Below are 72089 nucleotides of genomic sequence, written 5' to 3' on the forward strand. Positions count from 1 at the left end.
CACACTCGCACGACTGCTGGCAGCGACGACTTCACCGACGACGACTTCTTCCCCGACCTCGGCAACCTCTTCCTCAACAACATGGGCGACAACCTCAACGCCAACGGTGCTGCTTCCGTTGCACCGTATGTGTTTCTGTCCTTCCTGTTTGAGATCGTGGTAGAATTCATGTTTCTAGTTTGTGCCCTAGATTCAATCTGTTCATCTACTATGCTATTCCACGTGATTAGTTTAATCTATGTTATAGCCGTCATGATTTACTTTGTACTTATTCGGGTTAAATCTTGTAGTAACGTGCTCATATATTTAACATCCTCTGCAGCAGCACGGGGTAAACAAACCAACCGATTCTGATTCTTCAGAATCCACGGCTGCAGCAACTTTCAGGAATCCAGGCCGAATCGATTCTCATAAATTTCTAGCCCAAACCAAGAGGCCTAAGGATCCGCGATATAAAGGTTTGCTAGAGATGCTCTATACGTCTTGCTCAGACGCTTTGCTTACTCGGCTCTGCTTTTTCGCGGAAGTGAGCGCTCGCTCGCTGCCTCGCTCACCCCAATCTTTGCGTGCTCCAGAAGGCTCTCCCGTGCTGCGCCACTCCCCACTCCCCCACCGGCCACTCGCCCCCCAGCCGTCGGATCCCCATCCGGAGCCGATCCCGGCCGCCCGTCCCCTCCCACTCCCACCCCTCGAGTTCCCCTCCCCCCTTTTCGAAACCACCTCCTCTCTCTCTCTGCCTTTCGCATCGACCCTTCCCTATCGCACCAAAACGGAGCTCCCCTCCATACCGAGAAGAGAAGAGACGAAGCAAACGAGGAGCGGACCACCAAGGCACCCCTCGCCCCCTCCCCCGCGCGATCTGATCCACCCGCCGGAGGTCCGGCCCGGCCGTTCAGGCCAATGCTGCGGGGATCCGCCCTCCGCCGCCGCCGCTGCTGATCGCGGTGAGGTACGCTCTGCTCGATCCGCCCGATCGCCGCGTTCCGATGCTTATTTCGCGGTTGTTTTCCGGTAGATTTCGTGATAGGCGGGTCAATTTCAGCTCCGCGTGATCGGGCGCGCGGGATTTCGCCTGATCGCGCTGTATTTCGCGCCTGATTTCTGATTCGGTGCGGCGTGACGTCAGCAGAGCTGTCGGGGAGGTGCCGGGGGGTAATTCCGTAGGAGCCCGCTGTGGTGTCGGATTAGTGTCTAATTTTGGGTTTGGGATCATCGCTCGTGATGCGTGAGGTGATACAGAGCTCGGTTCCGCTTAATGACCGGCTGTAATTTCTGCTCTGGTAGCTTTAATCGACCATTTTGCGCTGCTAGATGTATCCTGGTTTTTTTATTGTTCCGATCGCCTATATCAGCGGATGTTTCGGTAGTTTTTAGCTTTTTTTTTTGCTCTGTTTGCTTAACTGGAGCTATATGCTCTGCATGTAGTAAACACAGTGGGGAATCCATGCTCAGTCACCGTATCCTTCAGCTGATTGACAGTGGAATTGACGGTCGAAGTGTGGATTGAACAGTAGGCAGAGCTATTTTCAGGCACGGGGTGCTTTCACCACCCGGATGAATTTAGTAGATTCTTGAATGTCTCCTTTTGATGTTACCCCTTTTGTTAGTTTTTCTGTGGACGATTTCGTGTATGTAGGAAGTGCTATTGTTCAGGAACTGGCTAATGGGGTCTCGGCTAACCTTACGAAGAACTAGATACTTCTCTTAATCTTGGAAGCATAGCTGAAGTCAGTTACTACCTGGAGAAAATATTAGTGGCTTTATTGATGGTGCTTTACATACTGTTCTAGATTGCAGCCTGAAATGTGTTTAAATCAGTTGAGAACCTGAGATAGCTAAACTCTCCTTCATGAAATCTTGTCAGGTCAAAAGAGGAATACTCTAGATTGCATTCCAATTATGCCATGTTTTTATGTATATGAAAATGATGAACAAGCATCATCTGAATCCTTTTGTTTGCCACAGTTTTATTCACTACAACGTGTTTTCCTCTTTGTGAGTTTGTTCGATCAGCATTAACCATGGCTTCTGCTGTGTTACTATTACGTACTTACCTTCATTTTTTCTTGGATGGCTTAATACTGTAGTTTGAATTGATTCCATCTGATTTTAGAATTCCATTCTGGTAGGATTTGATTAGTACGGACATTGGATGAAGTGTGTACTGATCTATGGAAGTGGATACTCTACAAGGTGCTCAGGAGACTAAGAATGGAGAGAATGACTTTGAAGAGAATGGCAGTTTGGATCCCGTGGTTTACCAGCTAGTTCGGGTATATTCTAACTTCCTTAGTTATATTGTACTTCTTTGGCTATATTTGAAGGTACACAACTCATTGTGATGTTTCCATTTGCTTATAGCCCTTCGATAAACGCTTTTTTTTTCTTATAAAAAAGGTTGAAGGTGATGGAACGCTTGTTCCTCCTACGGAGGACGAAGTCCTGCAGATTGAACAGTTTCTTGATGACAAGGTTGATCTGCCTTCTATTGATGATGTAGGAAATGTGGAGGATTTTTTTACTAATGACTGCATGCTTCTGAAGGAGCCTGACTTTGAAGGTGATGTCAGTATCTTTATTCAGTTCAAATTATTACAGTGCTATATCATTTCCTTTTCAGTGATCTTACTTCATCGGACAGTACAGTATTTAAGCTGTGATGTTGGAATGCAGTTTAGCCATACAAAGTTCATGTTTCATGCATCACATATTGAATCAACCCCTTCGACTACTTAAGATGCTTACTGCTTATTAAACTTGTGCAGAGGGCTATTCCGAATTAGAGACTAATGGTGAAATACATACGCAACAGTTTGATGCTGACCTAGAGGTATGTATGTTGCTTTTGTAGGGGTATTATTATCTGCCATGATTTTAAGCTTGTCAGATTTGCTATTTTACTATAGGTTTATTCTACTAGAAAATAGGTTTGGTGTGTACACAGGATTCTTTTGGGTCATGTCTGAAACTAACCCTGACATGGTTTTCATATGGGCCGCCCAATTTCTATAAAATTCGCAAATTATAGTTTGCCATGTTTCAAAGCATGATTTTGTTTCCTATATGATTCCTGCATTGCAAACAGGCATTGTCCGTGACTTCAATAATATTACATTATATGCATATATGAGTACGTATTAGATCTAGTTTGAACAACCTCTGGAATTAGCACCATGTATTGTCATCTAGTCAGCTCTGACTTTCTACTCAAGTAGCGCCATTGTCATTCATGCTTAAGCTTTCCTTCATATATGGAATTCTCATATATGTGTGGAAGATATTTTAAAACCTGATTAATAATTAACATGGAGAAATGGAAGCATGTATCAGAATTGAGCTAGTGCATAGTAGACTTGAAATATAATCAAGTTTCCATGCCTAAACTATCAATAAATGCTATTTCTACTTTACCATGGTTTCTTTGTTGTGGTGCAGATAAAGTCTTTTCATGTGGCTAATAAGTGAGTATGCTGCTGTTAGTTTTAACTGAATCTCTCTAGACTAACAAATTGTGAGCGGTGGACTAAACTTGTTAACAAATTGCGGGCCTATTATCTGCTTGTATCGATTAATGCTTGAGCTCAGGGTTTGACAATTTATTGTTATTGGATCATTTGCTTTAAATATTTAAACCATCTACAAATCCTTCTTGTACACATTGTCTATGTTCTACTTATCAGTGAATTTAACTGATACATATAAATTGCGCAGGTAGACAGGCTAAAACCGTCGGATGACTCGCTTGATATTCCCTCGAAGTGTACAGTTGTTCATGATCACAAACCAGATAAACTGAACACGGAACAAGGCGATAACAACATTGTTCACCAGGACAATGCTTCCACTGAGACTCCAAAATCAACAGTATTAAATGACTCTTGCAGTGCTGAAAAAGAAAAGGCCGATGCTTGTTCAAGATCTGTAAATAACTCATCTACAGGACCATCTGTCTCTGGAGTTACTAGTTCAGTTCCCGACTTCTCCATTTTAAGAGGGGAAGTCTGTTTGGATAATCTTACAATTAGAGAACTCCAGGAAGCATTTAGAGCCACATTTGGGCGCGAAACTACTGTCAAGGACAAGCTATGGCTCAAAAGACGGATTACAATGGGACTGACCAATTCCTGCGATGTTCAAAGTTCAGGCTGTGTAGTTAAAGATTATAAAATAGTTTGCAAGGATGCCAAACACAAGCTACCTACAATTGAAGGATTACCTAAGGTTGAGGTTGAAGCTACTTCTTTGGTTAGGTTTCAAGTATTGGGTTCTGGAAATGAGAGAGACACATCATCTTGCTCTTACTATCGGAGTGAGGACCAACAGCGATCCTCCAATAGGCTAAAAGGAGTATCAACAGACAACGATGAATCAGAAGGAACTTTGCAGGATGAACAAGGCGCCGCTAAGAGACTTCGAAAACCAACAAAAAGATACATTGAGGAGCTCGCAGATACCGAGACACTTGACTCCACTGGGAAGCTTTCTTCACCAGGAAAAAGGGCTGCACATGGTGAGGTGTTACTCAGACAACGGGTTACTCCTTTACAAGAAGTTGATTCATTGAGTATAACTTATCCTACCCGGAAGGATACTTTTGGAGGATTTAGTGTACATGTTCCTTATGCGTCAAGGATGAGAAGAGGGCGTCCCCGGAGAAACTTCATTTCATTTTTGGTAACAATCTACTTACTTCTACAGCTTTGCAATCGTCTGCCTTTTTTATTACTGCAAAGAGACACATACATTAAGTTAATACATTCATGTAATGATGGTACATGTCATTCTTTCTTCTCTTGAAGATGGATTTTGTTTATAGGATATTGTGCCCTTTGTAGCTGTGTTCTCAAAACAGTGGAGACTTAAACAAAATACATAGCTAATACATTTTGGCATATAATTATCAGTATGGCCCAAGTAGGATAGAATCACTATACACTCAGCTGCTCACATGCCAGATTCTCACCTAAGAAACTTGTGTGTAGTAAGTACTACCTCTGTTCCTAAATATAAGACGTTTTGGCAGTTCAATTTAAACTGCCAAAACGTCTTACATTTTGGAACAGAGGGTGTATATTTCAAGCAACTCTATTCAGTACCTAATTGAGTTATTATTTTTGTTCATTGAACTCGTTACCCTATTTTGCTGCCTTGTCAATCCCTTCTGCCATTTTCTTAGAAAAATATGATAAATCTCTGAACCTTCATTACGACGTTTGCCCATGCTGTCTCTTAAAGAGCTTAACATGTTGGCCTCACTTTAATACGAATCTTTCCTTGTGGATATCTCTACAGTCTGTGTCTGACATGTAGGTTAATGTATAACTGTAATGGAAGACTTGCCTTGCCATATCACGCACAGTGATTTTTTGGAACAATTTAGACCAATTAGCCAACTGGTCCAAATGGGGAAAGCCGGAAAATTTCATTACGATAGCCTAATTAGACACAGTTAATGCAACCTGCCTCATTGTTGTGCTGAGCCGTTATTAGTAATTGTGGCATATGTGAGCATTATTTTTGTATGTCTCACCAGATGTCACACGTTATTTCTTGGACGTCTCACTAGATGTCACTAAGTGTGCTCTTTTTGTTATACCTTGAATAACAGGATGACGATCCACCGGTGGAATGTCCTGAGGTTCAGATGGCAGTTGAGACGATGTTGGGAAAAGATGGTGAACATGTGAATCATGTAAGCAGTGCTGTGGAAGTTCCGCTAATGGTATGCCATATGCCTCTGATCATGTAGGACCACGTAGAAAAAATGTACACTTTAGAAGCTGATAATAACTAGCTAGAAATATTTGTTGAAACACATATTACTTCAAACATTATTACCGAGCTGCAAATGCGGCCGTGTTTGGCATGCAATGATATGTTTTCTCTTGTCCATCTTGGTACTAGAAAAATGCTGAGAAGAAAGGAGGGCATATAGAAACAGCTGAGAAGAAAGGAGGGCATATAGAAACAGCTGAGAAGAAAGGAGGGCATATAGAAACAGCTGATAACAAGGAGATTCGTTCCATAGAAGCAGACGATATTTGCAGAACTGATGCCAAAACAAAAACAAAGCGGGGTTTGAAGCGGAAGCATCATCGAGCATGGACATTGTCCGAAGTTCTGAAGCTGGTCGATGGCGTGGCTCAGTTCGGGCCTGGCAAATGGTCTGAGATTAGAAGACTATCCTTTGCCTCATATTCTTACCGCACCTCAGTGGATCTCAAGGTGGGTTTACTCTCACAGTTCCTCACTCACTCCTAACGATTTGGTTTTCTAATGGATCACGCTGCCGTTGTTTAGGATAAGTGGCGCAATCTGCTAAGAGCCAGCCAGACACAGCTTTCGCCGGAAAACGATGTAATTAACTCCCCCCTTTTCAACTCATTGAGGATCAACCTTTCTCTCTTATCAGCTCAGTTATTCCCATCCTGTTCTGTTAGCTCCTGGATTGCTCACTTTCTTCACTCTTTAATGGTGCTGGGCAGGGTGTTTGTCCGCGGAAAAGCAACCCTTCGATCATACCAATACCACCGGCCATTTTGCTACGAGTGAAAGAGCTAGCTGAGCTTCAGCCGCAAGCCGGCAACCTGGCGGCGGCAATCAAGTTCTCAGGGCAGAGCAGCAAGGTGGCACAGGGGAGAGGTTCGTCGGGGTTCCTGTGATCCATGTGCTGCAAGGCAAGTAGATGAAAAAAACATCCGAGAGAGATAGTAGGTGTAGTACGCTTGTGGACGACGAACACACATATTATCGCGACGAAGTTGTAATCGCGTTCTCCATGTGCAATGTAAATAATCTACCGCGCCTGCAAAATGCAATGCAATGCCTTCTCATCTGGTTTCCTTCGCAGCATGTATTTGTGTACAGTATGTTCATAGAGATTGCCATACGTTCGAGGTAGGTCATACTGAAGGTATGCATATAATGGTGCAAGTGCATCGGCAATGGAATAAAAACACAAAATTGAGCGATTTTGCGATTTTGAATCTGTAGCCGCAGAAGATTACTCCCTGTACTCTACTGTAGTCGCACTCTGTGAAAGATGGCACGGAATTACTCTTCTTTTTTTTGAGAAACAGAAATTACTCGACCTTTATGCCAAAAAATCATGAGAAATTGGCCCAGTTAACTGTTCAGCCCAGCCCATTTGTTACACATGGCCGAAACAGCGCTGAAAACAACTAGCCCATCCCAACCCACACCACCGCAGGCCTTAAAAGAGGTATACCAGGCTTACCCAGTTCAACTTTTGTAACGTGGGCTGCTCGCTCGCACGGGACCTGGCGAGGGCGATGAGCCCACGGCCGCGTTCGATGCGCCGTGGGGGCCTATAAAACCTAGGAACCGCCCAGAAAGGGATCGATCTAATCTAATCTAATTAGGGCAGGCGGAAGCAAAGGGATCTGCGCTGAGGGAAGCTAGGAGAGGAAAACGAAGGATCCGCTCGTGCGCCTGCTATCTGCCTCCCCGGGTACGGATCTCCGAGTTTGGCCGACTTTTGATTTTGAAATGGATTTTCTTCTTCATCTATTTGGCTATTTGAAAGATGTTTTTCATAGATCTATTTTGTTTTAGACCATGCTTTTGTGTTTAGATGTAGATCTGACAAAGGTATGATAGATTTGAAGTAGATCTATTATAATCGGTTCATCGTTCCATGATGTAAGGCGTATTATAATTTGCTAAAGATAATGATTTGATCAACAATTATTTTATTGATGTGTAACTTATGTGATACCAAATTATATTTATAACTAATTTTTAACACATTTCTAATGATATAATGTTTATGTCATATAAATTATACTTCCTCCGCTCAGAAATATTTGTCGGAGGAATGGATGTATCTAAACGTATTTTACTTGTAGATACATCTATTTTTTCGACAAGTATTTCCGTACGGACGGATTACTATTTTAGTAGAGTAATTGTTCATCAAACTCTTGTATACACAAATCATGATGCACCTTATACTATGAGACAAGTAATAATTTAGATAGTAAAAACTATTTAAGAAAGTGTTAGATTCACATATAAGCTTTGGGTAAATATCAAGATGGGATGTGACCTAGAGGATGTAATTGATTCACTCATGGTATTATCAATAAGTCCTCCTTGGATCGAAGTATTTTAATCCATACGAAGCCCTTTGGATCAAAGGTTTTGCATGGACATTCTCTCTGTAAAATTGTTATATGTTATGATAGTCTCGTTCTTTGCAAAATCCAATGCTTTAAGAATCATTTGTTTCGCAGAGGCCATAAGATTAACTCTGAGTTACAAATTTGGATTTTGCTCTAGTTTGCCTCATAGTACCAACATTCTCAATCTGAACCACTTATGGTATTTTCTCCATTTTGACATTATGGACACATATCGAGCCAATTTTTATAATGTGACACATCCATGGGCACGACAGGGAGGCACACAACCTTTTAGGAGGCCTCTCACTCGCTTCCTCCTCCAACATCTCTCTTTCTCCCTCAGCACTCTTGATTCCCATGCACAACTATGGAAAATGTATAGATGGTAACTTATGAGGAACCACACCATCGATGTTGATTCTCTGCATGATATTTGGCCAACCTCTTGCAGCAACTTTCTTGGTCTTCTCAACAATAACTACTTTTCTTTTGTCTTGTCAATGTGCACTTTGTCAAAGTTGTGCTCAAGTCCACTTGAAATTGTTGAGCTTACTCTATTCTTTATGAGTGCACATGTTTGTGTCTCATTTTGAGCTGAGTTTGAGATTTCTCTAAGGTGAGCTTGAGCCCACTAGCATGCTCTAATTCAAACTTATCTTTAAACCTTCTATCGATCTTGAGTTGACCTACCAATTGTCGGAGCTCTGTTTGTTGGTTGATCTATTGTATAGGCCCTTTGGTGTTGTTGAATTAACAAAGTGGATCCCCATACCTATGGGATCTAGCTATCTAAGGATGAGATGTATCCCCCCTTGATTCCTTTTCTATATCTACATGAAGAGTATTCCACTAGACATGTACCATCTTCTAGCCTACTTGTTGAATTGCCACAATAGCTAATCCATATCATTGTTTGTATTCTACTACTTGCAGTACCAAATCATTGGGATGTCAAGAGACTCTTCTGAGAGAAATGTGTCTAGAATTGGTCCTATCGAGCACTACAAAAATATTATCTCTGAGTTGTTACTCGGAAAAGAAGGCACATTCTCTAGTGGAGTTACAAAACAAACTGAAGTTGTTATGGCCCAATATAACCGCAAAGAGGGTGAAGATTCTCTTCCATTATTCATGGAAGAAATTAGGGGCCTTTCAAAATGTGACATGGAGAGATTGAAGCATGCTCTCCATGAAGTTTTTACAATCCTCAGTGGTGAAGTTGATGAGGTACAAATACTTCACATTTTAGGCTTCTATCCACTATGTTCCATGGCATTCCTCAAAATGAGGTTTTTACAATCCTCGATGATGATGTTGATGACCTCTTAACCCTGATACTACATTAAGTTCCATTACCAACTAGTCCATCCAAACACCCGATGAATTGCTCAACTCGGTGCTACTACAATGGGCATAGGAAGCGATGGAGTTAGGAAAGGACGGAGTTTTTCTCATTTTTTTCCTACAAAATCTACCTCTAGGAAAGGTTGTGAGAGTCTTATTGATTTGGTTCATTTAGGGTGAAAATAAGACCAATATCATATAGTTATTATCATAGGCTCTAACAAACAATTACAGTGTGTTTGGGTTGTAATTAGAGCTAGGGAGGGAATGCAAGTGGTACATGACTTGAAATATATTGTTTGGTTACGGATTGGGAATTGAGAAGAGATTAGGCATGGGAGTTGGGGAGGGGTTCGGAGTTCAAAGGGAATTGGTTTAGTGATTCCATCTTGACACTTCATCATAACATACATTACCTTCCCTTATCTAGTCCCTCGTCAATTACCACAAACCAAACTAGGCAATAAAGTTTCTCTTCAAATCCCAGACAAAATTTCTATTATGTAGCAAACAAAGGATTGTAAATAAATGGATGCATCCCATTTCTATTCTCAATACAACACCCTGCTCTAAACTCCCATTCCCCTTCCCAAATATTGCCAAATGCGTTGTTAGTTAATGACAATCTCTTTCCTTGCTCTTGTATGCTTAAACATAGGCATAGGCAGCTCGGTTCAGTAGGCCCAGCCTAAAAACACAATTGTTGGTCTAGGCTTGGGCTCCAGTTTTCTGCTTGGAATCCTAGAAAAAGCACAAGCATGCAAAATATATAATTTATATTGAAAAACCAGATGCAATAGTTCATGTATATTCCATGTCATTTAGCAAACTAGCAACTTTACACATATGGCTAAATTTTTACTGATAGAGCTATACTGCTATATACTAGTACTATGTGCTTGCTAGATTAAAAAAAGGCAACGAGTGCAAGTAGCAAGGTTAGCGCATATTTATAAGGGTGTGCTACGCGCCCGCTCACTGATCTCTTTAAAAGATGGCCGGGTCATGAGTTGTCCGATCTATGATGCGTATGATCCCTCTTCTTTGTTTCCCCACTGCAACATGACCCCTTGTTGCAACTGCAATAGGGTTCTCGTTGCAATTGCAAACATGACTTCTTGCGAGGTTATAACTAGACCCTTTTGCAACAAGAGCCTAGTTACAATTGCAACAGGGCCCTTGTTGCAACTGCAAACATGACGTTTTTTGCGAAACTTTATTTGTGAGGCTGTAACATGACCCTTTTGCAACAGGAGCATTGTCACAACTGCAACAGGCACTTTCCCGCGGTCGTTTCTGCCGTCGGGAAACATAGTCACGTCGCACAGTTGTTATTCGCCGCCGTTGTTGCAAAGAAGGAAGGGGGAGGAGAATAGGAGGGACACGAGCGGGGAGGCTTGGCTCGTCGGTGTACCCGCCGGAGGCGGCGCACGGGTCGGGGAGGCGGCGCACGTACGATTTGGGAAGAGCCGATGATGGAGAAGAAATAGAGGAAAGGAATTGTGGCTGTCGTTGCTCGTGCGAGGATAAGGGATCACGGGTTTGACTGTAACAACCATCGTGTTGCACAACCTATGTTTGCAATAAGGCCTATGTTGCAAAACCAGCTAGTAAGTTTGTGTTGTGCTGTGCGCTGTACGATCAAAATCGGATCGGACAGTTGCAGAGGCGGTCGACGCACGCGGGGAGATTAGCCGGGTGAACACAAGCGTTTCCCATATTTATAAGCACAAACACCTGGCTGTGCGAGCTGTGCGCCAATAGTGATATAACAGCTCTAGACCATTCTAGTCGAGACTTGAGAAAATTCTGGCTACTCAGGATCATGTCCTCTTGGACTCCCTGGGAAGGACTAATCTTTTTCTGTTAGTTAGGCGGTTGGGCCGGCCCATGATAATCCTCTTCTGTTAGTTGGGTGGTTGGGCAGCCCACGATAAAATAGACCTAGTATCGATAGTCATATTTCAGCCATGTCGAACCTAGTAGTTTGTTATTTCTTTTTACTCCAATCTTTTAAGGGTTTTCGATCTATCTGTCTACATAAGCTTCTGAAGTTACAGTGCTATAGTTATTAATTTAAGATTCTTTGATATTGCTCAGGCAGAACTGCTGTGATTTGTCTAATATCTGAAATTGGCTGCAGATATTTGGTTGCATTTTCGCACTATCTGAATTTAGGTCTGAGAAGTTGCCATCAAACCATGGAAGCGGATCGTATGAGGACGGTATCGCCCCACCAAGTGTTAAAAAACAGAAAACTGTGACAGTTTCTACAATCGATGCTTATGAAGAATCGCATGGTCATATCGATTCAGATATCTTTGCACAGGTGAAGAATTTTTGTTCTATACCTAACTGTTATGCTTAGGCGTTTCGTTCAGCCAATCCAACAGTAAATCTTTGAGAAATGGAAGATTAAGGAGAACACCCTCATCCTATCGACCTTTTAAAGAATCGGATGGCCCATTAATGCATAGTGGATGTAATTTTGTTGCCATTTTTGTGAGGGGAAACTTAAATACTTACTGTACCCACTTGCAATAGCCAACCATAATCCTGCCGAAAAAATAGGTGACCGGTTTTGTTTGTTGGTCTTTCATGTCAAATGATGTGAGAATGATGTCAAGTTAGGCTATGTACCAAACCAGCGGTTCCATTATAAGAACATATTCAGAAATTGCCAAAGCAGTAGCAGCCTAACAGATGAGGCTTTTGCTTCTGGCAGCTCACAAGAGATATCCGGCTGATAGAAGAAAGTGGCAAAACACGTCAAGAGGCTGCCAAGATGTTCTCCGATGGGTTGCTGCGGAAGGTATTCAACATGGCATGTGGTTATGAAATATCCTTTGACAAATAATATCTTAAACATATTTTTCATGAGTTATTCTAAGGATTTAGGTGAGACATTTTTTTCAGCTTGCTAAAATGGAGCAAGGTGTTTATGATTTACTGGACACAGTGGCATCCAAGTGCAGGTATTATATGTCGCTTGTCTCAATTTGAGTGATATGCTTACTTATGCTGTCTGTCAAGATTGTATGTACATCTAATATATGCGGAAATTTATTGAATTGGTGCATACTGTCAGATCTATGACCACTCCTGAGAAGATTGAACTTGGTAGGCGCATCCGCAAACTCCCAGAGACGGCACTTGATCACATGGTGGAGGTAGTTAAAATGAGGAGACCTGAAATCTTGGTTTCTGATAAAGTATCATTCAGCTTAGGAAGACTGGTACTCAACCTATCTGTTCCTACTACTTAATTTTACTCTTAAGTAAATGGCATTGATCATGCTAACTGTTCTTGTGGTTTGGGATTTACTATTACGCCAACCATGATTCTGCCATGTAGATATGTTTGGAATTTTATTGTCTTTATGAAATTATGAGAGGTATCCGTGTTATGTTAGATGCAGGCTTCAAATGACAGCATGTTTTGCGTTAACTTTGCTATTAAATTTTCTTGTTTGCAAAAGCTTTAGTCTCGTATATCTCCATTTGATTTACTTTATTACGTACTATATTCACAATATCCTCACTTGCTTCCATGTCGTTAGGATGACACAACTTTGTGGAGACTGTACTACTATGTGGAAACTGCGCTAAAAGCAAAACAAGATCGGACGGTCACCCCTCCCTAGATGTTCCATGCACAGTAACTGTCAAAAAATATCGTCCAGGTTATACTATGGTTAGTTCTAGTATAATTCAGTGTAGGTGGTGGTTGTGCTCTGCAGAAAGAAATACATTAGCTTCAGCTAGTTGCCAATGTAACATCTCTGTTGTACCTGTATGAAGATAGTCCTAGAAGCAGAGTAGCATCAAAAGCGACATCATAACCGCTATCTAGAGCTGCAGAAACTAGTGCACTGACCACTATGGCACTGGTGACAATTTTGTTTTTGCATGCCATATTGCAAATCAATCCTGGTCAGCTCCTGCAGATGTTCCACTCCACTGTCAAGGGATTCCGCCTTCTCATTTTATCATATTGCCTCTTGTTCAATGTTTCTGCAAAAGTTTCAGCAATGGAGGCCTTTCTGTGCGCGAAAGATATCGGGTCAACTTCGCGACACTGGTGACAAATCGTTCTCTGCCAGATGATTTTGAAGGCTCGGGTATAAAGAATTGATGGGAAAAGCCTCCTAGATTGTGTGAGTGGCCAGTGGTCGAGTGCTGCATTGCGTCAATCAAATCTCGTTCGGTTTGTGTTTAAATCAAAACATTAAAGTTCTCACCATGCTGTTCCTTTATTTTCCTTTTTTTTATGTTCTTTCAAAAAGGCATGTGACATGTGCTTTGCTGTAAGACAATCAATAAAATGGATGAGAGTAACAGAACATCTTAATGGTGTTGCTTTTGTACGTAGCATATTCTAGTGCTCTGATAGGGAATCCGTGATATGGATACCATGTTATCAACTCTTGCTTTGGGCAGTCGCGGATGGGCAATGAAATTTGTAGTACTTATGTGATTAGCTGCAAAACACGTCGTCCAGCAAAAAGAATGCCCAAAAGCCATCCACGTCCATCAATAAGGTCTTTGTGAATCAAACACCTAGGTATGCAAAATTTCTATGTTTTTTAATTCTTTGTTTTACGCATGCATTCTTTAAGTTGGGAGTGACCTTATGCTTCGTTGGGTGACAAAACACTGGATAATAAAGCTGTACACTTGATCATCCGTATATTATCTCCTCAGAAATGCTATTCCTACCACTTCACGCAAAGCCACTGGTTTTTACAAAAACTAGACGTGGGAATAACTGTCCTCAAATTGAACTAACGATGCGTGTAAGGCTTTTGTAAAACTAGTACTCCCTTCGCCACTCAACTTTGTACTAACTTTAATACCATTACAAAGTTAGTGCAAAAAATGAAAATAAAACATCGCGCTTGACAAAACCACCAACGCACGACCGTCGCGCGCGCCTGCTCTGCATGCGGCGGCCGACGGGGTCAGCAGACAGCAGTTGAGCGCCGCGTCACCCAACTCCCCTGACATTTTGGCCTAACGGAAAAGGCCTGGGCGCACCATGCCGCCGACCGATCGATCGACCGAGGCACAGCAAGTGGCGTGCGTGCATGACGTACATGACGACGGTGCAAGTTACAACAACGAAACGGCGCACGCGACCGATGGCTGCGCGGCCCGATCGGTCGGGGCAGCGCCACATGCCACGGAGGCCCCGTCACGTGCTCTGCTGCTGCCCGGGCACTCGATCATTTCTTTATTTATTAGCCGGTAAGAGCGACTCCAACGGGCTAACCCTAACGGACGGTGCTTTTGTCCGTTTTTTGTCCGTTTGGATCGGCCGCCAATCCGGCATCCTCTCTTTTTTTAGATTTGGGTCGGCAGTGCGCCCAACGTGCCGACCCATTTCACGACCGTGCGTGCATAGATCATGCCAGCGGCCATGCCGTCGCCCTGGTTTTGGCACTCCAGCAAGGTTCGCGCGTGCGGGGAAAAATCGGCCTAGCGTGTGCTGGTTTTGGCGCTCCATCACGCGGGAAAGGTTCCTGGTTTTGGCGCGCTGCGGCCGGCGCTCGTTATCAAGAAGGCGCTCCCTCCACACTCTGTCCGCCGCCCGCTCGTCTCGCCCCCTCTCACTAGCCTCGCCGCCTCTGCGCCACCATGTCGATGCGCCGCTTGGGCGCTTCGGATTTTCGCGGAGTCCGCGAGCGCCGCTCCGACGCCTTCTCCTCCGAGATCTGGTTTGGCGAGAAACGCCTCATTCTCGGCACCTTCGACACCGCAAAGGAGGCGGCGTGGCGCCTCCTGCGGCCTCGTCGGGAGATGAATTTTCCCGACATGTCGACGAGCCAGCAAGCGCAGGATCTCTCGCCTCTCCCGCAGCTTTTCACCGACGAGGATCGTCGTGACCACCGGAGGCGGCAGCGTCGCCTCGCCATCGCCGAGATGGACGTGGAAGCCATGGCGGTGTGGTGCGAACGCTTCCCGCAGGACATCGTCAACGAGCGCCAGTTCTACAAGCAAAGGAGGACGGAGAGGGAGGCGAGGAGGACGGAGCGAGCCGCCTATCGGGAGGACAAGCGTGCGCGGAAGCAGGCCGCTCAATTAAAAATGAAGCTAGGAGAAGCGTCCTCCCGGGGCTTCCAGGACGAGCGGTATGCTGACGCCTACATTCAGACGTCGGAGGAGGACATTACCAAGTCGGAGTTGGAAAACGACGAGTAGTTGATCTTTTCTTTTAACAGTCTATGCTATAAACTATCTATGTATCCATATTATCGGCCACCCCGGCGAGTAGTTCATCTTTTTTTTTAACAATTGATCCTTGGTACTACCTCTGGCCGGTGGCCGACTAAGGAGGCGGGCGAGGGTGCGCTGTTGGATGGGGAGAGGGCAATGTGCCATCGACCAGCGGGCCCGGGGAGGGGAGAGGGCGAGCGCGCGCGCGTCCGTCTCGTTTCTGCGCCGACGTAAATCCGGCTAAAAAATGGGCCGGGAATGGGTCGCCCGCGGACGCGTGTCCGTTTGGGTCGGCGCGTTGGGCCGCCTTTTGTGTCCGTATCGACCGAAACGGATGGCGCGGATGAAATGGGTCGCCTCATTGAAGTTGCTCTAAACCACTTTTTATCAACACAAATGCGTTAACTAATACTACTAGCCAGACACAGAAGAGCATCAGGTGTAAATAAATAAATCAAATGGCGTTCCAGATCCCAAGCTTTTGTGCTGATCCATTGCTGGAGGAGCATCGCGTACGTTTAATAAGGAACTATCACATCACATTTCGCTGCCACTTGCGGTTTGATTTGATCTGATTTGATTTTGCACGTAGGTCGTTTTTAGGGGAGGGGCCTACGCACTCGCGCGCGGGCCGGATACGTACGTACGTCCGCCCTCGTGCTGAGCAGGCCGATCGACGCTAGTGGTGCACCTTTACTAGACCCTGGCAACGACATGCATGATCACAGGACCTTTGGTTTGTGACCTCACTACTCCTTCGTCTATATATCTGGGCGCTATATGAGCTGTTAGGCCATATCCTTCGCCGGTTCCCTTCCTGCCTGCCTCCCTAGGTTCGTTCAAACAGATTCGCTCAGCACAGGCAGCTCGACGACGTAGCAGAAAAAGAGAACTAGAGAAGCGATCAGTTAGCCATGGCCTCCTCGTCGCTGGACACGGAGGCGGGAGCCGGAGCGCAGCACAAGGCCGGCGGCGACGGCAGCGGGTACACCACCGCGGCCACCGCCCACGCGGTAGACACAGGTTCGTCGTCGTGTAAACGTCAATAATCCATCTACTAGTAGCTTGTTAAGTTTCGAGATGCATGGCAATGGAATGACGCGGGAGTATGCATGAGCACGTTTGCAGATTCATGGCAGCAGGTTGGGCTGCTGCTGGTGACGGGGTTCAACTGCGCCTACGTGCTCAGCTTCTCCAACCTGATGATGGTGCCGCTGGGGTGGGGGTGGGGCGCCGCCTGCCTGCTGCTCCTCGCCGCCGCCGCCTGGTACGCCAACTGGCTCCTCGCCGGCCTCCACGTCGTCGACGGCCAGAGGTTCATCCGCTACAGGGACCTCATGGGCTTCGTCTTCGGTACGCTAGCTATCGTTCTAGCCAGAGTTTCTTTTTTCTTTTCGAAAAAGCGTTCTAGCTAGGCTGACTCAATGACTTAATAAGAGCTTCGTGACTAATCATAACGGAGAAGAGAACGAAATGCATCCGGCACGTCCTCACTGATTACGCTCTGCTTGCTGTGCGTGTGAAGGGAGGAAAATGTACTACCTCACCTGGTTCCTGCAGTTCACCACCCTGCTCCTGGGAAGCATGGGCTTCATTCTGCTCGGCGGAAGAGCACTCAAGGTACGTATAATTACGGAGCCATCACTACTCTGTAGTAGTAACATTTTCCATAGACACACAACAATATTACTGCTCCAAATTGGTTGATTAATTAGTTGATCATGAGTCAAAATAGCATTAGCGCGAGCAACTTGCACGATTAACTTAACTAACCAAAGTCAACGTGCGTGCGTGCGTGCGTTGCTTTCCACCCGCATGCAGGCGATCAGCGCGGAGTTCACCCAGACGCCTCCGCGGCTGCAGTGGTTCATCGCCGCGACGGGGTTCGTCTACTTCGCCTTCGCCTACTTCGTGCCCACCATCTCCGCCATGAGGAACTGGCTGGCCACCTCCGCCGCGCTCACCGTCACCTTCGACGTGGCGCTGCTGGCCGTCCTCGTCAGAGACGGCCGGTCGAACGATCGGAGCGGGAGGGACTACAGCATCCACGGGACGGGGGCGGAGAAGGCGTTCAACGCGCTGGGGGCCGTGGCGGCGATCCTGGTGTGCAACACCTCGGGCCTGCTCCCGGAGATCCAGTCGACGCTGCGTAAGCCGGCGGTGGGCAACATGCGGCGGGCGCTGGCGCTGCAGTACACGGTGGGCGCCGCGGGGTACTACGGGATCAGCGTGGCCGGGTACTGGGCGTACGGCGCCGCCGCGTCCGAGTACCTCCCCAACCAGCTCTCCGGCCCGCGCTGGGCCTCCGTGCTCATCAACGCCACCGCCTTCCTCCAGAGCATCGTCTCGCAGCACGTAAGAGTAATTTCAAACGATCCAAGTTGTGATGGCCACTACGTACGTACACATGGGTGCTGATGATGCCGGTGCAGCTGTTCACGGTGCCGATCCACGAGGGCATGGACACGGGGCTGCAGCGGCTGGAGGAGGGCATGTTCTCGCGCTACAACATGACGCGCAGGCTCTTCGCCAGGGGGCTGCTCTTCGGGGTCAACGTCTTCGTCACCGCGCTCTTCCCATTCATGGGCGACTTCGTCAACCTCTTCGGCTCCTTCGCGCTCTTCCCGCTCACCTTCATGTTCCCCAGCATGATCGTCCTCAAGATCAAAGGGGAGTGCGACGGGAGATGGGGCAGGCTCTGGCACTGGGGCATCATCGTCGTCTCCTCCGCCGTCGGCCTCGCCACCTCCGCCGCCGCCGTCAGACTCATCCTGCACAACGCCAGCGTCTACCGCTTCTTCGCCGACACCTAGAGCACGACTATCCCGCCGCGCAGGACGGCAGGATGATGATGCAGTACGTGCGCCCAACCGTGACATAACAGTTACTACTACCACCACCACCAGACCATCGTATCCGTGTCAATTCGTGGGCACGTTAACATGCCAAACGTGAGACCAAAAAATAGCAGTACTCATAGTCATAGTAGTGGTGGTGAACCACCTGCATTGGACGCCATTTGAGCAAGAAGCAGCTTCCATTTCGGAACGAAAACCAAAGATAAAATAAAATAATGCCACTTCCCCTTGGAAGACATCACTGCGGGCGGATTTGTACAGACGAATCAATCAATCAATCAAAAAACAAACATATCCCGGGTGAAACAAACGGCAGCTCAGAACCACATCCATATGTACACACTTGCAAGTACCACACACGGTTTGCTGGATCCATCAGCAGCAGTTTCTCGTTTTTCTCTTCTTTTTCCCTTTTTTTTTTGTTGTTTTCGCATGCCAATGGCTGTTTCCTCCGGCTGGAGTTTGGATCATTCCTGGTTGGGTGTAGATACTCGAGACCGGCCCCTGCTCCCATCTTTGGAGCGGCGGATTCATCGGCCCTGCAGAACTCGACGCAGACCGATGCCTGGCGTAATCTCCGAGAGCCGATCGAGCCCTTCATGGACTGAGCTTGGAGAGCCTGCAGTCCATCGTCCAGTGTGACGCAGGGGTGGTCTCCAGCAACGCCACCCATCAGCAGTGATCCAAACCACCACTTGCTAATATAGCTTTATTCTGGTGGTGATTGGGCTCCGGCAGATTGGGCATGACTCCAAAGTCTGTCCACATTCACAGCAGGTCTGCAAAGCAAACACTTTTGTTATTACAAATGATTTTGATGCCGACGTTTCAACCCACGCACAAAAAACAGAAAATGATTTCCCAAGAAGCAACAACAATGCGCTAATCCACTCACCTGGTGTCCACAGCCAAAAGCCATGTCTTTCGGGTTCACAAGGCAGATAGGGCAAACCTGCACATGAGTAATGCTAGTAAGACGCTGGAGACCGCAAATTTGGCATAAAGAAATAGGAAATTAAAAGATCAGGTGACATTTGCATCTACGACAGGTGAAACTTTACCTGATTATCATAAGCAGAAGACGGTGCAGCAGGGGCCGCACTATGTGCAGTTTCATAGGGAGGATACGCTGATGAAGATGTACTAGGCTGAGGTTTACTAAAGCTTTTAGTTCCATAGGAATAAGCATCATGGCTTCCACCAGGAGGAGGCAGAGGAACCCTTTCTGGAGCCTTCATAGAGCGACGACTGTTTGCCACATTGATACAAGTCAGCGCATATTTCATCAGAAAGTTAAAAAATCAATGGAGCCATGTAGTGCACTTGAAAGGGGTGGGGTGGAGCATACCCTAATATTCCTAATTCCACAGTTGCTTTGTACTGTTGTGGTATCTCCATCAAGGCTGAAAGTGCAAACGCTGCCTCTTTTCTTGATTGTGGCATGTTTTTGGACATTATCTCCGAGAAGTTCACAAACTGGACAAGTAACAGATTCTTAGTGTTACAATGGCGTCAGTCGGTCAAGGTTCAGATAAGGAAAAACATATGACATCAATCATATCAGATCTTTTATCACTACGTTCCCCTGTGACTTACTTGAAAATTATCAAAAGCCCGGGCAGGAATGTTATCATCAAATTCCTTCATCATGTCCCATGGGCCATCACCAACTCCTACTAACACAATAGATAGCGGCAGTTCACTGCATACATAAGCAAAAAACTGAAGCGATGAGCAACATCCATGACATGGGAGGGCAATAAATTCAGTGCACACAATAAAGCAAGTAGTCACTGCAAAAATGAGGGTGAGGTGCACATCACTCTGAACATATCAAAACATTATAACGAAGGTAATATTGAGGACTAACCTGGCCCTCACAATGGCATCAACAGTCTTTTGCTCTTGGGAACTCAGCTGCCCAGATGCAGTATCTACACTCCTTGTGACCTAAGTAAAGAACACAAGTTAACAAGAGAACATAAAGAACATGTCCAGTTTTGAGGTTATACAGCAGAGAGAACATGGAAAATATGATAATCGCAAATATGAACTATTTGATCAAGTGTGAAGAGAACAGTTTGACACTACAGTACAGGGTATATATTTCAGATTAATAAAAGAAGGATACATATCCTGGGAGAATGATTACGATTTCGCAAACACATGAATATCGAGTTGAAGTTCTTCAAAAGTTATACAGCTTTTACCAGATATAGGAGTTTGATCTTCAAATAAAAGTTATACAGCTTTTACCAGATATAGAGGTTTTCTTCTGTGTATGTTTATTACTTCCTCTGTTCACTTTTGTAAGACGTTTTAGACAATTCAGACAGTGCCCAAAACAGTTCAAAGCTAGCTGTCCAAAACGTCTTATAAAAACGAACGGAGGGAATATTATACAAAACAGCACTCCAGATATGCATACACACAAACAGTCATGCCTATGTTAACAGAACAAGAAAAAAGCATCTTGCGGTTGGAATGCAACAATTCTAAATGAAGCATGTCTTGCATGCCCACTGCTCAGAAGTCAGAACTACAAACTGTGCAATTACATGTACCGTCAGAAGAGGGTAAAGTGTTAACATAGTACCTGTCCGTCAGCAATTATCAGCAGAACATGGTACTGCCCACCACTTTGCTCCACGATGGTCATAGCCATCTCAATTATTGGTGCAAAAGATGTCGGTCCTGTTCAAAATCAACATTAATACTCAGAACTAACACACCAATCGAACCTACTTGAAAGACAATAGGGTGACTTAAGCCTACCAGCCAAGCGCAAATGCGGAACAAGCTCCCTGTATCGCTCAAGAGCTTCTGAGAATCCATTGCAAGGTCTCTCATCAGGGTAAAAACAGAATACATCTTGGTCATGTGTAGATGCTGAAAAAAGTACACAAATGGATATGATTTAGATAAATCGTCAGAGTGGTGAGAAATGATCAACTATTACTCGATCTTTACCATCTCCAAACCCGAAGCAGGGAATCAAGTTATCTTCATCAAATTTAGACAATGTCTGTCCAAGAATCGAGATTCCTTGTTCATAAGGATTTGGCACATTGCTGATGTGATGTAAACTACGGCCATGGAAGGAGAATTTTCCTGATGAAGGGAACAAATCATTAGCATCAGGATCAGTGGAACTGATTATTGGGAATAAAGCAAAGAGGTGGTTCACAAGCAGTAACCTGTCCATTCATTGCTCTTTGTGAAATCAATGCCCACGATGAGATTCGAAGACTCGAGTCCAGCTTGAGCTAGAGCATCAGTAACCTGCAAACACATCATCAATTCTTAACTATCCGAATTTTGAAAATCAATTGTTTGCTTATGTGCCTGAATCTTATACTATTGACACTGAAGCCAGTATGCAGAAAGAACGCCAGAACCCAACAGAAGTTGGTGAACAAACTTCTGATTGATAAGCTACTAGTTGCAGTAAGAAATGCAGTGGGCCATACTTGCGAAACCGATAGGAAAGTATGATATCAGATTTAATCGGGAAAGTGAAGCAGTCAGTGTCAGACAAACTGCACCATTTGTGACAATATACAGGCATCTACACGGCACATTCGGCGACTGAGCATCCCAGAACTTGAGGCGATAGATTATTGCCACTCATAGTCATTATCCTGTTTGAGAAGACCAAGCAACACACACCAACTAGTACAAGCAAACATAATTACCAAGTTGGCAACCACCCAATAAACATGTATAATTCTTCTAGTGAGCTGCGACCAGCCAATTTCTTTTATTATCGTGTGCGGGAATCATTCATCAACAGTGATTGATGGTTGACCACGAGTTAATCTCGTTCCGATTCGGCGTGAACTCAAATTGGGTCGACCAGCTAACGGAGCATCCTGAACTCTCTGGAAATCTCGAATGGGCCGCCGATTGACCGACTACGAAGCACAAATCGGCGACGCCACCAACTTCCCAGCAATCCAAAGATGGGATCTAGGGACTTGGTATGACGCACCAATTCACTGTTTCGATCTATTCGCATCGAGAGTTCCGGACGAACACGCGAAACTGCAGCAGCCGCTTGAACTAATAACAATCCCAACAAACTCGAAATCACACGCGCGCGCGTACCTGCTCCACGGACCGGAAGTCGTCGGCGATCCGCGAGTAGCGCCGGTCGAGGCGTGGCTTGTTGGCCCCTCCCGCCCGCGCGGGCGGCGGCTGCGCGGCGGCGGGCGCGGGCTGGTAGGCCGGGTAGGGCGCGGCGTAGCCCCCCTGCTGCGGCGGCGCGCCGTAGTACCCGCCCTGCGCGTCCTGGCCGGCGCCGTACGGGTACCCTCCCGCCCCCGGCGGCCCCCAGTGCGGCGCCGCCGGCTGCTGGAAGGACGCGGAGTGCGCGTACCGCCCGTTCCCGCTCCCCTCCCTCGACTCGCTCCTCGAATGCCCGCCCCCCATGCCTCTGTCTGGCTCTCTGCCCCTCCGCCCTCGCCTGAAGAGTAAGTAGACGCGTATCTCCGCAGATCAGAACGCGGTGGCGGTGGAGGCGGCTGCTGCGGCAACGGCGGCGCGCGACGACCGGGTGTGGAGGCGACCGCGGCGACGGCTTGGAGGTTTGCTTGCGGGGTCGCGAGGATGCTTCCTGTGTGCTTCGTTTCGCCGCCTGCCTCGGCCGGGCCCCGGGGATGCGTCCTGTGCTGGGGCTGCTGTTCGCTTGGCTGACGGTGGTTGGAGTTTTGATTTGGCTGGGAGACTTTTTGGGGGCGAGTGGATGCGTCGAGCTATCACGGGGAACCGGAGGAGTATATATCCATCCAGAGGGTGGTGCGGTCCACATCCCACACGCCTAGCGCTCACGTGCAAGAAAACTCATCCCGGAGGAAACTGCTCGCCACCTGCTGCGCTTGCGCTTGCTACGTGGAATCTTCGCGTCGTGATCCTCGAAAGCGAGCCAGCTTTCCGCTCGAATGTTATTTACAGTAGCCTTCGAAGTAATAAATGACGTCCTTCGGCCTACAGTTGCCTATTCACTCTACTCGAGCTAATTTTTTTTAAATAATACTTTTTTAAAAAAAATTACAGAAATAATACGCAGAATAAAGAATTTACAAGAATAATACACCGTCGGCCCACTGCAGGCCGACTGAGCCCAGTCGGCCCACAGCAGGCCGATCGGCTATCAGGAGGCCGACTGCAGGCCGGGCAGCCACGCGGCGGCCTGTGGTTGGTCGTGCCACGTCGCGAGGGGGGAGGCAGCGGCCTGTCGGCGTGGTGCGCCCCTGTCGGCTTCCCGCAGGCCGATCGGCCACCTGGTGGCCGACAGGGTGCGGCCGACCTGACGCGCGCAGGCCAGCCCGCCCTTATCCTCTCCTTCCCTCTTTCTTTCCTGCTCTCCTTCCTCCATTCTTCTTCTCCCATTGCTCCTTTCTTCTGTGTTCTTCCTTCTCCTCTCTCTACAGAAAAATGACACCCATTTGTGCACCTAAATGAGCTACATTTTCGCGATTTTGGCACCGTGAATGGGTTCAACTCATTTAGGGCAGCGAAAAGAGGTGTTGATCTACTGACGGGGTAGCTCGTGGTGGTCGTGGTGAGCATTTTGGTGGAGGTGGTGGTGGTGAAGTTGGGGCAGTGTTCGTCGTTGGGGCAGTTGGGGTGGTGAGGTGGTGGTGGTGGTGGAGGTGGTGGAGGTGGTGGTGGTGGAGGTCGTTCGTCGTTCGTCGTTCGTCGTTCGTCGTTCGTCGTTCTTCGTTCTTCGTTCGTGGTTCTTCGTTCTTCGTTCTTCGTTCGCACGCACGCTTCAAGGGTATATTTCAGCCCTCATTTTATTTTTCGTAGGTGGTCCGGGATTATACGTAAATATTGTTATTTGCCGCGGTAGTATACGTAAATATTTGTGTGCGATTATTGTTTTTTGGCCCGGTAGTATACGGAAATATTGTTATTTGCCCCGGTAGTATACGTAAATATTATTCGTTCGCACGCACGCTTCGTTTGATGTGAAAATAAATTTGTGTGCGTTTATTCGTAATATAGTTGTAGGTACACAGTTGCGGGATAAGAAGTTGGAAACATGAATAAAAACTTGGAAAGAAAAGACAAGTTTTTTTTTTTGAAGAGTTAGGGTCGGCATGTGCATAGCAAAACGAATAATATTACATGTTAAAAAACGATGTTAAAAAATAGAGTTGGAAACATAATAAAAATTTAAAAAACGATGTTAAAAAAAAGAGTTTGAAGAGTTGGGGTAGGCGGCATGTGCATAGGAAAACGAATAATATTACATGTTAAAAAACGATGTTAAAAAACGATTAAGAAGATTTTTTTGAAGAGTTGGAAACATAATAAAAATTTAATAAGCAAGCAAAAAATAGGAAAAGTAGAACTACATGTTAAAAAACGTTTCAGTCCGTACCCGATGCGAATATGAAGCGGATTACCCGCTAACCTTTATTATGCGTATTTTCTAAAGTTTAACCCATAACAAGCAATGCCACAATGTTTTTTTTTAAACGGCCACGCTGTAGTTTAACAAAAAAACTTCTTAGCAAGGAAGAATTTTACATGATCGTAGAAATAAGACGCATGCCTTTTTCTAAATTATTTTAACATAGATTAAAATAAAAAATACATCAACATGGCCATATAATTCAAATAAACTGAATTATCATATTTGTCGGTTATATTTTTATTATTATTTGAGGCCTATTTATTATTAGTAAACATGGGCCTATTTATTATATTATTTACTATGGTCCTGGTAATATATATATAGACATGTCTAATACTTGTATTTCGATGTTGAAAAAAAATAGGTGAGTCGAGATGTCCGATGTAGTGAAGTTGAGATTTTACTATGGTCCTGGTACTGTCCAAACAAATGAGTTGGGAGCAGATCTGAGTGAATTTACTCACATAGAGGTTGCAATCAGCGCACCACAAACATGGTCTGTTAGTCAGTTGAAAGAATGGATTGCGGCAAGTTTAGGTCTTGATACTGAAACAAACACCGTCGGTGTTCATGCATTGTGGACACGGTCAAGTTCAAAAATTTACTTTTATTTGAGGCCAATAGAGGGAGACTCCGATTGGGTGCGGTGGTTACAAGGTTGTGAACGAAGGGGATGCAATCCTGTTGCTTTAGTGCTTCCCGTCGTGCAGGAGGTCACTGCACATGAAGGGGAGGGTGGCTACGAAGGACAGAGCAGTCATGTAGAAGGAGGAAATGCTTATGGTTACGACCAAGGACAGAGCAGTCAGGTAGAAGGAGGAAATGCTTATGGTTATGAACCAGGGCAGAGTAGTCAGGTAGAAGGAGGAAATGCCGATGGTGATTACAATGGCGAGGTGGACGCTGACGAGGTAGATGGGCACATGCAGAACCAGATGAAAGAAGAAGACACCGATGTTGAAAGGGGTCATGCCGATGATTCTGACGAGTCAGATGAAGAAGAAAATGCAGAGGAGGTCCCGAATCCTGCATGGTGGAATCATGACTTATCATGTGCAATGACCGTGAATGATGGACATGATTCAGCCTGGCAATATCACCAGAACAATATTGCGACGGGTGCTATGTATCCGAACAAGCAAGCCCTGAAGGATGCAATAATTAATTGGGCAATGTCCACGCAAAGGGTTTTCAAAGCTGAGGTGTCCAGTCAGAAATTCCTCACAATGGTATGCAAGAATGCAGATTGTCCCGCAAGGGTGCACGGCTTTCTCCCTAAGTATGGCACAAGTTGGGTGATAAGTGACTTAGTTAATCACACTTGTCTTATTCCCTGCATCCCTCAAGATCATGCCAACCTTTCATCCACGCTTATTGCTCGACTGTTTTACGATGAGATAGTGCAAGGCAAAGCTATGGAAGTGAAGGCAGTGCAGACAAAAGTGTTCGCCAGGTTGAAGTACAGAATTTCTTATGGCAAGGCTTGGAGGGCTAAGCATGCAGCGCTTGAGAGGAGATTTGGTTCTTATTTTGATGCATATGACTCTGTTGTCCACCTCCTCCACACCCTGCAGCAGCGGAATCCAGGCACCTATATCGATATCCAAGACATGTTCATGCCAGAGTTCCCAACTGTGAGGGTTTTGCATCGTCTCTTCTTCTCTTTCGGTGTATGCATCGAAGCTTTCAGGCATTGCCGACCGGTGATATGTGTTGACGGTACTTTTCTCACAGGCAAGTACAAGGGTCAGATACTGACAGCCATAGGTCAAGACGGCCAAAATCAAGTCGTCCCACTGGCATTTGCTTTTGTGGAGAGTGAGAACATAGAAAGTTGGACATGGTTCTTCAGGCAGTTGAAAATATCAGTTGTCAAGGAGAAGCCGAATGTGTGCATCCTTCATGACAGGCGTGCAGGTATACTCAGTGCGATAAGGACACTGACAAACCCAGGCCCTGAGGAACAAGTTCCATGGCAGGACTTGCAGAGCCGTTGGTGCATGCGCCATCTCGGGGCTAATTTCTTCTCGCAGTTTAGAAATAAGAACCTGATGAATCTGTTCAAAAAACTCTGCAAGCAGAACCAGTTATGGAAGTACAATTTGATACGCGACAGACTTAATGTGTGCACGCAGAGACACGTGAGGGACAGAAAAGCTGCAAGAGATGCAGCGGTGAGGGCACATGTTGAAGCAGTAGCTGCACAGTTGGCAACAGGAACAGCGGCCATGGAGGAGGAGGCTGTTGGGCTATGTGACCTGCCAGGCTTTGACCCACCTGGTACTAGGAGAAGGCTCGGGAGGTCGATTAAAACCTTCGAGCAGTGGATAGAGCATGAGCCTCTGGAGAGGTGGTCTTTGCTACATGACACACATGGAGCAAGGTACGGTGTCATGACAACGAACCTCGCGGAAACATACAACTTTGTCCTCAGAGGAAACCGGGCATTGCCACTTACAGCCATCGTTGAGGGTATTTTCTATGGCACCGTCAAGTATTTCAGAGACAGACGTCAAATAGCAGAGCAGCATATCTTGAACAACCCAAATACACGGTACTGTGAAAGAGTCACGAAGTACATGGACAACAAGATGCAAAAAGCTAGGTCACACACTGTAGTCGCCATCGGTAATCAAGAAAGAAGGTTTGAGGTCCGCTTAGCCAACAACAAATTCGGATGTGCAAATGAGTTGAGGACGCATGAGGTGAAAATTGGCAATGAAGCCTGGCCAACGTGTGAGTGCACATGCAATAAACCGAAATTGCTTCACCTACCTTGCTCACATGTACTTGCTGCTTGCGGGCAGCTTGGAATGGACGCAATATCGTTTGTGTCTCCATATTTTCTGAAAGAGGCTGTCCTCAATACCTGGACAGGTGAGCTGATGGGTTTTCGAGCAATGGGTAATTTCAACAGCGTCAACCCCGCCGATAGGCGTTACATTCCAAACCCAGAGCATATGCGTACAAGTAGAGGCAGACGGCAGTGTCAGCGCATCCGAAATGATATGGATGAATCTGAAGCAGGAGGTCCGACTAGGCAATGCATTCTATGCAATGAATTTGGCCATAGGGACACTAATTGTCCCACTTTCGTCATTGGGCGTGGACGAGGCAACCGGGGAAGAAGAGGAGGTAGAGGTAGTAGAGGAGTAAGGGCGAGAGGAAGAAGCTAAGTTAGCACTAGTTTGTTCTGAATTTATAATAAGTGTGCTATGGCACTATGTTCTGAAATTTGTATTAAGTGTGGCACTATGTTCTGAATTTTTATTAAGTGTGACACTATGTTCTGAATTTTTATTAAGTGTGGGACTATGTTCTGAATTTTTATTAAGTGTGGCACTATGTTCTGAATTTTTATTAAGTGTGACACTATGTTCTGAATTTTTATTAAGAGTGCCACTATGTTATGAATTTTAATTAAGTGTGCCACTACGTTATGAATTTTTATTAAGTGTGGCACTATGTTCTGAATTTTTATTAAGTGTGGCACTTTGTTCTGAATTTTGTAAATGCAGGAATGTCGGGATTGTGGTTGCTGAATGGGGACATTGACAAGGGTCATCGTGGTGCGATATGGTATGAGCGCAAGCTTGAGCCTCTCGTCACTCGCACTCCTAAGGAAAACTGGAAGATACACTCAGGATGGCTTCAGCGGTACGTGCTTTATTAATTTGCACACTGACATGCATATTAATGGTTGAAATGGGAGACAGTAACTGAAAAGTTCTCTGATGAAGGTTGAAATGGGCCGGCCTTTTACCTTTCGCGCGTCTGGTTGAATCTATCCCGGGTGAGAAACGCGTCGCCATCGATGGGTCTTTGCTGAGCTGCTTAGTGGACCGTTGGAGGCCAGAGACCCACACGTTTCACTTCAGATGGGGAGAGATGGCTCCTACTCTGGAGGATGTGTCACTTTTGCTGGGACTACCGTTGGCAGGTCATGCCGTAGGACCGTTGGACGCACCGGCTGGTTGGGAGCGAGCTCTCACAGAACGTTTTCACGGTGTTTTTCCGGATGCTCCCGATCCGGTATGGGAGCATCACGGACCTAAGTATGAGTGGTTGCTAAATTTCCGGGTAATTTCCCCTACCTATTCTCTTCAAGTTATCGCGCATAAAGTTGTAGAGAAAATAATTGCGGCTGACTAAAACTTTCTCTTCGCTTAATGCAGATCCAGAACTTCCGGGCGCCCTTGACTGCGGAACAGATCACTCGGAGCCTCGAGGCCTACTTACTGTGGCTTTTCGGCAAGGTGATGTTCACGGAGAACCATGTCACCACTATCAGCGCCCTCTACATCCCTATGGCACTCGAGATAGCGAGCGCTCAGACGACTGATCAGATCAGACAGAGGAGTTGGGGTTCGGCGGTGTTAGCGGCTACATACCGAGGTATGTGCAACGGTTGCCAGCTTACATCGAGAAAGCCAGCCCTTCTTGGATGCCCTCTATTCCTACAGCTGTGGTCGTGGGAGAGGTTCTCTATAGGGCGACCAGATGTACGGGTTCATGAGCCTATGGACGCCATGTTTGATGTTGAGGGCATCGACATGCCTACTTTCGGTCTGTGTTGGACTTGTCGCAAGGTATGCACCGTGTTGTACTTTAATGCAACTTTTTCTGCACAAGAGATCGATCGATGCGAGCGGCTACTAACTTTTATTCTCTGCAGAGACGCTTTGCTAGTGATCAGACCAGGAAGGCGTACACAACATTGAACGAGCAGTTCGATGCGTACACCGGGGTAATCTGGCAGCCCTACACGGCAGCAGCCATACAAGCGAGATACCCTGCTGGTATGTCTGTGCTATGCACAAGGGACCGAGATTACTGGATGACAAAATCTAAGATCATCTTCGATGTCTTCGTCGAGGAGATGGCACAACAGAGGGTTATGAGGCAATTTGGTCTTCTGCAGTTGGAGCTACCTCCCCCTATAGAGAACCCGGTGCCAGCACACATCCACAGGTATTAACCAGTTTTTCAATGTTGCATTTTCTTTCATAGTACTCCATTCGAAGCTTTAGGTAATTGTTGAACACACACCACAATTTTAGGACGACAAGGAAGGGCATGAACAGGACAACTGCTGAATGGCTAGTTAGACTAGAGCCGTATGTTATAGAATGGGAGACAGCAAACACAAATCTATGGCACGAGAATCACAATTTCGATCTCGATGAATTCAATCTCTATTTGCGGCGCTACATGACCGGAACACGGTTACGCATTGTTGAGTACTCCCACCCAGAGGAGTTACCGGATCCTACTCCGTTGGATATGTACCCGAGCTATGATACTTCGGGCTCTAGGCAGTACGCGGTAAGATATTTTTTCTTTACGTAATGTTGTCACATACTTTGACGTGCAAGAGACAGACATTATTAATCGTCATGGAAATTTGCAGGCTACCTTGACACGCGAACTGTACGACGACGTGACCACCTTTGGACGATCACTATCGTCTGGACCTCTTCTTCAACATCGTCCAGTGGTACAGCCCTTCTTGGAAAGAATTCAGAATAAGATACGGACTGTGTACGAGGCTATCACGTGCACCCGGAGAACCGATGTTGTTCAGCACGAGCAGGAGCAGCCGCGTCACTCCATGCAACGACATCAACCACGTCCACGCCTAGCACAACAGCCGACAACCATGCCACCCCGTCCTGCCAACCTGGCAGTTCTACGTGGCACCCGCAGCACTATGGTCCCACGTCGAGCTTCGTGTTTTCTCCACAGCCACAGCAACACGGTCCCTCGTCGAGCTTCGTGTTTTCTCCACAGCCACAGCAGCACGGTCCCTCCAGTTTCGTGTTTCAGCCAGAGCAGACGTCACACCCAGCAGGTATGTGTCTTCATATTTATTGTTTTCAATATTAATTGACGCGACCTCATTCTTCATGATGAACCGTTTCATCGCGTAGGGGCCTATGGATATCAGGCGTCTATGTCGGCATCACATGATACGTGGGGGAGTGATCAACATCCCGAGGACAACATACAGGCTCAGATGTCGCAGCACACCCAGTGGATGAACATGTTTTCGACTCCTCCACCAGGCCCCACACAGGATACACAGCATGACCAGGGAGAGTCTGAGATTCCTCCTCGTCACGTTAGGGCACCCGACAGGTTGGGATGGTCCCCGATTCCAGATCCGCCTCCCCGCCAGGCCAGACGTCGTCACTGACGCTTCTATGTATCTGTATCAGTAGAGACATTACCATCTATTTCTGTGTAAGACTTATGTCTATTCTATGTATGAGACAAATGACTATGTACTTATGTACGAGACATATGCCTACTCTATTTTAGTACTCTGTTATCGGAACTACAAGATCATATGTAGATAGAACATAATATTCATACAACGAGACATTGCAAGCAAATAGATAGAACTATATCTAAATTAAATGGTACGTAATTGAACTCACAACATACAGCATAAAAACTACATGAAGTCATCATCGTCATATGTTCGCGCCAACTTTTTCCCGCCATATGTTCGCGCCAACTTTTTCCCGCCACCCGTTTCCCGCCACCCGTTTCCCTCCACCCTTTTCCCGCCACCCGTTTCCCGCCACCCGTTTCCCGCCAACCCTTTCCCTCCATATCGCAGCCGTTCTTTCCCGCCATTTTCTCCTCTCTACCTATAAAACCCCCTTCAGACGGAGCTGCATAAGCATTGCAGTGTGCTGGTGGTAAATTGGAGCACTGTGGTGGAGGTGAAGCTGTTGTTCGTCATTCTTCGTTCGAGCCGGAGCACCGGCAGTTTGGTGGCCGCCGTTCGTCCTTCATCCTTCGCACGCACGCTTCAAGGGTATATTTAAGCCCACATTTTATTTTTCGTACGTGCTCCGGTAGTTTTTGTTAATATTTTTAGATGTCAACTAATTAATCTGTCAATATTTGTAGTTGCTACGGCAAATATTCGTAATATAATTGTAGGAGGGTGAATTGTATTAGTTGCTCCGTTAATATTCTGTAATATATAGCTTCGTAATATATAGACATGTCTAATATTTGTTAGTGGGGATATTAAGGGGTAGGGTAGGTACTCAATGCGATTTGTGTGTTGCAGATGGCTGAGAGTACTCAGTGGGTGCTTAGCCCTATTGTTCATGTCCAAGGCTTGTCTCCAAGTGTTGTGCAAGTTAGTGAAGTGGACCTCACTTTTGATTGGTTGAAGACTAAATTCATGTTGAAGCAAGGCTTGAAGGAAGACGATTTTGTGTACTACGTCAGCAGCAAGCATTCGGATGGCCCTGGGGAAAGAAAATTGATTGACATAACTGATGATGGCAAGATTCAAGAAATGCTGAGCGAATGGGAATGGAAAAGGGTTGTTCAGTTGCATTGCTACAGGAAACCGAGTTATATGTGATGCATTTGTCATTCGAGATCCGCCTCCCCGGCAGGCCAGACGTCGTCATTGCCGCTCCTATGTATCAGTAGAGACATTACCATCTATTTCTGTGTGAGAACTTATGTCTATTCTATGTATGAGACAAATGACTATGTACTTCTCTACGAGATATATGCCTACTCTACAAGATCATATTTAGATAGAACATAATATTCATACAACGAGACATTACAAACAACTAGATAGAACTACATCCAAATTAAATGGCACGTAACTGAACTCACAACATACAGCATAAAAACTACATGAAGTCATCATCGTCATCCTCGATCGATGCAGAACTCTTGCCCTTCGACGATGAAGAACTCTTGCCCTTCGACGATGCAGAAACCTTGCCCTTCGATGATGAAGAACTCTTGCCCTTCGACGATGCAGAACCCGGAAGCGGCGGCATGAAGATATCATCTTCGTCCTCGCTTTCCTCAGTCCATAAACATGGATTATTTGCTGCAATCCTTCTGAAAGTTTCACTCTTCGGCACCACTACCTTCTTCCACCTGTCATGCAACCTAAGAAGTTCTTTACGTACCTCCTCATAGGTCCTTTCAGGCCACCCAGAACTACGTAATTGGTGAGCCAACTCATTCATTATGGTGTCACTACCGGTGAGTTCGTCCCATGGAACTATCCTATATCCATCCTGAAATCTGTAGCTAGCCTCAGAAGAGTACTGCTCATCCCAGGGTGAAAACTACGATCGAAAGGATAATGGGACATCTCAACTACACTACACTGCAATGCTTATCCAGCTCCGTCTGAAGGGGGTTTTATAGATAGAGACGAGAAAATGGCGGGAAAGAACGACTGCGGTATGGCGGGAAATGTTGGCGGGAAATGGGAGGAGGGAAACGGGTGGCGGGAAACGGGTGGCGTGAAATGGGTGGCGGGAAATGGGTGGCGGGAAATGGATGGCGGGAAATGGGTGGCGGGAAATGGGTGGCGGAAAATGGATGACGCGAAAAGCACAGTTTGGAAATGTCGATAACTTTCAAAACAAATGTTCATCACAATGGAAAAAGTTCCCGCCTTTCAAAAAATGCATGCAATTTTTTTGGAAAATATGATAAGAAATGGTTCGTGCCACTAAATGAATGTACGTCACCTTTGCTGGAAATATTCTCGTGTTTCCAAAAAATATCCATGACACTCTACAAAATGGTACTCCCTTCATCCCATAATATAAGATGATATTACAATCAATATACTCACATATCACGTGGGTTAACAAATGTTTAGATGGATCATGACATTTTAAGAAAATATTCGCGTGTTTCTAAAAAAAGTTTGTGAAATTTTCAGAAAAGCATTTTAAAAAATGTTGTGTGGTTTAAAAAAATGGTATTTCCATTAAAAATGTATTTGAAGAAATGTTACCATGTATTCATAACGTGTTAAAATATATACTTTTAAAAAATATTCGCGGTAATATTAAAAATAGGCACGCACCAGTCGGCCCACAGCAGGCCAACTGAGCCTAGTCGGCCCACTGCAGGCCGACTGGGCCCTGTCGGCCAACTGGAGGCCGACTGGGCTTGAATCTGCTGGCCGACAGCCCAATCGGCCAGCAGCACACTGATGGGCCTCCAGTCGGCCTGCTGTGGGCCGACTGGGCTCTGTCGGCCTGCAGTAGGCCGATGGTGTATTATTTTTGAAAAATCTTTTTTTTGCGTATTATTTCTGTAATTTTAAAAAAAATGTATTATTTAAAAAAAATTAGCCTCTACTCGATGTCTTTTTGATTGTTTTCTCTTAAAAAGGGTAATAAATGGCATCTTTCCGGAAACAAATATACTCTTCGCGAGATTGTTTGTAAAATGTCCTTTGTGTATTTGGATTTTGGAAATTAAACATTTGGTACCTCACTGGTTATGCGACCGGAACACACACATCTAGTGTCCTCCTGAGTCGCGCCTAATGGTTCGTAGGCCATGGCAATTTTTAAGTCACCGGAGGAGGTTATTCTCGAGCTGAATATGCAAGGGCACGAGAATAAATATGTGGTTGGATGGTACCCTCACACACAAAAAAGAGGTCGGTGGTACCCCGGCCCATAAGGGGTCAAACTTCAGGTTTGACGCTTTTGTTGTCTCATGAAAGGCGAATATTTGTATAGTGGGAGGCGGCGTTTCTTCGACAGCAAGACGTCTGTGGTGACCTCGTCAGTCTCAACACTTGTGTCAGCTCAGTCTCTCACGGGTGCTCATAGAGGCAGGGTGTGATATGCGCAATTATAGGGATGGGTGTTGTGTGTGTGCCTGTGTGCGTTTGCCGCCTATATTGTATTTCTAAAAAAAATATGCGGGGGCACCACGGTGACTATAGCCACCAAATGCGCGTGGGCTAGGTTTTCTATATGAAATTTCCGCTTTTTATTTGAAGACCTCGGATAAATCTGAGATCATAGCATTCCTAATACATCCCAGAAATCTACGAAGCCACGTTCTGAAAAGTTCATTACATCAACCTTTCCTAACTAATCCATGATTGGCACTGTTTGCGGATCATCCATCCCATCGCACTTCAACCTGCTGAACGGAAAGCAGCAGATTCTTCACCTCTTCTACAAATGGTTCAAGGGGAGAGAGGTCTCTCTCAATTGACTTGAGCTTGTTGACCATCTCTGTGTAGTCCATTTCCAGTGGTAGCTCCTAGACACTCCCCCCCCCCTCTCTTAATCTCGACAGACAGGTTCACCACTCGTTGGAAGCATACAACTCTGCTAGCTCTGGTTCTGTGGTGGTCAATAGAAAAAGGCACACTCTCGCGATGAATGAGCCATGGTGATCCTGAAGAATTGCACCCCCACCACCTATTTTTCGACAAAGGGTGGACTTTATTGGCTCAAAATGGAGCATCAAGAGGATACATAACACAATGAGCACACACCCGGCCTCTGCATAACTAGAATGAGCCATGGTGATCCTGAAGAATTGCACCCCCACCACCTATGGATCCATCCTTAGATAGCGTTCCGTCTGCATTTGCCTTAATCCAACCCGCATCCGTGTTTGTCCTGCCATTCCTTCACATAAATGGCGCCTTTTCAGCTACGATGATCGTGTCACGGATCTGCCCTCCCTCCTTCACCCCATTCTTGACCATCAATAGTTAGTACAGTTTCAACACCAATCATCCAAGGCACCAGCACACCATCTTCTACCACCTCGTGTGTCACCGTCCTAGACTTGGTGTCGTTGGGGCAATGCCTTATGTTACCCCTCCAATCAACACATTCATTATCACTACCTCTTTCTCTTCCATCACCCATCCCAGTGAATCTTGGATCACCAATGTTTCCCTACCTTCTTCTACATGCACGGTGGTTCCTCCATACAAGATACACCATCGGCTCCCCTGCTTTTTGTAATGTCTGTGTTGTCTTCTCTCTCACTACATGTCGACCCATCGGCACCTCCATCCCATCGGCCGCCTATGACCGGCATAGCTACCGCCTCATCTCGTTGCTCTGTCCTAACTAGCTACCACACCATTAGCCCATCCATTGATCGGGCATCTCTCTAATTATGGGGGCATCTAGTTATTCTTCGGTAATTTCTAACACCATGTCCATAACCCTAACCGCTCCAGCCTCTGCCCCTCAACCTATGGCGAGCTCATGCGTGCTAAATGAGAAGAAGAAACAAGAGAAATAAGATTCATTTGGTAAGAAATTTGTATTGCCACAGAATTAAAGAACAACCATATGATTATTGGCATAGCCTTAATTTTTCATGCTCGAGTCTATGAGAAGAAAAGAAGGGAAAGGGGGGAGATTTTATGAGAGCATCTTGTGTTGTTTGTGCTTTTCTATGGACATGTTTGTTTTTATCAAGTTGTACTACATGCCTGCATCTGATGTTGTTATTTGTTTTTCTTTTATTATGGTACAAGTATGAATTGTTTCCAACATTTTGAACATAATATATACTTTCCTATTTTATAAATATTATAGCTATAGGTTTAATTAGCCTCCTAAGAGCATACTTGGATTGGGGCATCTTATGTGTGCTCACCGATATTGAACTCAACGGGTGGCGGGAACAAACAAAAATTACTCCGCATATAAACTGGGTCTAGGATCCATGGATATTTTCTCACTAAGATCCACATGTTTACTGTCGTAAATCAGGGTGCAACGTTTTGGCTCTCAAGCACCAAATACCTGGTACGGGAAATATTTTTTAAACTTCCATATCAATATAGAAAACCATCAAAAACATCAGTCGTGCATGTTAGTATGTTCTTTACCGGACGATGCTTCGGTGCCTTAAGGCACCTACCTTTGTGTCTATGACATGTGGGTCCAACAGGTGGCTGGCCCACATGTCAGTGACCCGAAGGTAGGTGCCTTTAAGGCACCGAAGCTGCGTCCTTCTTTACCATTTCACAAAAAATCAAAATTAGAATTGCATGTTGTACCCAAAAAAATAAGCTATAGGGATTGGAAAAGCAAATTAAAGTATATAGAAACACAACCAAACTTCTCGCAATCCTTTAAATTGTTTCATGGCAATTTATCAGTTCAACAAACATGTAGATTACTTCAGGTGCAACCATGCGGCCATCTCTCCTATATAGTCTTATTATTGACGAGAAACTAGGTGATAGTGAGTTTTCATATCACTATACACAAAAGTATAATTTCAGTTAGTACTTAAGAAATTACAATCAAAATTCAAGAAACAACAATCGAAAAGTTCGAAAGGGCCAAGCCTATTATATGTATTTCAAAAATAGTAATCCAGTTCAATTTTCTGGGTGTTTTTGACGAAAAATTATATCTAGAAACTACTTTTACCACTAGAAGCACTTGTGTCCGTGATCGAAAGAGTTCTTTTTGCCCGTAAATTGCACCTAGTACTTCCTAGGGCTATAGTATTTCTCCTTCCTGTCATGTATAGCCTCGTGATGAGAGAAAAAAGGGTGATAGCTTTTGGCACAGTGAGCACGTGTGCTTTGTGCTTTTTGAGCGTGCACATTTGTTTGTATTAGGTTGTACTACATGCCTACATCTACTTGTGATGGTGATATCAGATCCAATCCTCCAAAAGTATACATTTAATAGCGAGCGGGTAGTTAAAGAATTAGTACTTGGTAGTACTAGTAGTAAATTTGCTTTCCGGTTATTATTTATTGATTACACATGCCGTGCCTTGTTGAAGGATAGTTGGTTCAACTACGCGCAAGTGTTCACATTCCCAGCAACTTCATCCATTCTCTTTATTCAAGCTTACTAACTCTTAGTATAACCTACCAAGGGCTGGTTTGTCACATTTGTTTTGTTTTCATTGACATAGTATACATCTACGGTGGGTAACTGCCCACCTTCGTACACTATATATATACTACTATCCCTTTGCATAAGTAATTTCATCCCATTTGACTATCCGACCTTGACGCATCTCTCTCTCTATATATATACACACACACACACACACGAGATCACGTACGTCCCTCCCCGGCAATTTCCTCGGCCCCGCTTCCAACGGCACGCTCCCCGGCCAGTTGCGACCGTTGATCCATCTAGTTGCCCATGGTTTCAACTAAACAAATTTGTCTCCTTGCCATTCGGCTCCACTTTGACGTAGCAACTCGCAAATTTAGCCCAGACAAATGTGAATTTTAACGAGCGTTTTCTCAACTTGCATGGCTAGTGTACACAAGTGGTTGTATTATGCGGAAGAAATATGTAGCAACTTGTTGTGCTCAGTCAAGTTGTACGTGCATGCATGTCATTTTCCCTTGACTGTGCCCGCTGAAAGGTCCAGTGTACGTCACAGGGCCTGTACGCGCGCATCACTGTGGCTCCGTAAGCAACCGAATGGCGAATACTAGTACTCCCTCTGTTTCTTTTTACTCTGCATATAAGATTTGGTCAAAATCAAACTAGACAAAGTTTGACCAAATTTATATAAAAAAATATAAACATCTACAATACTAAAACCATATAATATGAAAATACGTTTCATGGTGCATCTGATAATATTGATTTCATATTGTGAATGTTTATATTTTTTAATATAAAGTTAGTCAAACTTTACAAAGCTTGACTTTGACCAAACCTTATATGCAGACTAAAAAAAACGGAGGGAGTACAGAATACGATGGATACATGCATACTATTTTCAAACAGAGGGTGTAGTACGATGACTCGGTACTCACGCGTTGTTGGTTGTCAGCGACGTGCGTGCGACCCACACATTTTGTCTCCAAACTACACTACCAGTCTAGCTATGGTATGTGTGCTCCCTTCATTTCTTTTTACCCCACATATAAAATTTGTTTGAAATCTACGTAAAGTTTAACCAATTTTATATAAAAAAATGAACATCTACAATACCAAAGGTATATAGTAGGAGCATGAAAATTAATTTCATGATGCAGCTAGTGATATTGTTTTTGTATTGCGAATATTGATACTTTTTTCCTATAAACATGATCAGACTTTACGAAGTTTGATTCTAGATAAATTTTATATGCAGACTAAAAACGGAGGGAATACATACATTTGCATATTTGCATTTCTTTCCCACAAGATACCAGAAGACACAAGGCATACTGAAAATTGATAAGGTGGAGCGGTGCGACACATGTATACGCCAGTAGAGTGGGCAGTGGATATGCATGACAATGACGCATACATATCTAAATACTTAGCGCAGAAGGAACCAAGGGGTACGTACGTGCTGTTTACCGGTGCCGTATGCCATTGCAGGAGTCGGTGAGATTTTCAATCAGGCTATCCTTTTTCATCATCAATCATCTCATCATCCGCACCGTTCATGAACGATTATTAGCCTGCAGGTTAGCGCAGCCGTCTCATATATCTATTGCCGCTCCTTATGTTACGTGTCAGATTATAAACTGCGTCGGTAATTAATCAGAGGGGCCTTTAATCCTCCTTTATAGGAAGCTTAGGCCTTATACAATAGAAGATGCTTAGGGAGATGTTTAGAAAAATAAACCGAACTTTTCTAAAGCACCGGTGCCTATTTCCACAGAAGAGATGCTTAGTCAAGCGTCTATCCTGTACACATAAGCACCAGTGCTTAAAAAAATTTGATTTATTTTACTAAGCACCTCCATAAACACCTTGCATTGTACAAGGCCTTAAGACAGCAGCTAAGCACGAATGACCTACCAACGCCGAGTCGCCGACTACGTTGTAAAGAAAAAGTAAATGAAAACTGCACGCACGCTAGGGGAAAAGGCTTTTGTTATTGGCCACTCCAGGAACGAGGTTGGCAACGAAGGCAAGTCACCTTTGCCGCCGCCGCCGCGCGAACGGACGGCGCGTTCCCGGCCCTGCGTTCCCTACGTAGGAAGTCACTACGTATGTATCGTCGCTGACCGGAGGAGAACATGCGCCGCTGCACACTGCTGTAATCTGAAACCGGACGCCGGTTTTGCTCGAGATTGATGCCTTGGCTCTGCTGGGAGCGTTTTACCTATCACTATCAGTTGCTATGTGACGTTTTTGTTTTGTTTTTGGAACACGCTTCTGTTTGTCTGACTAGACCTGCTGTTCTCTATTCTACTCCCTCCATTTCAAAATATAGTGCGTCCGCGCTTTCCGAGGTCGAACTTTGACCATAAATTTAACGAACGAGACCGACTGCAGCGGGAGAAAAAGTTACATAATTAAAAACTTCTTTCGAATACGAATTCACTGATATAACTTTTGCTCCCGCCGCAATCGGTCTTGATAGTTAAATTTACGGTCAAAGTTGAAGCACGGGGATAGAGGAAGCACTACATTGTGGAATGGAGGGAGTACTATCTATCTTTGATTTGATGTGAGGGAGTAAGAAACTGAATCTTGTCTCATATCTGGTCAATGTATATGTGTTGGTCAACCAACTCAAGAAGTGGGGGAGTGTTATTTACACGTGGGGAGAAACTACTCGTTTTGTGGCTGAAATAATGGCATTCAAACGCCGACACTCAAACCACCCGCAGTCATCCGGACCGCGCGGTTCAGACGTGTTCTGCCATCCAACCCCGTCTTGTATCGGTCCGCAAGCCGCTCCGGTTATGTATTTTCCCGCAAACTGGAGACAAAGTGGGGGAGGGGTTGCGGGCGTCCGGACCGCTGCCACGTCCGCATCTGGCAACCGTGTCACACCCAAAACCCTCTTCCCTTTCTCGCGTGCTTTCCCGTCCGGCTCCAGCTGCCCACATTCATGCCGATGTGAGCGGCCGCTGCATTGGTGCCGACATTGAAGCGGCACGCCGGCCGAGAAAGCGCCGGCCGCTGCATGCCCAGTTGAACACGCGTCCTCGTCTTCCACCAATAAAGTCGCACGTGCGCTGAGAAACCTAGTCCGGCCACACGTCCGCTCTCGAGCCGGACGACATTAAACACAACACTGGTTGGCTCTTCGCGTCCACCGTCCATTTAAGCGAGGCCACACACCGAACAAGAACCGCACCACACCTCCGCTCTTCATATCCTCCTTGCACCATATTCTCCACACTCTCCATGGCATCCGGCGAACAGGATTAGGGGTTCTCCATCATAAAAACTGGCTGGGTGGCCCGCCGAGCCCACCGGATACGAGCGAGGCAACTCACTGCTCCAACTCCCTCGCCGTCACCATGAGCGGCCGTGACAAGACTCGTGAAGTGAAGCTGTTGTCTCCGTCGAGAAAGAGTAGAACATGAGAGACAGATCGGCCCACTTGGGACACCAGGCCATGCCGCTCCCATGCCCTACTCATCCCTCGGTGCAGTCCGTGACCTATCCGTTGTCGGTGGACATGAGGTCCACAATGGAAATGGAGGGACCGATACTGTCATCGTCCAACCGACGCGGCCAAACAGGAGGATTTTTTGGTGGGCCAGGTTAGTCAGACGCGGGTGTGGCAGCGGGTCCGGACGCCAGCAAAGCCCCCCCCCCCCCCAAGTTTCTCTCCAGTTTGCGGGAAAAAAAGCGTCTGGACCGGTCGGCGGACCGACGCAGGAGCGCATTGGATGGCAAAACACGCCCGGACCACGTGGTCCGGATGCTTGAGGGTGGTTTGAGGGTCGACACTGGAGATGTCTTGAGCCGGACAATCTGGATATAGTTTAATTAGGTAGTTGCTCATTGTTAAGGCTCTAGCTCGATTTCCTCTAGTTAACCGGACATCAGTCTTTTTACCTCTCCTTTGTTCAATGTACCATATCATCCCTGTTGTTATCTCTCAATAAGAAGGTGATAAAATATGATAATTTCTAAGTTGTTGTTTTAATGAAAAGTATCGCTAAGATTTTTTCTATTGAATTTCATTTCTACCCTAGTTTTAACTTTTGTGATAGAAATTGCCTCATGTATGAAATTTGCATCCATTCTGTCCCATTTAGCGAAAATTCTACCACATTTTACCTATTCTAATTTCATACATTTCAAGTAAAAAATTCAATATACACAAAGAGATATAGAAAAGATAGATCATCCAAAGTGATAGTAAAAATATAAGCGTATAACATTTCTTGACGTTCTTATCCATTCTTGTAGCATATTCTCTGCCTTCTATAAAAATATACTACGCAATTTGGATACTCTCAAAGAAAAAAAGAAGACTCTAAACGGCCGGTTGCTTTTTCCTCACCAAGATCCACATGATTAGCCTGGTAAATCGCAACTAGGGGTCCGGGGTCCCATGGAATGGTATCTCTACTTTATTTTTGCTTGGCAGATATTGTGATTTTCATTCTCTCCACAAAAGAGAGCATGGAGAAGGGGAGAGAGCTTTGCGGATAGTGTGTGTGTGTGTTTTGTGCCTTTTGCGTGTGCACAACTTGGTTTGCACCAGGTTGTACTACATGCCTACATGTGATGGTGATATTACATCAAATCATCCAAAAGCATACATTTAATATTGGGGTGAGTAGTAAATCGTCCCTGTAGCAGGATTCATATGCTTTCCGGTGTTATTTATTTATATCGGTCTCACGTGCCGTGTATTGCTGAACGACAGTATTTCTTGTTCAACCCCGCTCCATTCAAGCCTTCACATTTCAAGCAGTTTCATCAGTTCTCTTATTGACGACCTTAGAGTAACTCTAGCAGACTCTGCAAAACGCCCGGCCTGCAAAAATTTCAGCGAGTATGCGGGCTCGGCCCAATTTCCGGCCAGAACAGAGCCCGCATACTCGCCCGGCCCGCAATTTTTTTCGCCACAGCCCGCAAACCGCACGCCCCGAGCACTATAAGTGCGGTTCCGTGACCCTTTTGCGGGTCCAAACCCTATCCCCTCGCCGCCGCGAGCCACCCGATTCCCCTTTCCCCTCTCCCAATTTCTGGCCGCCGGCGACCACCCACCCCGCCTCCAGCCGCCATGTGGGGGCGAATGTGGAGCTCCGGACGCGGCTCCGGCAGCAGATCCGGCCGTGAGAGGGACCCAGAGCGCGAGCGGCGCGTCCGGTCGGACGACGCGAGGAAGCACGGCGCCGGGACGTGGACCAACCACGGGATGTCGCCGCCGGTGAGCTTCAACCGCCGCGAGACGGAGGAGTACGACTGCCGGTGCGCGTCCTTCTCCTCCGCGAGGTCTTCCTACGCCGGATCCTCCTCGTCCTCTGCCGCGGGCTTCCTCCCCGTGAAGAGGGAGTGGTCAGACGACGAGGAGGAGCCGGAGCCGCCGGCGCCGTTCGCCTTCGTCCTGGTGAAGGAGGAGCCCGAGGAGCCCGCTCCGCTCGGCCGCCGCGGAATCGTCGGGCCCGAGGACTACGTCGCGGACTTGGACGCCGTCGCCGCCGCCATCGCCGAGCGGAGCGTGCGTGAGGAGGAGGAGCGTCGGCGCCACGCCGAGGAGCTCGAAGCCCTCGAGTGGCGGCAGGCGGTCGCCGCCAACGAGAAGGCTGACGAGTGGCGCCGCATCCGCGCGGAGCAGGCGGCGAAGTACGTCGACCTGTGCAGCTCCGGCGAGGAGGATTGAGCGTCCGGCTCTTCCACGGCGTCGTCCATTTGCCGCGACCTCGCCGCCGTGAGATCCAACCCCCTAGTACTAGTTTAACGTAGTATGTAGTATAACTATGTTTGTAGTTTGTTGATCATGTGATGAACTATGTAGTATGTGATGAACTATGCTTGTGCAATTTCTCCCGCGAAAGTGTTTTTTCAAATTATGCAGGTTTAGATACGGGTTCTGCTTGGCCGCGCATGTTTTCGACCCGCAAACGCAATCTTCATGAAACCATAAACGCGTTTTGCGGGGTCTGCTAGAGTTGCTCTTACCCAATTCTTATAACCTACCAATGGTTGGCTGTGTTCGTTTGTTTTTGTTGACATAGGAGCAGTGTATATGGTAGGCGCTACCCACTTTCCTATATAATATTTTCTCCGCATATAGCCAAGTAATTTGGGGAGCGAACAACCATCATCGATTAGTCTTCTCGTTTCATTAGCCGATGGATCTTCATCTCCCTCGTCACGTAGGTCCCCAGAAATTTCCTTGGCCCTGGTTCCAGCGGCACGCCCCTCGGCCAGTTGTGACCGTTGGCTCATCTAGTTGCTCATGGTTTAAACTACGACACATTTTGTCGCTGCCGTTCGGCGTGACCTTGACGTAGCAACACGCGCTAATTGAACCAAACAAATGTGGAATTTTAACGAGCGTCCTCTCAACTCGTATGGCTCGTGGGATGGTCTTGTTCCACAAGTTGTTGTATTTTGCCGAGGTGGAACAGCTAGCTTGTTGTGCTTACTCTATTCCTTTGAACTTGGCTGCTCAATGGTCCAACGGACGTCACGAAGCCTGTGCGTGTGTGCTTCATCATGACTCTGTAAGCTATAAAATACTTTCTCTGTCTCAAAATAAGTATCTCAATTTTATACTAACTTTAGTAAAAAATTGTACTAAAGTTAAGACATTTATTCTGAGACAGAGGACTACAACACAATGGATGTATACATATATACTAGTGGTATTTCAAACAGAAAGAGCAATAAAATTAAATAGAGATACACGAACAATGACTTAGTACTCACACGGTATGTTAGTCGTGAGCGACGTGTGACCCGCATTTTTTGTCTCGAAACTACACTAGTTTTACTAAACTTATTTGCGTTCCGGTCCCCCAGACTACCACAGTTTATACATGGCATATTTGGCACGGATAAGGTGGAGCGGTGCGACATCTGTATACGCCAGTACAGTGGCCAGTGGATATGTATGACAATGACGCGTACATATAGAAATACTTAGCGCAGAAGGAACCAAGGGGTTGTTTACCGGTTCCGTATGCCATTTCAGCAGGAAGGGAGATGAGCGATCAGACTATGCCTTTTCGTCATCCGTGTCATCATCTGCGCCGTTCATGCACCCTGATTAGCCAGGTTGGCGCAGCCGTCTCGTATATCTATTGTTGTTGCTCCGTCTTTTTTTTTGGCTGACGTCGAACCTTATGTTACGTGCTGGACGCAGCTATCGTCTCCTTGGCCTCTTCCAGCGCCTTCTTTCTTTAATCAGATTATAACCTGCATTCGCTAATTAATCAGGGGGACTCAAGGCTAATGCTCCCTTCTAGGAAGCTTACGGCAGTAGTACCTTGTGAAGCACGAAGAACAAACGCTGACGCCGGCCGCCAAAAAGAGAAGAAAGAAAAGAAGACGAGAATGCCTTTTCGGTCAACGACCACAATCCTGTCTAACAAACCCTATTTCCACCTGAGCCCACCGGGCACGGCGAGGGGAGGGGGGGGGGGGGCAGAGGCGCCGCCCGAGTGAGGTCGGCCTCGGCAGGTGAGGTGGTTAGTGGGCGGCGGTCGGAGGTGGTAGGTGGCCGGCGCATCTCCGGGAGAGATCCTTGTTCGGTTTACATTGGAGTTGGCGACGGCGGCGCTCGCGGGCACCGCGCCCTTTCTTGGAAGCGTCGTCCAGGAGGTGTGCTCCTCCTCTACACGGCTTGAGCTCCGGAGGGAAACCTCAGATCTGCTGGATCGGGTGATGAAGGCGTCCTCGCGTTTTTCTCCTCCTTGGGGGCATCGTCTCGGGGCCGGCTACGACTGGGAGACCGATGGTTGGCGGCATCTTCGCCGCGTGGTCTGCTGAGGCAGGGCGCTGGTTTCTGTTTTGGCAACGATGATGGCAGCGGGAGGAGCTGGGGTCGCAGTGTTGACTTCGGTAGTCAGTTCTTCCCGGCGTGTCTGAGACGCTCTTTCGTGGGTTGCTTGGTTGCGTTAAAGTCGGAGCTGCGGTGGAGCGGGTCCAGGTGGTGACGACGACAGGCACTCGGCGGTCGTTCGCGGAGGGCATGGTTGACGCAAGTCCTGCTTATTTCCCTTGTGATGGTCGTCGTTGAAGTCGGAGCTGTCATTTGCTTGCGCATGTGGCCATCCGTTGGCATGTGCCGTCGTGGCTTCTGTGCAACTGTTTGCGGGTTGGCTTCATTGATGGAGCTCAATGGTGAAGTCGGAGTCGCCCGTTGGGGCAACCGGTGATGACGATGACGCTTATGACTCCTCGGCCGATGTCTTTCTTCTTTGCAGCTTTATGTTCCATGTCAGTGGGTAGGTTGGCCGGTGGTGCCAATTCATATGAGCAACTCTAGCAGACCCCGCAAAATCTCGACCCGCAAAACGCGTTTGCAGTTTCACGAGCATCTCGTTTGCGGGTCGAAAACTAGCGCGGCCGAACAGAAACTGTATCTAAAACTGCATAATTTGAAAAAACAGTTTCGCGGGAGAAATTGCACCTCATGGACGCGAGTAGTTCATCACGTACTACATAGATTTTACATGAGCAAACACTACAAACACTAGTTCATACTACATACTACATTAATACTAGTACTAGAGGGGTGGGATCTCACGGTGGCGAGGTCGTGGCCATGGACGACGCCGTGGAGGAGCTCAATCCTCCTCGCCGGAGCTGTAGAGGTCGATGTACTTCGCCCTCTGCTCCTTGCGGATGCGGCGCCACTCGTCGTCCTTCTCCTTGGGGGTGAGGTTGGCGGCGACCGCCTGCCGCCACTAGATGTCTTCGAGCTCCTCGGCGTGGCGCCGGCGCTCCGCCTCCTCGCGCACGCCCCACTCGGCAATGGCGGCCGCAACCGCGTCGACGTCGGAGACGAAGTCTTCCAGCCCGACGACTCCGCGGCGGCCGAGCGGAGCGGGCTCCTCGGTTCCTCCTTGACGAGGACAAACTCGAAGTCGTCCGGCTCCTCTGACCACTCCCTCTTCACGGGGAGAATGTTGGGGAACGTAGTATTTTAAAAAAATTCCTACGATCACGCAAGATCTATCTAGGAGAAGCATAGCAACGAGCGGGGAGAGTGTGTCCACGTACCCTCGTAGACCGAAAGCGGAAGCGTTTAGTAACGCGGTTGATGTAGTCGACCGTCTTCGCGATCCAACTGATCCAAGTACCGAACGTACGGCACCTCCGCGTTCAGCACATGTTCAGCTCGATGACGTCCCTCGATCTCTTGATCTAGTTGAGGACGAGGGAGAGTTCCGTCAGCACGACGGTGTGGCGACGGTGATGATGAAGTTACCGGCGCAGGGCTTCGCCTAAGGACTACGACGATATGACCGAGGTGTGTAACTGTGGAGGGGGCACCGCACACGGCTAAGACAATTGATCTTTTGTGTTCTAGGGTGCCCCCTTGACCCCGTATATAAAGGAGGGGAGGGGGAGGCCGGCCGGCCCCTGTAGGGCGTGCCAAGGAGAGGAGTCCTACTAGGACTCCAAGTCCTGGTAGGATTCCACTTGGTGGAAGGGGGAAGGGGGAAGGGAGAGGGAGAAGGGAAGGAAAGGGGGGCACCGCCCCCTTCCCCTAGTCCAATTCGGACCCAGGGGGCAGCCCCTTGTGGCCCTTCTCTCTCCCCCCACTAAGGCCCATGTAGGCCCATTAGTTCCCCCGGGGGGTTCCGATAACCCTCCGGCACTCCGATATTTATCCGTTACCTCCCGGAACTCATCCGGTGTCCGAATAACATCGTCCAATATATAAATCTTTATGTCTCGACCATTTCGAGACTCCTCGTCATGTCTGTGATCTCATCCGGGACTCCGAACAAACTTTCGTCATAAAATCACATATAACTCATAATACAAATCGTCATCGAACGTTAAGCGTGCGGACCCTACGGGTTCGAGAACTATGTAGGCGGGGAGGTGGTCGCCGGCGGCGAGAAATATGGTAGGTGCTACCCACTTTCCTATATAATATTTTCTCCGCATATAGCCAAGTAATTTGGGGAACGAACAACCATCATCGATTAGTCTTCTCATTTCATTGTCCGATGGATCTTCATCTCCCTCGTCACGTACGTCCCCAGAAATTTCCTTGGCCCTAGTTCCAGCGGCACGCCCCTCGGCCAGTTGTGACCGTTGGTTCATCTAGTTGCTCATGGTTTAAACTAGTCAAAATTTGTCGCTGCCGTTCGGCGTGACCTTGACGTAGCAACACGCGCTAATTGAACCAAACAAACGTGAAATTTTAACGAGCGTTCTCTCAACTCGTATGGCTCGTGGTGAAAGCTGAATAAAACTGTTGCTTATTGATGATTTGGTGCGGCATACAAGAGTATATATTAGGGTACAAACCGACTTGGGGTAGGGGTACAAAACTGACTTGGACTAGAAGTCGTATACCATAATGACTACTCTAACATCCCCCCGCAGTATCAACGGCAGGCTCGACAACGTTGAGACTGAAACAGATATCTTGAAACGGCTTAGTAGGCAGTGCCTTGGTGAAAATGTCAGCAAACTGAGCCGTAGAGGGAACATGAAGCACCCGAACCTGACCAAGAGCAACCATTTCACGAACAAAATGAATATCAATCTCAATATGCTTTGTGCGTCGGTGTTGAACTGGATTGCTGGTCATGTAGACTGCTGATATGTTGTCACAGTAGACAATAGTGGCCTGCTCAATAGGCCTGTGTAGCTCGGAGAGTAACTGCCGAATCCAGATTGTATCTGCAACGGCATGTGCCACAGCGCGATACTCAGCCTCGGCCGACGAACGTGAGACTGTAACCTGTCTTTTCGAAGACCAAGAAATCAAATTGTTACCAAGAAAAACACAATAACCGGAAGTGGATCTTCGAGTGTCAGGACAACCAGCCCAGTCTGTATCAGAGTATGCGGTAAGCGAGTTTGGAGAAGAATTATTGAGGTGGAGACCATGATTGAGAGTTCCTTTTAAATATCGAAGAATGCGTTTAACATGATTATAGTGAGGAACCCGGGGATCATGCATATAGAGACATGCTTGTTGAACAGCAAAAGAGATTTCAGGACGAGTAATGGTGAGATATTGGAGAGCACCTGTTAGGCTACGATAGAGAGTAGGATCGGAAAAGGGTTCACCGGTAGCCGAAAGTTTAAAACTAGTATCGACAGGAGTACGAGATGATTGACAGTCAAGCATACCAGCACGATTAAGAAGATCAAGAATATACTGGCGTTGGGAAAGAAAAAGGCTGGAGGAATCTCGAACAACAGCAATGCCTAAGAAATGATGAAGGAGTCCTAGGTCAGTCATAGGAAATTCAGATCTAAGAAGAGAGACAATATGATCTAAGAACTTTTGAGAGGAGGCGGTAAGAATGATATCATCTACATAGAGAAGTAAATAGGCAGTGTCAGAAGTTTGATGATACACAAAAAGAGAGGTGTCGGAGAGAGATGGAGTGAAGCCTATTGTTTGAATGAAGGAGGAGAAGCGTTGAAACCAAGCTCGTGGGGCCTGTTTAAGACCGTAGAGAGATTTCTGAAGAAGACATACATGAGTTGGAAAGGATGGATTTTCAAAACCCAGAGGTTGCTGGCAGTAGACAGTTTCTTGAAGGGAACCATGGAGGAAAGCATTTTTAACATCAAGTTGGTGAATGGGCCATGAAGAGGAGACAACAACACTAAGAACGGTGCGAATGGTGCTAGGTTTAACAACAGGAGAGAAGGTTTCTTCGTAATCAATTCCTTGTTGCTGAGAAAAGCCACGACAAACCCACCTGGCTTTATATCGTGAGAGGCTCCCATCGGAGTGGAACTTTTGGCGAAAAATCCATTTGCCAGAAACAATATTTGTATTGGGAGGACGAGGAACAAGTTGCCAGGTGTTGTTTTGAAGTAAAGCATTATATTCTTCTTGCATGGCAGCGGCCCAATTGGGATCAAGTAGAGCAGTTTTGTAATTCTTTGGAAGAGAAGTGAGAGATACGGAGGTATGAAGGTTTAGGCGGTCTTGGGGTTGATGAAATCCTGATTTGGCCCTAGTACGCATGCGATGATCATTAATCGGAGCTGCTGCAGGAATAGCACGAGGGGGTAAGGTGGGTACTGGTGAGTCCGGCGCAGCGGAAGAGTCGGACGAAGGAGTAGGGCTGGGTAGTGGAGTGGGAGCAGGGCTGGGTGGTGGAGTGGGAGTAGGGGCCGGGGGTGTTGGGGAGGGAGCAGGGGTCGGGGGTGTTGGGGACGTCTCGGGTGGGGTGAGTGTATGGTTGGGATTGGCTATGGTGGGTGTTAATGGTGGTGGTGATAAGTTGTGTTCGGCAGGTAGGGGAGTATATAGTTGGAAAGGACGGGGAGAGGGGGTGTTTGCGGAGCTAGGGGTGTTGGATGGTGTAGTAGTGCGTTGTGAGAAAGGAAAAATGTGCTCAGCAAACGTGACATGACGAGAGACATGAACGTGTCCGGTGTGAAGGTCGAGACAGCGATAGCCTTTGTGCTCGTCAGAGAAGCCGAGAAAAGCACATGGGATAGAGCGTGGTGACAATTTATTTGCAGAAGTGGCGTAGGCATTGGGAAAACAGAGACAACCGAAAACACGAACCGCGGAGTAGTCGGGGTGGGAAAGAAAGAGGGAATAATAGGGAGTAGTGTTGGGTTTAGTTTTGGAAGGTCGAATATTTAGAAGGAAGGTGGCCATGTGTAGGGCTTCAGCCCAAAACTTGGGAGGCATAGATGATTGAATGAGGAGAGTGCGAACTATATCATTGAGGGTGTGAAGAGAGCGTTCTGCTTTACCATTTTGAGGGGAGGTGTAGGGACATGAGAACCTAAGCAGGATGCCATGTTGTAAGAAGAAAGTACGATTTTTAATGTTATCAAACTCGCGACCATTGTCACATTGGATAAAGCGAATTGGGAGGAAGAAGTGAACAGACACATAGCGTTGAAAATTAAGGAAAAGAGAATGGACCTCGGATTTGTTGCGTAGAGGAAAAGTCCAGACAAAGTGGGTGAAATCATCTAGGATAACAAGGTAGTATTTAAAACCCGAAACACTTGCAATGGGAGAGGTCCATAAATCACAATGTATTAATTCAAAGGGATAAGTGCTACAAGAACTAGAGGAACTAAAGGGAAGACGCACATGTTTGCCTAATTGACAAGACTCGCAAAACACAGAATTATGAGAGTCCCTATTACATGGTATGGTAAATTCACTAAGCATAGAAGCTAAGATGGCGGGGCTGGGATGGCCCAAGCGACGATCCCAGAGATCGACGGAGGCCAGCATGGATGTTGGAGGGGTGGCGGCAGGAACTCCATTAAGAGAATAAAGATCACCGGAGCTATTGAAGCGAGCGATCTCGGCCTTGGTCAGGTAATCCTTCACAGATAAACCAAAAGGGTCAAATTCAGCCGAAACTAGATTGTCGCAAGTAAATTGGCGAACAGAGATAAGATTTTTAATGAGGGCGGGTGCAACTAGAACATCGCGAAGTAAAAGAGGTTTGGTGGAAGAGGGAAGTTGAGCCTGACCAACACAATATATAGGAATAGATGATCCATCTCCAAGGATAATGAAAGGGAAAGGAGATTTAGTGCAAGAAGATAACCAATTACTAGATGCAGACATATGACTGGAGGCCCCTGAATCAAAGATCCAATCCGTACCTGAGTTTCCTTGTGCAGCAAAGTTATTCATGGCCTGGAGAAAGGCAGCTTGATCCCAGCTCGGCGTCACAGGTGAGGGTGGCGTCGGAAGCAGTGCCGGCGGATACGATGGTGAAGGAAGTAGGGCCGGCTGGGGAGTGTAGTAGGCATTGGCCGACTGTGGTGGGGGTGGCGTCGGGAGCACGGCCGGCTGAGGTGTGTAGTAGGCGCCGCCGTCGGTGCTGTAATGACCATAAGGAGCATACGTCGGGGCGGCGTGATAGGCATTGGCCGGCTGTCGGGGGTTGAGAACCCCGGGAGCACCAGTAGGCGGCCGAAGGCCGGGTTGCCAGGCTCCTGAGTATGCTGGCGGAGCACCGAGGGTGGACGGAGCGGACCAGGGCATGGGCCATGCTTGAACAAGCCCCGTCCAAGGATCATGAGGAGGCCGCCATGCAACCGCAGATGGAGCACTGGTGGGTGGTGCAGGACTCGGTGCTGGTGATGTCGTAGGCGGAACCGAACGAGTCGACAGCGGCCTGTAGATAGGGTTTTTGCCGCGGCAGTTCGGACTAGGACGCCAGCCTGGGGGCGGTTGAACAGATGACGATGCGGACGGCCCGGAAGTAGGAGCCGGCCTGGAAGGCGGCGCTGGTGTAGACGGCAGAGGAGGATGAGCCGCAGCATGAAAGACCTTGGGGCGAGAGTCCTTGCGAGCTTGTGTTTCCGCCGCGAGTTGTAGCAAGGAACGAACTTCAGCGAAGGTAGGAGGGGGTCGTATCATCGGTATGAACGAGGCTCGCTTGTCAAAGTCTTCGCTGAGGCCGACGACGACGATATTGATTAGCTGTGAGTCGCTAACTGTATCGCCGAGTTCGCGGAGCTCATCACCAATGGTCTTAACGCGCTGGCAGAACAGGTTCACCGGGGCGTCTCCTTGCACCATATTGCGAAGCTCGGTGTGGAGAGCGTTTTTCCGAGCGTCGGTGTTGCTTTGGAAGAGCTGACGGAGGGAGTGCCAGATGTTGGCAGCGATGGCGCCGTCGTGATCGAGCATGTTGAAGATTTCGGTGGTGATGCGGGTGTAGAACCACTGGACGATCGCGAGATCGTCTTTCAACCATTGCAGATCGTCGGGGCGGGGAAGACAGTTGGCGGCGACATGCGAGCGCAGGTTGCAGCGGCCGAGGTGGAGATCGAAGAGATGTCTCCAATGGTAGTAGTTGTGGGCGGCGAGATCAAGAACTATGGGGATGTAGGGGCTGACGTCGGAGATTGTGTCAGCAAGAGATATTGGTGCGGCGAGGATGGGTGCAGGGTATTGTGGAGCTATGGTGAGGGCCGAGAGAGAAGCGGCCGCGGCGTTGGCAGCCTTGGCGATGAGTGCGGCCCGGCGCTCGAAGTAGCCGGGCGGCGGCGGCGGCGGCGTTGGCGGAGCCATACCCTAAACCCTGGGACCGGTATCTGATACCATGAAAGCTGAATAAAACTGTTGCTTATTGATGATTTGGTGCGGCATACAAGAGTATATAAGAGGGTACAAACCGACTTGGGGTAGGGGTACAAAACTGACTTGGACTAGAAGTCGTATACCATAATGACTACTCTAACACGTGGGTGGTCTTGTTCCACAAGTTTTGTTGTATTTTGCCGAGGAAATATGGAACAGCTAGCATGTTGTGCTTACTGTGTTCCCTTGAACTTGGCTGCTCAATGGTCCAACGGACGTCAGGGAGCCTGTACGTGTGTGTGCATATCACCGTGACTCTGTAAGCTATAAAATACGTGCAACACAATGGATATATACAGATATGCTAGTGGTATTTCAAACAGAAAGAGCAATACAATTAAATAGAGATACACGAACGATGACTTGGTACTCACACGGTATGTTAGTCGTGAGCGACGTGCGACCCGCATTTTTTGTGTCGAAACCACACTACCAGTCTAGCTAGCTAGTTTTACGTAGACATACTTGCAATCCGGTCTCCCAGACTACCACAATTTATATACATGGCATATTTGGCACGGATAAGAGGTGGAGCAGTGCGACTTATGTATACGCCAGTATAGTGCGCAATGGATATGTATGACAGTGACGCGTACATATCTAAATACTTAACGCACAAGGAATCAAAGGGGTACGTGTTGTTTAACGGTTCCATTTCATACGCCATCGCAGCAGCCGGGGAGATGAGATGACCGACCAGACTATGCCTTTTCGTCATCCATCTCATGATCTGCACCGTTGGTCCACCATGATTCGCCTGGTTGGCGCAGCCGGCGCAAATACCTATTGTTGCTCCATCCTTTTTTGTCTGACGTCGAAACTTATGTTGCGTGCTGAACGCAGCAGCTAAGGCACCTACTCCTAGTTCTAGTTGGCAATTGACATCTTCCAGCGCCTTCTTTCTTTAATCAGAATTATAAGCTGCATTTGGTAAATAATCATAGGGGCTATAGCCTAATGCTCCCTTCTAGGAAGCTTAGGGCGGTAGTATTACCTTGTGAAGCGCGAAGGACCTACGCTGACGCCGGCCGCCGTAAAAGAAGAAAGAAAATGGAAGAGCTAGCGAGGGATGCCTTTTCCTGAGGAAGCACGTACCAAGAAATCGGCGGAGATGTACACGCTTGGAGAAGAAAGAAAGGCTTTTGTCATTGGCCACTATACTAGACGACTAGAAGGACGAGGTTGGCAACGGTGACAAGGCACCCTGAGCTTGCCGCGCGAACCCGTCTGCGCCCTACTCCGGCCTTCCCTACCAAGTCACTACCAAGTCTGGAAGCCGGTTCTGCACTTTTGCTGGAGATTGATGCATGCCCTGGCTCTGCCGGGAGTAGCATTACCAATCACTATCAGCTGCTGTTTGACTTTCTTTTCTTTTTATTTATGAAACACGATTCTGTCTGTTTGACTGACCGGAACTACTGTTTTCCATTCTTCTGAAGCTTCTGACTAGAACTACTGCCTTCCCGTGATGCCACTCTGGACGTTTACGCGTTCCTTTTTTCTTTTTCTTGGATGATGAATCAGAATGCCACCCTGAGCTTAGTACGTTTTAAAGTCCGGAAGAGTGTTCTTCTTTTGTAAAAAATAATATCGAAAGCGACGCAGAATGTTCTGAATTTTGTCAATGTTGTGTTTCTTAAGGGACCTCCGGTTATGTGCCTAGCGCAGTTAACAGCGAGCAATCGCGCACCTCACGTCGTGGTCGGCCGGCCATATTGGACGGTTTGAATTCAGAAAATCGTTTCATGAATTTTAAGATACTAGGCAGGAAAACGGTGCCCAGGCAGCTACACAGGCGTCCTTTTCTGAGAGCCTGGTCCAGGCTAAGCGCACTGCCTGGGTGAGATTCTAGGCGGAGCATAATGTCAGGTAACCAGGCCATGCTAGCAACACATTTTCAGGACATCAACCAAACACGCTTCGGGCACATTTCAGGCAGGCTTCAGGCATGATTCCGTGTGGACGCTATCCAAATAGATCCTATATATTTGTAACCTCAAGCATCAATAAAGAACGACTATTAATTGTCTTGTCATTTATATCTCTTAACAGATATATCAACGCTTGCGAACTGAACATAGGTTAGATGGTTGGGTTTCTTACGATGAAACTAACCTTCAGGGTTCAAGCCTTAAGACTTGGCATTGGTGGTCGCATTTTTCTAGATTTATTTTGGGTCTTCTGGATACGGAGGATGATGTTTTGGTTTAGTCTCTCGAAGGGGAATATGCATGTGTGCATTCATAAAAATGAATGTAAGTACGTATATATGAGCGTTCGTTCAAGAAAAAAATGGCGCTCCATCCACGGGCGTACAGCCGAGGCCGAGCATTGCGCTGAAGCTTCCTAACGCGAACGTTTGCGCGCGGGACAGAGGTTTTCTTTCTCCATGTCTTCTCTCTTGTCGGTCTAACGTGGACGTGCCCATTAATCGCCCAACTATCTTGCGATCGCGAACCAACCTGTGGTTGGATGGTTAGAGGGACTGTGTTATTCCTAGCCCCCACCAAGGTTTAAGTCCTGGTGCTCGCATTATTCCTGAATTTATTTCCGAATTTCCGACGATGCGCTATTATTCCTGGATTTATTTAAGGATTTCCGGCGATGTGCTTTCAGTGGGAGGAGACGTTCCCGTCGACGACGAGGTGCTTACGGTGACTTCGTAAATTTCAAGATGACATGCCGGCTCAGTCTCTCAAAGATGCTCATAGGGGTAGGGTGTGTGGGTGTGCGTTCATAGGGGTGAGTGTATGCGCGTATGTATGAGCGCTTGCGTCTATACTGATGTTAAAAAAAAACTATCTCACGATCGTCTATTTGAATATTACTAGTAAATGCGCACGTGCAATGCACGTTAATATTTAGGCAATATATTACTTGCACGCGGATATTAGGTATGTTATTATTTGTGTGTTAATTATATGATTAGTGCAATATTTGACATGCTATTAATTGCACGTTAAACACGTTGAACGCTCACCATTGGAGCAGTCTAGGTCGTTGGATTGACTTAGTTTGATGGCCGAGATCAGTTGGATCTGCCCCTTTGGGTCTTTTTATATTGGTATAGATGTTTGCTGATTCAAAAAAATTCATGAATTTGAAAATAAATGATTTCAAAAAATAATTATGGATTTTATAAAAATGCCCATGAATCCAAAAAATGTTCATGAATGTAAAAAAATATTCATGAATCCTAAAAATGTTTATGAATTTTTGAAAATACCATGATTTTTAAAAGCATACACAAATTTCAGAAAACATTCATAGATTTTAAAAAGATTAAACAAAAGAAATATAAAAACAAAGATACCGACAAAGACCGAAAGAAGAAACATACAAAAAACCCTTTCCAGAAATTTCCCAGAACCGGTGCAAAACAGACACAAGAAAAAGAAGGGACGTCACCCATGTAGCATGAGGGAGATCTAAGGATACGTGTTTGACCGACATCCATCGCATACTTTGAGGACCTTTTTTAGGAATAATCTAGCTCTCTTTATTGCTCAATACCGTGGGTTACAATAGAGGTATTTGGGAATTGATGAGCCACAAATGTGAGCAGAATTATGAGCTAGATTATGAGCATGATAGTTTGACACTTCTCCTCCATGAACAAATCGAACTTTGTGAAAGTCCTTTCTGTGGTGCTTGGTCTCCAAAATGATAGTGAAGTAGCTGGAACGACACTTGTTGTCAATATCTTTAACAACTTCAAGATAGTTTGGAGGAACAATGCAATTCTGAACTTGCAAATTAGCAACCAATGCAAGGCTGCCAGGGAAGAGCTTCCAAAGTAGCAGGACCTTGATGACCCATAAATATAGAGGATCAATCGTAGTCCTTTTGATATGTAAGAATGTCGATCCCAACGAGGAGCAGAAGGAAATGACAAACGGTTTTCAGCAAGGTAATGTCTGCAAGCACTGAAATTATAAGTAACGAGTAGTTTGATAGCAAGATAATTTGCAACGAGCAAGTAACGATAATAATAACAAAAGTGCAGCAAGTTAGCCCAATCCTTTTGAGACAAAGGACAGGCCAAAACGGTCTCTTATAATAAGCAAAACATTCTTGAGGGTACACGTAAATTTCATCTAGTCAATTTCACCATGTTGGTTTGATTTGTGTTCGCTATTTTGATAATTTGATATGTGGGTGGACCGGTGCTTAGGTGTTGTTCTTATTTGAACAAACCTCCTACTTATGATTAATCCCCTCGCAAGCATCCGCAACTACGAGAAAAGTATTAAGAATAAATTCTAACCATAGCATTAAACTTTTGGATCCAAATCAGTCCCTTACGGAATAGCGCATAAAATAGGGTTTAAGCTTCTGTCACTCTCGCAACCCATCATCTAATAACTACTCCACAATGCATTCCCTTAGGCCCAAATATGATGAAGTGTCATGTAGTCGATGTTCACATGACACCACTAAGGGAATCACAACATGCATACCATCAAAATATCGAACACATATAAAATTCACATGATTACTTGCAACAACATTTCTCCCGTGACATCAAGAACAAAAATAACTACTCACAAATGATAATCATGCTCAATATCAGAGGGGTATTAAATACCATATTGGATCTGAACATATAATCTTCCACCAAATAAACCATATAGTAATCAACTATAAGATGTAATCAACACTACTAGTCACCTACAAGTGCCAATCTATAGTTCCGATACAAAGATTGAACACAAGAGATGAACTAGGGTTTGAGAGGAGATAGTGTTGTTGAAGATGTCGATGGAGATTGCCCTCCCCAAGATGGGAGAGTTGTTGTTGATGATGACAATGATTTTGTTGGGGAACGTAGTAATTTCAAAAAAATTCCTATGCACACACAGGATCATGGTGATGCATAGCAACGAGAGGGGAGAGTGTGTCCACGTACCCTCATAGACCGAAAGCGGAAGCGTTAGCGCAACGCAGTTGATGTAGTCGTACATCTTCACGATCCAACCGATCCAAGTACCGAACGCACGGCACCTCCGAGTTCAGCACACGTTCAGCTCGATGACGTTCCGCGAACTCCGATCCAGCTGAGCTTCACGGGAGAGTTCCGTCAGCACGACGGCGTGATGACGGTGATGATGTTGTTACCGACGCAGGGCTTCGCCTAAGCACCGCTACGATATGACCGAGGTGGAATATGGTGGAGGGGGGCACCGCACACGGCTAAGAGATGAAGAGATCAATTGTTGTGTCTCCAAGGGGTGCCCCCTCCCCGTATATAAAGGAGTGGAGGAGGGGAAGGGGGCCGGCCTCCCTAGGCGGGAGTAGGACTCCCCCCTTCCAAGTGGAGTAGGAGAGGAGAGGGAAGGAGAGAGAGGGGGAAAGGAAAGGGGGGCGCCGCCCCCCTCCTTGTCCAATTCAGACTGGAGGGAAGGGGGCGCGCGGCTGCCCTTGGCCGCCCCTCCTCTTCTCCACTAGGGCCCAATAGGCCCATTAGTCTCCCCGGGGGGTTCCGGTAACCCCCCGGTACTCCGGTATATGTCCGAAACTCCCCGAAACTATTCCGGTGTTCGAACATAGTCGTCCAATATATCGATCTTTACGTCTCGACCATTTCGAGACTCCTCGTCATGTCCGTGATCACATCCGGGACTCCGAACTACCTTCGATACATCAAAACACAAAAACTCATAATACAATCGTCACCGAAACTTTAAGCGTGCGGACCCTACGGGTTCGAGAACTATGTAGACATGACCGAGACATGTCTCTGGTCAATAACCAATAGCGGAACCTGGATGCTCATATTGGCTCCTACATATTCTATGAAGATCTTTATCGGTCAAACCGCATAACAACATACGTTGTTCCCTTTGTCATCGGTGTGTTACTTGCCCGAGATTCGATCGTCGGTATCTCAATACCTAGTTCAATCTCGTTACTGGCAAGTCTCTTTACTCGTTCCGTAATACATCATCTCGCAACTAACTCATTAGTTACAATGCTTACAAGGCTTATAGTGATGTGTATTACCGAGTGGGCCCAGAGACACCTCTCCGACAATCGGAGTGACAAATCCTAATCTCGAAATACGCCAACCCAACAAGTACCTTCGGAGACACCTGTAGAGCACCTTTATAATCACCCAGTTACGTTGTGACGTTTGGTTGCACACAAAGTGTTCCTCCGGTAAACGGGAGTTGCATAATCTCATAGTCATAGGAACATGTATAAGTCATGAAGAAAGCAATAGCAACATACTAAACGATCAAGTGCTAAGCTAACGGAATGGGTCAAGTCAATCACATCATTCTCCTAATGATGTGATCCCGTTAATCAAATGACAACTCATGTCTATGGCTAGGAAACATAACCATCTTTGATTAACAAGCTAGTCTAGTAGAGGCATACTAGTGACACTCTGTTTGTCTATGTATTCACACATGTATCATGTTTCCGGTTAATACAATTCTAGCATGAATAATAAACATTTATCATGATATAAGGAAATAAATAATAACTTTATTATTGCCTCTAGGGCATATTTCCTTCAGTCTCCCCCTTGCACTAGACTCAATAATCTAGATTACACAGTAATGATTCTAACAACCATGGAGCCTTGGTGCTGATCATGTTTTGCTCGTGGAAGAGGCTTAGTCAACGGGTCTACAACATTCAGATCCGTATGTATCTTGCAAATCTCTATGTCTCCCACCTGGACTTGATCCCGGATGGAGTTGAAGCGTCTCTTGATGTGCTTGGTTCTCTTGTGAAATCTGGATTTCTTTGCCAAGGCAATTGCACCAGTATAGTCACAAAAGATTTTTATTGGACCCGACGCACTAGGTATGACACCTAGATCGGATATGAACTCCTTCATCCAGACTCCTTCATTTGCTGCTTCCGAAGCAGCTATGTACTCCGCTTCACACGTAGATCCCGCCACAACGCTTTGTTTAGAACTGCACCAACTGACTGCTCCACCGTTCAATATGAACACGTATCCGGTTTGCGATTTAGAATCGTCCGTATCAGTGTTAAAGCTTGCATCAACGTAACCCTTTACGATGAGCTCTTTGTCACCTCCATAAACGAGAAACATATCCTTAGTCCTTTTCAGGTATTTCAGGATGTTCTTGACCGCTGTTCAGTGATCCACTCCTGGATTACTTTGGTACTTCCCTGCTAAACTAATAGCAAGGCATACATCAGGTCTGGTACACAGCATTGCATACATGATAGAGCCTATGGCTGAAGCATAGGGAACATCTTTCATTTTATCTCTATCTTCTGCAGTGGTCGGGCATTGAGTCTTACTCAACTTCACACCTTGTAACACAGGCAAGAACCCTTTCTTTGCTTGATCCATTTTGAACTTCTTCAAAACTTTGTCAAGGTATGTGCTTTGTGAAAGTCCAATTAAGCGTCTTGATCTATCTCTATAGATCTTGATGCCCAATATGTAAGCAGCTTCACCGAGGTCTTTCATTGAAAAACTCTTATTCAAGTATCCTTTTATGCTATGCAGAAATTCTATATCATTTCCAATCAACAATATGTCATCCACATATAAGATTAGAAATGCTACAGAGCTCCCACTCACTTTCTTGTAAATACAGGCTTCTCCAAAAGTCTGTATAAAACCATATGCTTTGATCACACTATCAAAACGTTTATCCAACTCCGAGAGGCTTGCACCAGTCCATAAATGGATCGTTGGAGCTTGCACACTTTGTTAGCTCCCTTTGGATCGATAAGACCTTCAGATTGCATCATATACAACTCTTCTTCCAGAAATCCATTCAGGAATGCAGTCTTTACATCCATTTGCCAAATTTCATAATCATAAAATGCAGCAATTGCTAACATGACTCGGACGGACTTAAGCATCGCTACGGGTGAGAAGGTCTCATCGTAGTCAATCCCTTGAACTTGTCGAAAACCTTTCGCAACAAGTCGAGCTTTATAGACAGTAACATTACCGTCAGCGTCAGTCTTCTTCTTGAAGATCCATTTATTCTCAATTGCTTGCCGATCATCGGGCAAGTCAACCAAAGTCCACACTTTGTTCTCATACATGGATTCCATCTCAGATTTCATGGCCTCTAGCCATTTTGCGGAATCTGGGCTCATCATTGCTTCCTCATAGTTCGTAGGTTCGTCATGGTCTAGTAACATGACCTCCAGAACAGGATTACCGTACCACTCTGGTGCGGATCTGACTCTGGTTGACCTATGAGGTTCAGTAGTAACTTGATCTGAAGCTTCATGATCATCATCATCAACTTCCTCACTAATTGGTGTAGGTGTCACAGGAACCGGTTTCTGTGATGAACTACTTTCCAATAAGGGAGCAGGTACAGTTACCTCATCAAGTTCTACTTTCCTCCCACTCACTTCTTTCGAGAGAAAATCCTTCTCTAGAGAGGATCCAAACTTAGCAACAAAAGTCTTGCCTTTAGATCTGTGATAGAAGGTGTACCCAACAGTTTCCTTTGGGTATCCTATGAAGACACATTTCTCCGATTTGGGTTCGAGCTTATCAGGTTGAAGCTTTTTCGCATAAGCATCGCAACCCCAAACTTTAAGAAACGACAACTTTGGTTTCTTGCCAAACCACAGTTCATAAGGCGTCGTCTCAACGGATTTTGACGGTGCCCTATTTAACGTGAATGCAGCCGTCTCTAAAGCATAACCCCAAAATGATAGCGGTAAATCAGTAAGAGACATCATAGATCGCACCATATCTAGTAAAGTACGATTACGACGTTCGGATACACCATTACGCTGTGGTGTTCCGGGTGGCGTGAGTTGCGAAACTATTCCGCATTGTTTCAAATGTAGACCAAACTCGTAACTCAAATATTCTCCTCCACGATCAGATCGTAGAAACTTTATTTTCTTGTTACGATGATTTTCCACTTCACTATGAAATTCTTTGACTTTTCAAATGTTTCAGACTTATGTTTCATTAAGTAGATATACCCATATCTTCTTAAATCATCTGTGAAGGTGAGAAAATAACGATACCCGCCGCGAGCCTCAACATTCATTGGACCACATACATCAGTATGTATGATCTCCAACAAATCAGTTGCTCGCTCCATAGTTCCGGAGAACGGCGTTTTAGTCATCTTGCCCATGAGGCACAGTTCGCAAGTACCAAGTGATTCATAATCAAGTGATTCCAAAAGTCCATCAGTATGGAGTTTCTTCATGCGCTTTACACCAATATGAGAACGGCAGTGCCACAAATAAGTTGCACTATCATTATCAACTCTGCATCTTTTGGCTTCAACATTATGAATATGTGTATCACTACTATCGAGATTCAACAAAAATAGACTACTCTTCTAGGGTGCATGACCATAAAAGATATTACTCATATAAATAGAACAACCATTATTCTCAGATTTAAATGAATAACCGTCTTGCATCAAACAAGATCCATATATAATGTTCATGCTCAACGCTGGCACCAAATAGCAATTATTTAGGTCTAAAGCTAATCCCAAAGGTAGATGTAGAGGTAGCGTGTCGACCGCGATCACATCGACTTTGGAACCATTTCCCACGCGCATTGTCACCTCGTCCTGTTGGAAATATGCCCTAGAGGCAATAATAAATGGTTATTATTATATTTCTTTGTTCATGGTAATTGTCTATTGTTCATGCTATAATTGTATTGTCCGGAAATCGTAATGTTGGGAATCGTAGCATAATTTAAAATTTTCCTACGCCCACCAAGATGCATCTATGGAGTATACTAGCAACGAGGGGAAAGGAGTGCATCTACATACCCTTGTAGATCGCGAGCGGAAGCGTTCCAATGAACGTGGATGACGGAGTCGTACTCGCCGTGATCCAAATCACCGATGACCAAGTGCCGAACGGACGACACCTCCGCGTTCAACACACGTACGGTGCAGCGACGTCTCCTCCTTCTTGATCCAGCAAGGGGGAAGGAGAGGTTGATGGAGATCCAACAGCACGACGGCGTGGTGGTGGATGTAGCGGGTCTCCGGCAGGGCTTCGCCGAGCTTCTGCGAGAGAGAGAGAGGTGTTGCAGGGGAGGAGGGAGGCGCCCAAGGCTGTAGGTTGCTGCCCTCCCTCCCCCCTTTATATAGGCCCCCTGGGGGGGCGCCGGCCCTAGAGCTGGGATCTCAAGGGGGGGCGGCGGCCAAAGGGGGGGAAGGGGTTGCCTTGCCCCCCAAGGCAAGGGGGAAGCCCCCCACCCTAGGGTTCCCAACCCTAGGCGCATGGGGGGAGGCCCATGGGGGGGGCGCCCAGCCCACTAGGGGCTGGTTCCCTTCCACTTTCAGCCCATGGGGCCCTCCGGGATAGGTGGCCCCACCCGGTGGACCCCCGGGACCCTTCCGGTGGTCCCGGTACAATACCGGTAACCCCCGAAACTTTCCCGATGGCCGAAACTGGACTTCCTATATATAATTCTTCACCTCCGGGCCATTCCGGAACCTCTCGTGATGTCCGGGATCTCATCCGGGACTCCGAACAACTTTCGGGTTTCCGCATACACATATCTCTACAACCCTAGCGTCACCGAACCTTAAGTGTGTAGACCCTACGGGTTCGGGAGACATGCAGACATGACCGAGACGCCTCTCCGGTCAATAACCAACAGCGGGATCTGGATACCCATGTTGGCTCCCACATGTTCCACGATGATCTCATCGGATGAACCACGGTGTCGAGGATTCAATCAATCCCGTATGCAATTCCCTTTGTCAATCGGTATGTTACTTGCCCGAGATTCGATCGTCGGTATCCCAATACCTTGTTCAATCTCGTTACCGGCAAGTCTCTTTACTCGTACCGCAATGCATGATCCCGTGACTAACGCCTTAGTCACATAGAGCTCATTATGATGATGCATTACCGAGTGGGCCCAGAGATACCTCTCCGTCACACGGAGTGACAAATCCCAGTCTCGATCCGTGCCAACCCAACAGACACTTTCGGAGATACCCGTAGTGCACCTTTATAGTCACCCAGTTACGTTGTGACGTTTGGCACACCCAAAGCACTCCTACGGTATCCGGGAGTTGCACGATCTCATGGTCTAAGGAAAAGATACTTGACATTGGAAAAGCTCTAGCAAACGAAACTACACGATCTTTTATGCTATGCTTAGGATTGGGTCTTGTCCATCACATCATTCTCCTAATGATGTGATCCCGTTATCAATGACATCCAATGTCCATAGTCAGGAAACCATGACTATCTGTTGATCAACGAGCTAGTCAACTAGAGGCTTACTAGGGACACGTTGTGGTCTATGTATTCACACATGTATTACGATTTCCGGACAATACAATTATAGCATGAACAATAGACAATTACCATGAACAAAGAAATATAATAATAACCATTTATTATTGCCTCTAGGGCATATTTCCAACAGTCTCCCACTTGCACTAGAGTCAATAATCTAGTTACATTGTGATGAATCGAACACCCATTGCGTCCTGGTGTTGATCATGTTTTGCTCTAGGGAGAGGTTTAGTCAACGGATCTGCTACATTCAGGTCCGTATGTACTTTACAAATATCTATGTCTCCATTTTGAACACTTTCACGAATGGAGTTGAAGCGACGCTTGATATGCCTGGTCTTCCTGTGAAACCTGGGCTCCTTCGCAAGGGCAATAGCTCCAGTGTTGTCACAGAAGAGAGTCATCGGGCCCGACGCATTGGGAATCACCCCTAGGTCGGTAATGAACTCCTTCATCCAGACTGCTTCCTGTGCTGCCTCCGAGGCTGCCATGTACTCCGCTTCACATGTAGATCCCGCCACGACGCTTTGCTTGCAACTGCACCAGCTTACTGCTCCTCCATTCAAAATATACACGTATCCGGTTTGTGACTTCGAGTCATCCAGATCTGTGTCGAAGCTAGCGTCGACGTAACCCTTTACGACGAGCTCTTCGTCACCTCCATAAACGAGAAACATATCCTTAGTCCTTTTCAGGTACTTCAGGATATTCTTGACCGCTGTCCAGTGTTCCATGCCGGGATTACTTTGGTACCTTCCTACCAAACTTACGGCAAGGTTTACATCAGGTCTGGTACACAGCATGGCATACATAATAGACCCTATGGCCGAGGCATAGGGGATGACACTCATCTTTTCTCTATCTTCTGCCGTGGTCGGGCATTGAGCCGTGCTCAATTGCACACCTTGCAATACAGGCAAGAACCCCTTCTTGGACTGATCCATATTGAACTTCTTCAATATCTTGTCAAGGTATGTACTCTGTGAAAGACCAATGAGGCGTCTTGATCTATCTCTATAGATCTTGATGCCTAATATATAAGCAGCTTCTCCAAGGTCCTTCATTGAAAAACACTTATTCAAATAGGCCTTTATACTTTCCAAGAATTCTATATCATTTCCCATCAATAATATGTCATCCACATATAATATGAGAAATGCTACAGAGCTCCCACTCACTTTCTTGTAAACACAGGCTTCTCCATAAGTCTGTGTAAACCCAAACGCTTTGATCATCTCATCAAAGCGAATGTTCCAACTCCGAGATGCTTGCACCAGCCCATAGATTGAGCGCTGGAGCTTGCATACTTTGTTAGCATTCTTAGGATCGACAAAACCTTCCGGCTGCATCATATACAACTCTTCCTTAAGGAAGCCATTAAGGAATGCCGTTTTGACGTCCATCTGCCATATCTCATAATCATAGTATGCGGCAATTGCTAACATGATTCGGACGGACTTCAGCTTCGCTACGGGTGAGAAAGTCTCATCGTAGTCAACCCCTTGAACTTGTCGATAACCCTTAGCGACAAGTCGAGCTTTGTAGATGGTCACATTACCATCTGCGTCCGTCTTCTTCTTAAAGATCCATTTGTTTTCTATGGCTCGCCGCTCATCGGGCAAGTCAGTCAAAGTCCATACTTTGTTTTCATACATGGATTCTATCTCGGATTTCATGGCTTCTAGCCATTTGTCGGAATCCGGGCCCGCCATCGCTTCTTCATAGTTCGAAGGTTCACCGTTGTCTAACAACATGATTTCCAGGACAGGGTTGCCGTACCACTCTGGTGCGGAACGTGTCCTTGTGGACCTACGAAGTTCAGTAACTTGATCCGAAGCTTCATGATCATCATCATTAACTTCCTCCCCAGTCGGTGTAGGCACCACAGGAACATTTCCCGCGCTGCGCTACTTTCCGGTTCGGAAGGGGTGACTATCACCTCATCAAGTTCCACTTTCCTCCCACTCAATTCTTTCGAGAGAAACTCCTTCTCCAGAAAGGACCCGTTCTTGGCAACGAAGATCTTGCCTTCGGATCTGAGGTAGAAGGTATACCCAATAGTTTCCTTAGGGTATCCTATGAAGACGCATTTTTCCGACTTGGGTTCGAGCTTTTCAGGTTGAAGTTTCTTGACATAAGCATCGCATCCCCAAACTTTTAGAAACGACAGCTTAGGTTTCTTCCCAAACCATAATTCATACGGTGTCGTCTCAACGGATTTCGACGGAGCCCTATTTAAAGTGAATGCGGCAGTCTCTAAAGCATAGCCCCAAAATGAGAGCGGTAAATCGGTAAGAGACATCATAGATCGCACCATATCCAATAGAGTGCGATTACGACGTTCGGACACACCGTTTCGCTGAGGTGTTCCAGGCGGCGTGAGTTGTGAAACGATTCCACATTTCCTTAAGTGTGTACCAAATTCGTGACTTAAATATTCTCCACCACGATCTGATCGTAAGAATTTTATTTTCCTGTCACGTTGATTCTCAACCTCACTCTGAAATTCCTTGAACTTTTCAAAGGTTTCAGACTTGTGTTTCATTAGGTAGACATACCCATATCTACTTAAGTCATCAGTGAGAGTGAGAACATAACGATATCCTCCGCGAGCCTCAACACTCATTGGACCGCACACATCGGTATGTATGATTTCCAATAAGTTGGTTGCTCGCTCCATTGTTCCGGAGAACGGAGTCTTGGTCATCTTACCCATGAGGCATGGTTCGCACGTGTCAAATGATTCGTAATCAAGAGACTCCAAAAGTCCATCTGCATGGAGCTTCTTCATGCGCTTGACACCAATGTGACCAAGGCGGCAGTGCCACAAGTATGTGGGACTATCGTTATCAACTTTACATCTTTTGGTATTCACACTATGAACATGTGTAACATCACGTTCGAGATTCATCAAAAATAAACCATTGACCAGCGGGGCATGACCATAAAACATATCTCTCAAATAAATAGAACAACCATTATTCTCGGATTTAAATGAGTAGCCATCTCGAATTAAACGAGATCCAGATACAATGTTCATGCTCAAAGCTGGCACTAAATAACAATTATTGAGGTTTAAAACTAATCCCGTAGGTAGATGCAGAGGTAGCGTGCCGACGGCGATCACATCGACCTTGGAACCATTCCCGACGCGCATCGTCACCTCGTCCTTCGCCAGTCTCCGTTTATTCCGTAGTTCCTGTTTTGAGTTACAAATATGAGCAACCGCACCGGTATCAAATACCCAGGAGCTACTACGAGTACTGGTAAGGTACACATCAATTACATGTATATCACATATACCTTTGGTGTTGCCGGCCTTCTTGTCCGCTAAGTATTTGGGGCAGTTCCGCTTCCAGTGACCACTTCCCTTGCAATAAAAGCACTCAGTCTCGGGCTTGGGTCCATTCCTTGACTTCTTCCCGGCAACTGGCTTACCGGGCGCGGCAACTCCCTTGCCGTCCTTCTTGAAGTTCTTCTTACCCTTGCCCTTCTTGAACTTAGTGGTTTTATTCACCATCAACACTTGATGTTCTTTTCTGATCTCCACCTCCGCTGATTTCAGCATTGAATATACCTCAGGAATGGTCTTTTCCATCCCCTGCATATTGAAGTTCATCACAAAGCTCTTGTAGCTTGGTGGAAGCGACTGGAGGATTCTGTCAATGACCGCGTCATCCGGGAGATTAACTCCCAGCTGAGACAAGCGGTTATGCAACCCAGACATTCTGAGTATGTGCTCACTAACAGAACTATTCTCCTCCATTTTACAGCTGAAGAACTTGTCGGAGACTTCATATCTCTCGACCCGGGCATGAGCTTGGAAAACCAATTTCAGCTCCTCGAACATCTCATATGCTCCATGTTTCTCAAAACGCTTTTGGAGACCCGGTTCTAGGCTGTAAAGCATGCCGCACTGAACGAGGGAGTAATCATCAGCACGCTGCTGCCAAGCGTTCATAACGTCTTGGTTTCTGGGATTGGTGCATCACCTAGCGGTGCTTCTAAGACATAATCTTTCTTGGCTACTATGAGGATGATCCTCAGGTTCCGGACCCAGTCCGTATAGTTGCTGCCATCATCTTTCAGCTTGGTTTTCTCTAGGAACGCGTTGAAATTGAGGACAACGTTGGCCATTTGATCTACAAGACATAGTGTAAAGATTTTAGACTAAGTTCATGATAATTAAGTTCATCTAATCAAATTATTTAATGAACTCCCACTCAGATAGACATCCCTCTAGTCATCTAAGTGAAACATGATCCGAGTTTAACTAGGCCGTGTCCGATCATCACGTGAGACGGACTAGTCAAGATCGGTGAACATCTCCATGTTGATCGTATCTTCTATACGACTCATGCTCGACCTTTCGGTCCTCCGTGTTCCGAGGCCATGTCTGTACATGCTAGGCTCGTCAAGTCAACCTAAGTGTATTGCGTGTGTTCCGAGGCCATGTCTGTACATGCTAGGCTCGTCAACACCCGTTGTATTCGAACGTTAGAATCTATCACACCCGATCATCACGTGGTGCTTCGAAACAACGAACCTTCGCAACGGTGCACAGTTAGGGTGAACACTTTCTTGAAATTATTATAAGGGATCATCTTACTTACTACCGTCGTTCTAAGCAAATAAGATGCAAAAACATGATAAACATCACATGCAATCAAATAGTGACATGATATGGCCAATATCATTATGCTCCTTTGATCTCCATCTTCGGGGCACCATGATCATCTTCGTCACCGGCATGACACCATGATCTCCATCATCATGATCTCCATCATTGTGTCTTCATGAAGTCGTCACGCCAACGATTACTTCTACTTCTATGGCTAACGCGTTTAGCAACAAAGTAAAGTAATTTACATGGCGTTATTCAATGACACGCAGGTCATACAAAATAATAAAGACAACTCCTATGGCTCCTGCCGGTTGTCATACTCATCGACATGCAAGTCGTGATTCCTATTACAAGAATATGATCAATCTCATACATCACATATATCATTCATCACATCTTCTGGCCATATCACATCACATAGCACTTGCTGCAAAAACAAGTTAGACGTCCTCTAATTGTTGTTGCAAGTTTTTACGTGGTTTGTAGGTTTCTATCAAGAACGTTTCTTACCTACGTATGACCACAACGTGATTTGCCAATTTCTATTTACCCTTCATAAGGACCCTTTTCATCGAATCCGTTCCGACTAAAGTAGGAGAGACAGACACCCGCTAGCCACCTTATGCAACTAGTGCATGTCAGTCGGTGGAACCTGTCTCACGTAAGCGTACGTGTAAGGTCGGTCCGGGCCGCTTCATCCTACAATGCCGCCGAAACAAGAAACGACTAGTAGCGGCAAGAAGAATTGGCAACATCAACGCCCACAACTTCTTTGTGTTCTACTCGTGCATAGGAACTACGCATAGGCCTGGCTCATGATGCCACTGTTGGGAATCGTAGCATAATTTAAAATTTTCCTACGCTCACCAAGATGCATCTATGGAGTATACTAGCAACGAGGGGACAGGAGTGCATCTACATACCCTTGTAGATCGCGAGCGGAAGCGTTCCAATGAACGTGGATGACGGAGTCGTACTCGCCGTGATCCAAATCACCGATGACCAAGTGCCGAACGGACGGCACCTCCGCGTTCAACACACGTACGGTGCAGCGACGTCTCCTCCTTCTTGATCCAGCAAGGGGGAAGGAGAGGTTGATGGAGATCCAACAGCATGACGGCGTGGTGGTGGATGTAGCGGGTCTCCGGCAGGGCTTCGCCGAGCTTCTGCGAGAGAGAGAGAGGTGTTGCAGGGGAGGAGGGAGGCGCCCAAGGCTGTAGGTTGCTGCCCTCCCTCCCCCCCTTTATATAGTCCCCCTGGGGGGGCGCCGGCCCTAGAGATGGGATCTCAAGGGGGGGCGGCGGCCAAAGGGGGGGAAGGGGTTGCCTTGCCCCCCAAGGCAAGGGGGAAGCCCCCCACCCTAGGGTTCCCAACCCTAGGCGCATGGGGGAGGCCCATGGGGGGGCGCCCAGCCCACTAGGGGCTGGTTCCCATCCACTTTCAGCCCATGGGGCCCTCCGGGATAGGTGGCCCCACCCGGTGGACCCCCGGGACCCTTCCGGTGGTCCCGGTACAATACCGGTAACCCCCGAAACTTTCCCGGTGGCCGAAACTGGACTTCCTATATATAATTCTTCACCTCCGGGCCATTCCCGAACCTCTCGTGACGTCCGGGATCTCATCCGGGACTCCGAACAACTTTCGGGTTTCCGCATACACATATCTCTACAACCCTAGCGTCACCGAACCTTAAGTGTGTAGACCCTACGGGTTCGGGAGACATGCAGACATGACCGAGACGCCTCTCCGGTCAATAACCAACAGCGGGATCTGGATACCCATGTTGGCTCCCACATGTTCCACGATGATCTCATCGGATGAACCACGGTGTCGAGGATTCAATCAATCCCGTATGCAATTCCCTTTGTCAATCGGTATGTTACTTGCCCGAGATTCGATCGTCGGTATCCCAATACCTTGTTCAATCTCGTTACCGGCAAGTCTCTTTACTCGTACCGCAATGCATGATCCCGTGACTAACGCCTTAGTCACATAGAGCTCATTATGATGATGCATTACCGAGTGGGCCCAGAGATACCTCTCCGTCACACGGAGTGACAAATCCCAGTCTCGATCCGTGCCAACCCAACAGACACTTTCGGAGATACCCGTAGTGCACCTTTATAGTCACCCAGTTACGTTGTGACGTTTGGCACACCCAAAGCACTCCTACGGTATCCGGGAGTTGCACGATCTCATGGTCTAAGGAAAAGATACTTGACATTGGAAAAGCTCTAGCAAACGAAACTACACGATCTTTTATGCTATGCTTAGGATTGGGTCTTGTCCATCACATCATTCTCCTAATGATGTGATCCCGTTATCAATGACATCCAATGTCCATAGTCAGGAAACCATGACTATCTGTTGATCAACGAGCTAGTCAACTAGAGGCTTACTAGGGACACGTTGTGGTCTATGTATTCACACATGTATTACGATTTCCGGACAATACAATTATAGCATGAACAATAGACAATTACCATGAACAAAGAAATATAATAATAACCATTTATTATTGCCTCTAGGGCATATTTCCAACACGTAATACATGTGTGAATACATAGACCACAACGTGTCCCTAGTAAGCCTCTAGTTGACTAGCTCGTTGATCAACAGATAGTCATGGTTTCCTGACTATGGACATTGGATGTCATTGATAACGGGATCACATCATTAGGAGAATGATGTGATGGACAAGACCCAATCCTAAGCATAGCATAAAAGATCGAGTATCTTTTCCTTAGACCATGAGATCGTGCAACTCCCGGATACCGTAGGAGTGCTTTGGGTGTGCCAAACATCACAACGTAACTAGGTGACTATAAAGGTGCACTACGGGTATCTACGAAAGTGTCTGTTGGGTTGGCACGGATCGAGACTGGGATTTGTCACTCCATGTGACGGAGAGGTATCTCTGGGCCCACTCGGTAATGCATCATCATAATGAGCTCAATGTGACTAAGGCGTTAGTCACGGGATCATGCATTGCGGTAGGAGTAAAGAGACTTGCCGGTAACGAGATTGAACAAGGTATTGGGATACCGACGATCGAATCTCTGGCAAGTAACATACCGATTGACAAAGGGAATTGTATACGGGATTGATTGAATCCTCGACATCGTGGTTCATCCGATGAGATCATCGTGGAACATGTGGGAGCCAACATGGGTATCCAGATCCTGCTGTTGGTTATTGACCGGGGAGGCGTCTCGGTCATGTCTGCATGTCTCCCGTGTAGGAGATATGCCCTAGAGGCAATAATAAATGATATTATTTATCTCCAAGTTCAAAATTATGTTTATGTTCCATGCTATAACTGCAATGATTCTCGAGTCTGCAATATCCACGAGGCTCAGAGGAAGACTCAAATGCACGTGTGGAATAATAAACGGTAAGAAGTATTCCTATTCTGGCCTCTAAGACTAGCTCAAGTGTTGCATGATGATTCTGTT

The 72089-nt window shown here is 46.5% G+C and overlaps 3 protein-coding genes and 1 long non-coding RNA gene across 4 annotated transcripts; 3 read left to right on the forward strand and 1 right to left on the reverse strand.

The window, feature by feature from the left end:
* Positions 1 to 711: 711 nt before the first annotated feature.
* On the forward strand, positions 712 to 13723 carry LOC100873115 (uncharacterized). Its single transcript, XM_044503083.1, is given in 16 exon segments — positions 712 to 949; positions 2130 to 2273; positions 2398 to 2560; positions 2766 to 2830; positions 3712 to 4674; positions 5609 to 5722; positions 5905 to 6225; positions 6301 to 6445; positions 6448 to 6642; positions 7595 to 7611; positions 9078 to 9371; positions 11632 to 11817; positions 12214 to 12300; positions 12405 to 12463; positions 12577 to 12724; positions 13049 to 13723. Coding segments are annotated over 15 exon segments (2943 nt in total). The 5' UTR covers positions 712 to 949; positions 2130 to 2171; the 3' UTR covers positions 13133 to 13723.
* Positions 13724 to 16510: 2787 nt separating this feature from the next.
* LOC123080186 (probable proline transporter 2) lies at positions 16511 to 18669 on the forward strand. Its single transcript, XM_044503085.1, has 5 exons — positions 16511 to 16727; positions 16833 to 17057; positions 17230 to 17324; positions 17526 to 18059; positions 18137 to 18669. Exons 1-5 carry the CDS (start codon positions 16619 to 16621, stop codon positions 18515 to 18517), a joined length of 1344 nt encoding a protein of 447 aa, XP_044359020.1. The 5' UTR covers positions 16511 to 16618; the 3' UTR covers positions 18518 to 18669.
* Positions 18670 to 18765: 96 nt separating this feature from the next.
* Positions 18766 to 23321, reverse strand: LOC123080185 (E3 ubiquitin-protein ligase RGLG2). The gene is made up of 11 exons (XM_044503084.1): positions 22670 to 23321; positions 21760 to 21844; positions 21533 to 21673; positions 21338 to 21451; positions 21159 to 21256; positions 20433 to 20512; positions 20159 to 20264; positions 19911 to 20038; positions 19624 to 19810; positions 19458 to 19514; positions 18766 to 19341 (listed from the first exon to the last, which is right to left on the reverse strand). Exons 1-11 carry the CDS (start codon positions 22991 to 22993, stop codon positions 19261 to 19263), a joined length of 1401 nt encoding a protein of 466 aa, XP_044359019.1. The 5' UTR covers positions 22994 to 23321; the 3' UTR covers positions 18766 to 19260.
* Positions 23322 to 30267: 6946 nt separating this feature from the next.
* LOC123075198 (uncharacterized) lies at positions 30268 to 31117 on the forward strand. The gene is made up of 3 exons (XR_006436108.1): positions 30268 to 30311; positions 30397 to 30837; positions 30917 to 31117. It is a non-coding gene; the product is annotated as an uncharacterized lncRNA (long non-coding RNA).
* Positions 31118 to 72089: the final 40972 nt, after the last annotated feature.

This window comes from Triticum aestivum, chromosome 3D, assembly GCF_018294505.1.
Source record: "Triticum aestivum cultivar Chinese Spring chromosome 3D, IWGSC CS RefSeq v2.1, whole genome shotgun sequence".
In the NCBI taxonomy this organism is placed as follows: Eukaryota; Viridiplantae; Streptophyta; class Magnoliopsida; order Poales; family Poaceae; genus Triticum; species Triticum aestivum.

Coding starts and splice junctions, on each gene's coding strand:
- LOC123080185 (XM_044503084.1), bottom strand. CDS start 22,993: ATGGGGGGCGGGCATTCGAGGAGCGAGTCGAGGGAGGGGAGCGGGAAC. Junction 21,674..21,759: donor AAAGAGCAATGAATGGACAG/GTTACTGCTTGT, acceptor TCCCTTCATCAG/GAAAATTCTCCTTCCATGGC. Junction 20,039..20,158: donor GGGCTTTTGATAATTTTCAA/GTAAGTCACAGG, acceptor TTACTTGTCCAG/TTTGTGAACTTCTCGGAGAT.
- LOC123080186 (XM_044503085.1), top strand. CDS start 16,619: ATGGCCTCCTCGTCGCTGGACACGGAGGCGGGAGCCGGAGCGCAGCAC. Junction 17,058..17,229: donor CCTCATGGGCTTCGTCTTCG/GTACGCTAGCTA, acceptor GTGCGTGTGAAG/GGAGGAAAATGTACTACCTC. Junction 18,060..18,136: donor AGAGCATCGTCTCGCAGCAC/GTAAGAGTAATT, acceptor ATGCCGGTGCAG/CTGTTCACGGTGCCGATCCA.